The sequence below is a fragment of the Anabrus simplex genome, chromosome 1 (genome assembly GCF_040414725.1).
Source record: "Anabrus simplex isolate iqAnaSimp1 chromosome 1, ASM4041472v1, whole genome shotgun sequence".
Taxonomy (NCBI): domain Eukaryota; kingdom Metazoa; phylum Arthropoda; class Insecta; order Orthoptera; family Tettigoniidae; genus Anabrus; species Anabrus simplex.
Window position 1 is genome coordinate 394629867 of NC_090265.1, and position 72089 is coordinate 394701955.

The window sequence follows — 72089 nt, forward strand, 5'->3', positions numbered from 1 at the left end:
GATAAGATAAGCCCCGGAGAAACACGTATATGTGATAATGAAATATGTAATTAATGTAGTCAGGTAAACCTTATGTGTGATATGCGGCGATATGATTTTCATGGGTAAGGGCGTATACGCAATCGTGTCTTATACAGTACCTCAGAACCATGATGGCTATAAAATAATAGTGTTCGCTTCATGAGAAATGCTATCTACGTGTGTATATAATTGTGTGTTTGTTTATGCAGTAATATAACAGATACCAGCAGGTATCTATCATAGGTGAAGGGGTAAACCTTTCTTTAGTGTGAAGTGTACAAATCATAAGTGCATTTTAACAAGATGATTTGGGGTTTGCCAAATGATAGTCAGAGATAAACGAACTGACGTGGACATGAAGGCATTCTTCATATAATTGATTTCTTATATGTGAAAATATGGCATTTTCTCGTGTAATTTGATTTCTTGTGACTCTATCAGTTTCATTAAATTTAATGTTTTAGAATGGGGACAAACACTTTTCTCATTCCAGTACTATAGTATATTCCTCTCATGTTATAAAACACACTACTTTCAATATATTTAGATTAAGTGCCCACTATATATCGAACAGTCCACTGACCTGTATGCTCTTGAGCTTAGCCGTTGTGTCAGTGAAACTAGAGAGGATGGGACTTCAATCCCCAATATTGATTTCCGAAGCTCCTTATACAGCAGATTTCCATTCAAATATTTGTGAAACTAAGTTGTTTAAATAATGCCCTGCTGAGCCGGGACAGGTGCACTTCATTGCCGAAGAACTGAGAAAGAAGGGATTCAATGTACATGAGGAGGTACATGGACTGGCCATAAACTGTAATTTCCAGAAAATTGACATCTTAGCGTTTAAAGACAACAGTTCTCAAGGATTCATCTTAGATCCAACTGTCATGTTCAAGCACCGTAGTGGTCAGCCAGAGGAGGTTAATCTAGAAAAGATTAAAAAATACAAACCCACTATCCCGTACTACAAATCTAAATACCACCTTCAGGAAATTGGAATAATAGGGATAATGGTCGGTGCTCACGGTACCATACCTCATCAGTTTGTCGCAACAAATTGTCTCCACTTTTACATCCTGGGGCATACGAAATTCCCTGTACTTGCAGCAAGGTATACATTGGCCAAACATGCCGGTCCATTGGTACCCGTATCAGGGGACACGAACGTAATATTCGACTCAACCAGCCAGACAAATCCGCAGTAGCTGAGCACGCTCTATCGTCGGGTCATGATGTCATGTTCCAAGATGCTCAAGCTCCTACCCACACTAGACACTACAGGTCCAGGATTATACGGGTAGCTGTGGAGATACTTAGAAATCTTAACAATTTCAACAGAGACACTGGCTATCAATTAAGTAATACCTAGTTGCCAGCCATTAAGGATTTACGTAGGTAGTTCCCTTCCCTGTCCCTTCACTACTGTTATTTCAGTTTGGTGTTTTCCAAATTTGTACGTTCCTCATTGCCAGATGTTTCATTGCGGGCTTTTTTCAATGTCATATGTTGCATACACCTGTTATGTTATGTGACCCTCTTAGACTGATTCTGACGGTTTCGCTTTGAACACCACTGCTGTACCGCGCCCGGGGAGCCATCTGGTAACGAATGTACGTACAATTTCCATTTCTATTATAATGTCTAAATTCAAAGCTCATAGTCGTGGACAGTCGAGATTTTCCTCTGATGACACAGAGAAAAATTCTCTGTGAAACGTAAAGAATTTCACCTTATATTCTTGACATGGCATAAGCCCAAAAGCATATATCATATCTAAATACCTACATTGTTCCCCAGGAGGTACTATCACCCCAACAACACAATAATTAAAACTTAAGAGGACATTTCCTCTTGGTAAAACTTACAACTTGACTTTTCATCCCATTTACACTCATACCATTGTCTGCTGTCCATCTCACTACAATGTTTAAGTCCCTCTGCAGTCTTTCACAATCCTGCAACTCATTTACTACTCTATACTGTATAACATCATCCGCAAAGATCCTTACCTCTGATTCTGTAAACTAGCCAGCCCATTAAATACTCATTAAACAACCCCTAAATAATTTCCAAAACAATTCAATAATAATAATAATAATAATAATAATAATAATAATAATAATAATAATAATAATAATAATAATAATAAAGCTACAAGTACACATTAACGTGGCCGTTGGCCTTATCGGAGCATGATGTAACAGAATGTTAATGGAAAACTAGCCAACTGGCCTCATGCCAACAAACTCACATTGTGAACACTCTGCTCGATTAGTGGAGGACGGAGGCAATGCTGGAGCACTACATTAAGATAAGTTCTAACTTTCAAGTATTAAAGAGTATTAACAGAATTTAAACTTAAATGGTGTTACATTTCCCCAATAATTATACATATAATGTATATATGTTACAGAAGTGATTTGATAAAATCTGATGATGTTTTATCAAGAATGAAACATATTATTCAAGTTTCCTTTTTGTTACGTATAAACTGTCATTGAATGTTTTCTTTTTCCAGGTGTTTTCTACAAAAAATAAATTATTTTACCATAATTTAGATTTGACAGACTGACAAGCCTAACAGTTATAAATTAGTATTAAAAGGCATACATATAAAGCACCTGAGACAGAGAAATATAATTTTAATCATACATACAATTTACATTTGAGAACAGTTAAACATAAAATTTATACGAGGGTTGGGGCAAAAGTCATGGCAACTAATTTTTTTCTTGAAGATACCAGTCCGGTTGGAAAATCTGACATATACAGAAGAAAGGACAAGGTGTTAGCTACATGTGTGGACAATGAATAGCACTGAAATATCATAACACACTAATTTATTACAGTAGTATACAGGGCAATATGGCCATACCGGTGCAAAAGAATGACAACACAGTACACATAAAGTTGACATGGCAAACCTGCGCCTAAAGACCCTCAAAGTAGTCCCCTGCTACTGACACCACACACTGCCAACGATGTGGGAGGCGCTGAATAACATCTGGCTCAGCATTTGCCGCACCATGTGTGAATCGGGTCGCTGTTGGCGCACAGCATTAGCAATGTCCTCTCATGTTGCAAACCACCTACCACCTAGTGGTTCCTTAATCTTTCGAATGAGATCAAAGTCACAGGGTGAAATGTCGGGAGAGTACGGTGGGTGCTCCAATTCTTCCCATCCCCAACGTCGTAGTAGCTGTCCTACACACTCTGCTTTATGTAGTTTTGCATTGCCGTGCAGGATTATTGCACTGTCCACAAGATCTGGACGTTTCTCCAGAACACCACGTTGTACTTGCTGCACCAGGAAGTCCCTGTAGTACTGTGCGGTCACTGTTCTGCCATGTGGAACAAAGTGAAAAACAATGACACCGCTGACGTCATACGCGACGATCACCATCACTGGGGAAGGATTCTGACAGACCTTCTGCCTCCTTGGTGAGCCAGCATGTCGCCACTCTGCGGACTGACGTTTCAGTTCTGGTTCGTATGCTCTGGCCCAAAAATTCATCGATGGCGATTATTCGTGTCAAGAATTGATCGCCGTCCTGTTGCCAGCATGCAAGGTGGTCGGAGCATATTGCACAGCACACCCACCTTTGAACTTCCGTCAGTGCATGCAGTACTCACCATGATGCGATTTTGCGCAGTTGCAGATCATTACGCAATATCCTGTGGACGGTGCGTTTCTCGATGCCACTTGTCCTCTCTAAGTCCAGTAGCGTCCATCATCTGTCTTCATACAGGAGTTGCTCGATGCCGGCACGTGCCACGTCGGTCTGCACACTGACAGGTGGTCCCGAACGTTGCTCGTCACTGGTTGACACATGTCCTTGCTGAAACTTTTCTACCCACCGTGCTATTGTACGCTATGGTAGGGCATTACTCCCAAGGGCTTCCACTAATTCACTGTGACATTCCATCGCATTTCTTCCTTGGAGAACGGCTATTTTGATGTAAGCGCGCTGCTCAACATGGGTTACTTCCATCTCACACGACACTCACCAACTGACTGATTTCACAGCCCTCGCTGAGCTACTACCAGCTATTACAGAGCCATCTCTTGTTCTGAATACACACTATGCCTGCAGAACTTTCATACGACACATATACGTTTGTGATCTGTTCACATATCTACACGAAAAAAAAATAGTTGCCATGACTTTTGCCCCAATCCTCGTATTTATAACGTAGATCACAGATTTCACATCATTTTGGTATTATTTGAAAATGAGTACACTTCACTTCAAGAAACTTTGCATTTTTCCTGGATAGGAAGAGTTCTGATAGCTTTCAAGAAAGCTTTTTGTAACCCGATTCCCCACAAGGCTGAACACTCCACAAGTTTTGCAGCATTTAAATTTTTCTTGAGCATTTTACCTTCTCTGTAAGAAACACACTTCAAATCTTCATCACGCAGATCGATTTTTGTTGCTGAAAGAGAAACACAAAGTTTAGAACAGCAAGTAATTGGACAAAGTACAAGACTAAATGGAAAATAGGTGATCGATCAATCAATCAATCAATCAATCAATCAATCAATCAATCAATCAATCAATCAATCAATCAATCAATCAATCAATCAATGATCTGCATTTAGGGCTGTCACCCAGGTGTCAGATTCCCTATCAATCGTTTACCTAGCGTTTTCTTAAATATTTTTCAAAGAACTTGGAAATTTATTGAACATTTCCCTTGATAATTTATTCCAATCCCTTACTCCTCATCCTATACATGAATATTTGCCCCAATCTGTCCTCTTGAATTCCAACTTGATCTTCATATTATGATCTTTCCTACTTTCAAAATCTCCACTCAAGCTTATTCTACTTATGTCATTCCATGCAACTCTCCACTGACAGCTCAAAACATACCACATAATCAAGCATCTTGTTTCCTTACTCCCAAGTCTTCCCAAACCAAAGAATGCACATTTTTGTAACACTACTCCTTTGTCGGAAATCACCCGGAACAAATCATGCTGCTTTCCTCCTGATGATGGTCCCATACACTGAAGCCATACTCTAACTCAGGTCTTACCAGAGACTTATACGCCCTCTCTTTTACATCCATATTACAACCCGTAAATACTCTCGTAACCTTTCTTAAAAATCTTGTTTATTTGATTACCCCAATGAAGATGATTCCTTATACCTTACACCTAAGCACTTACAGTGTTCCCTATGACATAATTAAAGCTGAGGTCCGACTCGTTGGCTGAATGATCAGCGTACTGGCCTTTGGTTCAGAGGGTCCCGGGTTCAATTCCCGGCCATGTCGGGGATTTTAACCTTCATTGATTAATTGCAACGGCCTGGGGGCTGGGTGTTTGTGATGTCCCCAACATCCCTGCAACTCAGACACCACACATAACACTATCCTCCACCACAATGACACGCAGTTATGGCAGATGCCGCCTAGCCTCATCGGAGGGTCTGCCTTACAAGGGCTGCAGTCGGCTTAATAGCCAAACAAAATTTTAAAAAAAATTACAACAGAGGACTTTTCCTCCTGGTAAAACTTACAATTTACCGAGCTCGATAGCTGCAGTCGCTTAAGTGCGGCCAGTATCCAGTATTCGGGAGATAGTAGGTTCGAACCCCACTGTCGGCAGCCCTGAAAATGGTTTTCCGTGGTTTCCCATTTTCACACCAGGCAAATGCTGGGGCTGTACCTTAATTAAGGCCACGGCCGCTTCCTTCCCACTCCTAGCCCTTTCCTGTCCCATCGTCGCCGTAAGACCTATCTGTGTCGGTGCGACGTAAAACATCTAGCAAAAAAACTTACAATTTAACTTTTCATCCCATTTACATTCATACCATTGTCTGCTGTCCATCTCAAAACATTGTTTAAGTCTCCCTGCAGTCGCTCACAATCCTGCAACTCATTTATTACTCTATACAGTATAACATCATCTGTAAGTAGCCTTATCTGTGATTCAAAAATCTTGTAGCATGAATGAATTTAAGGAAACTAGTTTGGTTACTGATAACAATTACTGTGTATACAGTGCCATAAAGAGTTTATTTCATTTTTGCTAGTCTAATAACCTGGAACTTGAAAATAGGTGCAATGAGTTTGGTATGCAAATTAGCCTTTCTAAGATTAAACTGATGTCAGTAGGTAAGAAATCCAAGAGAAATGAATGTCACATTGGGGATACAAAGCTGGAACAGGTAGATAATTTTAAGTGTTTAGGATGTGTGTTCTCCCAGGATGGTAGTATAGTAAGTGAGATTGAAATGATGTGTAGAAAAGTTTTTTTTTTTTTTTTTTGCTAGTTGTTTTACGTCGCACCAACACAGATAGGTCTTACGGCGACGATGGGACAGGAAAGGGCTAGGAGTGGGAAGGAAGCGGCCATGGCCTTAATTAAGGTACAGCCCCAGCTATTGCCTGGTGTGGAAATGGGAAACCACGGAAAACCATTTTCAGGGCTGCCGACAGTGAGGTTCGAACCTACTATCTCCCGAATACTGGATACTGGCCGCACTTAAGCGACTGCAGCTATCGAGCTCGGTTGTAGAAAAGCTAATGCAGTGACCTCGCAGTTATGATCAACAGTACCGGGCGAGTTGGTCGTGCGGTTAGGAGCGCGTGGCTGTGAGCTCGCATCCGGGAGATAGTGGGCTCAAACCCCACTGTTAACAGCCCTGAAGATGGTTTTCTGTGGTTTCCCATTTTCACACCAGGCAAATGCTGGGGCTGTAACTTAATTAAGGCCACGGCCACTTCCTTCCAATTCCTAGCCCTTTCCTGTCCCATCGTCACCGTAAGACCTATCTGTGTCGGTGCGACGTAAAACAACTAGCAAAAAAAAAAAAAAAGCTTTTCTACACATCATTTCAATCTCACTTACTATACTACCATCCTGGGAGAAGCTCTATGAAGCTCTCTACAAATAAACCAGCTTTCGTGGCAGGATCATGTGAGATGAATGGAGGAGGAAGATAGGTTACCTATGAGAATAATGGACTCCGTTATGGAGGGTAAGAGGAGTAGAGAGACACCACGACCATGATGGTTAGACTCTGTTTCCAAAGATTTAAACAGAGATATAGAACTAAACGAGGCCACAGAACTAGTTAAAAATAGAAGATTGTGGCGGAGATCAGTAAATTCACAAGGCTTGCAGACTGAACGCTGAAAGCGTAACAGTCTATAATGAAGATGTATGTATGTATGTATGTATGTATGTATGTATTGGTTTAACGTCACACTAACACATCAAACATTTTTGGCAAGGCAAAGATGGGAAAGTTTTAACTCCTGTTCTATTGTTTCAGTTAATCTGTTATAATTAGGATACGCCTATGTGCAGTTGAGAATTGTAGTGTTTATTAGATAGTGTATTGCCTGCTATATTCGTGTGTTATCCTTGTGCCAGTAACCCTTTTCATATTTCAACATTTAAGTAATGGCACTTTCATTTCTATTAGAGCATAGTTGGGTAAAATAATAATAATAATAATAATAATAATAATAATAATAATAATAATAATAATAATAATAATAATAATAATAATAATAATAATAATAATAATAATAATAATAATAAATGTCTATACATTTAGTTTTGTTGTGTAATCCTTGAGTAGTTCTTGAGAGTTTCAAATTTTGATTGCAATTTTCATTTCCGTTTGCGCGTAGCAATAACATATTGTAATTAGGATTACTCTGAACGCAGTTTAAAAATCGTTGTAGTGTAGTCATTTTAGTAGAAATTAGTGTGCTTATTTTATTATTGAAAAATACTTCTGTAGTAGAAGAAATATCTCTCTAGAAGCTTAGCTCTGACAAATTCTATTGTTATAATTAGGATAGCCTTATCTGCAGCTTAGAATTGTGTAATTCTTGTGTATTCTTTTCGATATTCAGTAATTAACGACAGTTTTCATTCCATTAGGGTGTTGTATGATAAAAGTATAATAATATAATACGACTAAGTAGTATTGTAGTACAGTTAGTATATTAATACTGTATATCTTACTGTCATGTTATCTTTGTGTAGTATATTAAACAATATTTCTTTCCTTTGATTTGTTTTGCATAGGATAAGTTTTTATTTTTGCTTTTTTCAATAATCTGTAAAGAAGAATAAATAATGTCTAAGGAACACAGGTGCAGGAACTGTAGATATGGCCGGGCATTAAGGAGTATGAGGGAGGAGTTGGAGAGTTTGACAGAGATAATTAGGTATCTCTCGGAGGACAAGAAGGAAGGTAGGCTTCCCTCAAACGATGTTCGGGATATGGTAGATGTACAAGAGGGATGGGAAGGAAGGGGGGGGGGTGTGTGTAGAAAACAGGTGGTACAATGTTTTAAGGGGAAGGAAATTGCAGGGCTAAGGGCTCTCTTCAAGAGCAGAATTCAGGACAGGTGTCTGTGAGAAATCGGTATGAGTCACTGCGGGTAGAATAACAGAGGGAAGATGAGGAACAGAGAACTGTTGCTGAGGAGTGCTAAATTTCTTCTGAAGCCAAACTGATCTTTTTCCAACTTGGATTCAAATTGTCTTTCTATTCTTCTGTAAAGAATACATGTTATAATATGCAAGCATAAGAAAATAAACTAAACAGTATCTTCTTGTTCTAGAACCTTATCTACTTCTTTTCCTTGATACAACTGTTGAATATGTTCCTGCCACCTTGCTGCCTTGTTTTCTTTCCCTAGAAGTGGTTTTCCATGTCTACTTCATTCCAATCAGGTCTAACATCTCCCAAGTTATCCACTGATTCTTACTTGATCTTACCTCTCTTCCTAACTTTTCTTCAGCAGCCCTACTGATCTCATTCTGCAGAACTGCCCACCCTTTATCTATTGTGGTTCCTTCAGCCTTTTCATTTAATCCTTGTGCAACAATAATAATTAATGTTATTGTTTTTACATCCCACTAACTACTTTTACAGGTAAACCTATCCACACGAGGCTGACATATTTGAGAACCTTCAAATACCACCGGACTGACCCAGGATTGAACCTGCCATGTTGGGGTCAGAAGGCCAGTGCCTCAACCGTCTAAGCCACTCAGTCTGGACTTGTGCAACATGTTCCTTGAAAAAATTCCTCACACTCCTTTCTTTCAACTTATCTAGATACTATCTTCTTGTATTCTTTCCTTTTTTCAATTTCTTCAACTTCAGATGACATTTCATGACCACTACTTTGTGATCAGAGTTTGTGTCTGCTCCTGGGAACGTCTTGCAATCCAACACCTGGTTTCTGAATCTCTGCCTAATCATAATGAAGTCTATTATTTGATACCTTCCTGTGTCTCCAGGTTTTGTCCACGTGTACAGCCATCATTCCTGGTGTTTGAACCAAGTATTAGCAAGGACTAAATTATAATCAGTGCAGAATTCAACCAGCCAACTTCCTTTTTCATTCTTTCGTCCCAGTCCAAATTCTCCTACATCATTACCTTCTCTTCCTTGGCTTATTACTGCATTCCACTGTCCCATCACAAATAGATTCTCATCTCCTTTTACATATTGTATTAAATCATCTATCCCTTCATATATTCTTTCAATTTCTTCCTCATCTGCTTAACAAGTAGGCATATAGACCTGCACTACTGTAGCGGGCATTGATTTGGTGTCTGTCTTGACAACAATAATTCGTTCGTTTATACTGGTCATAACAGCTTACCTGCTGCCCTATTTTCTCATTCATTATTAAACCAATTCCAACATTTCCTAAGTTTGATTTTGTGTTGATAATTTTGTAGTTGCCTTACCAAAAATCCTGCTCTTCCTGCCAAGGTACAGTACTTCACTTATACCAACTAAATCTGACTTTAGGCTATCAACTTCCATCTTCAGATTCTCTATCTAACCTACCACTATTCAAATTCCTAAAATTCCATGCTCCAACTTGCAGAGTGTCTGTATCCATCTTCTTGATGATTGCCCCCTCCTGTGTAGTCCCTACCCAAAGATCCGAATGTGGGACTATTTTACCACCGGAATATTTTACCCAGGAGGAAGGGATCATCATTACATTATTCATTCATACATAGAGCGAGCTGCATATCTTCAATAGTTAGTTAGTTAGGGCTGTAGTTTCCCATTGCTTTCAGCCATGTAATAGTATCAACAACAACAGCACAGCACGACAATCCCAGAGTTCAGTTAGCAGGGGGCCACGGATAAAACAGTCATGACTTCCACATTCTTTGAAGAATTTCTTATGCTCACTGTCAGAAGCAGACCTTCATATGCTCTGGTGAAAAACAATGTAAATTGGCAAAAAGGTCAGCTTCGTTTAGTCTTGTAAAATATAAGTGGCTTTAATCCAGTTATCATATTCATTATTTATTTATTTATTTATTTATTTATTTATTTATTTTAATACAATGAGTCACAAAAACCTATGTTCATTAACAGCTAAGCCATGTTAAATATTATTACAAAGCCATATCAGTCAATCATCCAGACTGCTGCCCTTGCAACTACGGTTCGGCTATCTGCTTCATTTGGGATGTACAAGCCTTTCCACCACGGCAAGGTCACATGGTTCACAAGGGAGGTTTCTCTCCTTATCCATTTTGAATCATTTCTATTTTGGTTGGATCCTTTTATGGTCTTAATGAGGTAACTAGGGTATTTTGATGAAGCAGAGGTAGTATGTCCAACTCATAATCCCAAGTTTGGGGCTTCGATCATGGTTGAGGTTAGAGTGATTTCACTCCATGTTAAAACTATTGATACTGAGCTCGATAGCTGCAGTCGCTTAAGCGCGGCCAGTATCCAGTATTCGGGAGATAGTAGGTTCGAACCCCACTGTCGGCAGCCCTGAAGATGGTTTTCCGTGGTTTCCCATTTTCACACCAGGCAAATGCTGGGGCTGTACCTTAAGGCCACGGCCGCTTCCTTCCCACTCCTAGCCCTTTCCTGTTCCATCGTCGCCATATGACCTATCTGTGTCGGTGCGACGTAAAGCAGCTAGCAAAAAAAAAAAAAAAAAAAAAAAAAACTATTGATGTGTTAAAGACCTTTGGCGGTGCACTCTGCATCCACCATACAAAATAAATTCATCTTGGGTGTCATCCAATAAGGTTCCACTTTACGGCTAGATAGCAATAGAAACACTGAAATAGGTACACGCACAACCTAAATGGCACTACACCATTCATCAGAATTAAGAAGATATTTTTAAAGTCACAGCCAATGTTTGCACAGATGATTTAATAACATTTCTGTTACAGTTTGGTTTATACCAATCCCATTTAACATCTACAGTATGTCTTCTATATTCTAGACTCTGTAAATTTCTTGACATTTTTTATGCAAGTTTCTCCAGAACTCTTTTCATTGTTCACCCAAAAAAGAAGTTGAAAAAAGTTAACAAGATTTCCACTTCTAGTCCTAAGGTTCACTAATCCTACATCCAAAATGAGTGCCTGGTTAATTTCTGGGGGCAAAGGCAGTCAGGCACAGAGCTAACTATTCTATCCCATTTAGTGCTGAGGTTATGGACAGTGGAAGCCGTCATGCTATGTCACTATAGGTCTTTCCTGCTCTGACGGTGGGCGGCCTACATGCTGTCAGGGGAAGTGGGGTGTGGGCAGGATGTCACTGCCCAATCAGACAAAACATCACCTAATGGTGGCGCTGAGAACTACTCAGTCGGGGAGTTTGCCGCGCTCACTTCTCTCTACAAACTGCTGTGTTGCTGAGTAGTCTTACAGTGCGCATGTGGGTATTACAAAGAGCTAGTTTGACGAGTTTGTTTTAGGATTACTCTTGTTTTATGAGTAATTTTTGCCGCGTCCTTTACAACATTCTTTGATTAGCGTGTTCGTGGCATGTGATGTGATGTTAGTTTGTTTCTATTCTGTTGTTTCTATCTGTGTTGCTCTATGTTGTTGTTGTATGTAATAACTGCACCATATATCTTACAATGGTGAAGAGGAAGGAAATAAGGAGCCAGGGTAGAAAAATGATCAGCGATGTTCATGAATATTTTCAAAAGGAAGCAGAAAATAATGGCCCTTTAGTAAGTGTATATAAAGTGCAGCAGAGAATGTCAGAAGCTTGTCAAGTTAATACGCGAACCATTCAGTGTATAGTAAAGGAAGGTAAAGACAGTACCCAGTCATCTGGTTCCATCTCCTTTCAGTCACCACTCAAACAAATCGAAAGGAACTGTATAACAAAGGCAATTGATGGATTCCATAAAGATGTAATTAGAAGAACTCTCCTCAGTTATTACGTAAAGGGTGAATACCCGACACCGAACAAATTACAAGGTGATTTAGAACGATATATAAAATTTAAATGGGGAGTTACTTCATTGTGGAGGATACTGAAGTCTATGGGGTTCAAGTAAAAAAAAAGAAGCAATTCGTATCATACTACATCGAAGATATAATAAAATAAAAATAAAAAAAATAAAATAATAAAACTCATGCACAGGCCATACTCGAGCTATAACATATGAAGCTCTGTATTTCATAGCTATGTGGATTTCAACACAACTTTAACACGCGCAGGCACTCCTGGCAATGTTGTAGTAATGGCCTCTGTCTCCTTCCCTTAACGGCCTCTCGCGTCGTGCTGGATTGGTCGACCCCATGCTCCCCGCTTCCCCTGACAGCATGTAGGCTGCCCACCATCAGAGCAGAAAAGACCTTTAGCAAAGCACCTATTTCCATTGTTTACTTCCTGGTAAATTTTATGTTTGTTTGACTAAGTATTAATTAGAAATATAGCAGTATCTAAAAAGACTGAAATACCTATAAAAATCACTGGGACCATAGGACAAGACTTGCGCACTTCTGGAAACCAATATGAAGCAGCATTTGTAAAAGACTCTCTCCTGTTTACAGCATAACAGATGAAAATACAATCTGCCTGAAAAGAAATTACATTCAACATAAAATTACTTTCGACCTATCCTAAAAATTATTACTTTAATCAAATATGCGACACTCAGCGAGATATTGAGGGACAGCTATTAGAGCTCTCTCTAGCGGATTGACCTGAGAGCTACTGATTCTGTCATAAGAGCACATGTAGTTGTGTGTGAAGTTCTTGGTGTTATTTATGCGTTTTCAGTGAGTTGACATAATTAAATAGTAGCGTGTGTCATTCCTTGATATCTCCTCTCAACATGAGGGGAAAGGTATGTGCTGTGTTTGGCTGTAGTAACTATGAAGTAGAGAAGAATGCGCAGTCTTTCTTCCGTTTCCCTCGTGACAAGAAAATGTAAGTAATATTGTGTTTGCATATATATTCTTCCAGTGACAAAGAGATTTTTATAGTACTTCAAAATCTTCTTACCTGCTCGACCCATATTTTAACTGGCTTAAAATATAATACACATGAGTAGCCTAGTTACAAACATGGCCAACTCCATTTTTTTAAAAATCGGGGTTATTGCCGAGTCATACAGTAAAGAATATGGGGAATCTCATTACGAGATTAGTTAGTATCAAAATCGGCCATAACAGTGTTAATTTAGCATTATAAAATCAACCTAAGTTACATAAACGTCCAACTCCTTAAGGCATTGGTAACAAAATCGACCAATTCCACGTCGACCAATCATAAGTTTCAATTTAATCACGTGACTGGCACAGATGTTTGTGGGAACTGGAAGTAAACAGTGGTTGTTGATATTGTGTGATATGAACGATTGCTGTACTATAAATTTTTAGGTGTTTTTAATAGTTTTATTGTACCGTAAAAGGAATTAGGTAATTATACATCAAAAGGCTACTTTGTGATATGGAGAAAAATATCACTGGCCATTCTTACATGCCGAGCGATAGAGTTTTTGGAACAATTGTAAGAGATTTAAAGAAAGTGGGTACAATTGTTCAACTAGAAGACTACCACGATGTTTTTAGGAAACATGGAATGGTAAAGCTCCTGAAAATCCACTGGAATAATCTTGATTGGAAAGCTGAAGCTAAAATGTGTGTGAAAGATTCTGGAGCACTTCACTTTAAAATTTCACAAATTAAAAGACTTGTGCTTACAAGGAAGTCAAACTCGATTACTGTTAGTGGGGAACTCAACAATAATTTTGAGACTGCGCAGTCTTTGTCAGTTACGAAAAAAGATAAATGGTAAAGGTAAAAGGTAAACGACCGAAAGATATAAATCCTACAGAACTAGTTCCTGGCATCAGAGTAAAGCCATTGAAGATACAAGATGTGAGAAATTTGCTTCAGAAACATTATGGAGAGGAGTGGAACAAACATGAGCATACTCTGAGGCAGTCTGAATCGTTGTAAAAGCCAGTCATGCTTGGAATGGTGGAAGGTACTCGAAGACGAGGGCGGCCGGCATTGAGATGGATAGATATTACTAAACTTACAATGGTTTCAAAAGATTATTGACGAAAATGACACCAAGCCAGAGGTACCTGCAGAGGCTGATTGTTGTGAATGACTCATTCAGAATACTGAGGGTGATTTTGAAGTTGTTGAAGTGATTGTGCAGTTTCAAACAGCTGAAAACTATCATAAAATGTATGAAAGATCAACTTTCTTATATTTGTCTCATTTATAAAATAATCGCATTTTCTTCATTAAAATTGACAATTTTACATATTACATGTTTGTTGAATGCATCTGTCATAAATTTTAGAATTACTGACCATTTTACTATGTTAAATCAGTGCATTAGGCGTGGAGTTCAGTTACAAAGGTGGCCAGCTCCATTGTTTACTTACAAACTTGGCCAACTCCATATTTCAACAGTGATTTTCTACTTAACTATGGAATATCGTATAAAAATATTTATGTAAATATGTTTCTGATATTGCTGAGAATCTGCATTCAAAAAATTAACTCAAAAGGTAAGTAGGAAATGTATTAAACAGTTTTTTGCCTCTCCTGAAAAATTTTAAGAAATGGAGGTGACCATGTAACTGGACTACTCACATATTTTATTGTATAGTGCAGCAGTTAACCTTCAATACTGATGTATTGTTGTAGGTGTGATCTGTGGGCTTGATTTAATTCAGGAAAATACATATGCATATGAGTGTGGCTGGTTGTGTTCCAAGTTACCCCATTTGGAATGCCATAATGCGTTGTCAAGCACTGAAGAAAATATGGGTGATTTAAGAAATGTATATATTTTGTTGAAACAATATGATGATGCAAATATGCTTTACCCTAACGTAATGGCATTATGGAAAATTGTCCAGCTCTTAAATGTAAATTCATTGAATCATGTGTGTAAGGAATGTGCCAATATTTTTGTTGACAAGTGTTTTAATATGATACAATGCTTTTAAATGATAAAAAAGAAAAATCTAGCCGTGAACGCTCAGGCAGGAATTCTAAAGCTAAAAAAGTAATGCATAAATGAAAGATCAAGCCCTTTCACAGCAGTCCATTTCACATCTTATTATATGTCTAATTTCAGTCTTTAAATAATAACCTGTTAAATAATTCTTCATTCATTTATCCAGAATTGCTTTAGCAACTTTGAAGTTAATATCTTAGTAACACTTTCTTTCTAGACGTAATTTATTTATCCATTTCCATATATACATTTCCATTGATATTTGAATTTAGCGCGAATTTTCAGGTCAAACCACTAGGAGCGCCACTCGAGACTTGTCTCTCATTTTAACAAGGCTAAATCCGAAAGTGGCGCGTATTGTCTCCACTGTATTTGCTTTTAATTTCATGCATTCCATGAAATAAATTAATATAATTCATACAAAATATTGTCACAATGGTAAATGGAGAATAATGAATAGAAAATCATAATTTAGTGTTGGGCTGGGGAACAAGTAATATGCACCTTAAATTTAAAAACTTCATATGAGGGTAAGAAAATTACATTTGTGCCGGTTGGGTTATGAGAAAAATACGTCAAATTAAATATTATTAACATATACAGGGTGGCGAATGAATAGTTGACACATTTAATTTTAGAATAACAACTTTATTTTTCACAGAACACTAACAAAATTTTAGACACAGGTAGCTTGGACTCTGGAAATACATTTCACTATATCACATGTTCAGTGTGGCCTCCACTGTGGCGGACAACCTCATCGAGACGAGTATGCATGTTTCTAATAATGTAGACTTTGAGGGATGTTCCACCATTCAACACATTACAACAATTTATTCAATTATACGAAGACCGGTTTCGACTCCATGGAGTCATCATCAGTTCTTGGTGAAAATTAAATTAAGGGGAAAGTGATAACAATCATCATAATGAAAATTCCATGCACCTATAGGTGGTTGCTTGGAAATACATCATTGAGTTGATAGATAATACCTAGAAATGTAACATACACTTGGCAAGGAGAACTTGGAGCTTAGAAAGTTCCCAGTTCTGGCTCTAACAGTCTTGTGTTCATAGAACACGGAACACTGGAATTACATGTACTGGATTGAAAATATATACAAAACACAATAAGGACACTTATAATGGTGTGGAAAACTTGGCTCTCTAAGAGCATTCTTGGATTTGACAGTCCTGTTTCTGCCTGAAAAAAACTGGATGAAATACACACAATGAAGCAAAATGTATAAAGACATAGATCTAGTCTAAACTGTCGCGCGTTCATGTACACGGAACACTGGGAACACTTGTATTGTTTGATAACACACTCGTTCAAATGAAAACACTTATAACCATATGAAATTTGGCATTGCACACACGTTTATGGGTTTAAAGCTTTGAAATTGCCAGTATAACATAGAATCATGTATTTACCTGAGATTATTTGAAGGTTCTTACTTAGCTGGTCCTTCCTTATTTTTAAGAGAAACTATCCTGATATTTGAATATTGACAATCATAATATAAATATGTGTACACATTTTCTCTTTATGACTATTGTACTATTATTTTTCCCTATCCACAGCCTTGCTTCTTGGGCCCCTCTTGTTTCCCTGTGCATATCCTTCATGTACTCTGCTGTCACTGATTTTTGAGATATTATAATATTTTTTTTTAAGATACTGAGTTACAATATCATCCTGCTTCAATATATTAATGCTATGTTGGTTATGTGTTCGTCTGTTTCTTACATACGATACTAGTCTGGTATGGCATCATGGGATGATATTATTCCCAATGTATATGTATACACAGCATAGTGTGATAACTGAGTTCCTGTATAGCACACACTGAGTGATAGTGAAGTACCATCATTAACTGGTCTACTGCATCCAAATCTGTTTCCATTAGATCCAAATCTGGAGTCTTGCTTCAAGGAACTCCTTGCAAGAAGACTGCTGTGTCAAAGGCCTCGATTTACCTAAACTGTCAGCGATATAGACGAGCAGTCTCAAGTTGATTTTCACCTTACAATCACACAATACAGTGTACAACTCCTCATAATACACAGAAGCTCATATTAAGGTTCGCCTCAACAGTTCCTTAACAGTCCTGACCAACCTCTCCCACCAGGCTGCTGTAGGAGGAATGAATTTCCAAGTAATCCTTTGTACAGACGAGTAAGATATTATTTCATCCCAGTCCAACGTCCTCAAGACATTATTGAGTCCTAAAAAGGTGGTTCCATTGTATGAGTACAGACACTCTCCCTCACCTGATAATGAACCTGCTTAATGCTAGAATTAATACATCTGTCATTAACAATTGCACAAGTTCCAAATCTATCGCTCTGTACACCGCACATGTAAACAATACGACCCAAGCCTTTTCTCCAGACTTAAGGTACACTGGTCCAGCATCATCATACTACTACTCCTACTACATCAATTACACAAATTGGCCACTTCTCTGGTTCTTTTCTGAGCCACTGCGGGCCTTGCCACCACCTGCAATGGAGGATCTGTTACTGTTGCTAGTAGATGATGCCAATCATCAGTATTGCTATTCTGGCGTATTTCCAGGCAACGGTTTGCCACAAATGTGCTCCAGTTGTCTGTTTGCTTTATTCATATCAATGCCACTGATGAATCACTCTAAAAATATTTCACAAGTCTGCAACCCCAAAACTCCCTTCACCTGGACAGAAATTTTGGTGGCAAAAACTTCCACCAACAACTCCAAGCAAGGAATCGTCATTTGATGTGTTACGGTATTCTTACCTTAGCCTGTACTAATTGGACCAGTATCTTCGCTCCTTTCTTCACCCATAAGAATACACAAGCTGCACATGCCAGTTATCTCACATCTTCCATATTCCAGTTGCCTGGGAACACAACATTTGGCTGACCATTGAATCTGATCTAATAAAGCTCTGAATTTACTTGCAATGCAATTTAGAAGTTCTTCAAACCATCCAATTTTTTATTTCCTTGTTTCCTGCAGCATTCACTTTAGAAATAAGGTAACTGGGCACATAAATCTAAATGGATCAAAAATCCTCTGAGCTACAGACAACAGATTTCTCTTGGTAAATGGACAAATTGCCATCTTTATAGTTTTGACTTCACATAAAAGCTCATCCATGGTGACATCCCATAAAAGTCCTAAGACCAAAACGACCCTGTCTTTGCCTTTGTAGTTGTGACTACTGATCCATTCATGAAGTTCAAGTTGCACTCAAGACATCCATGCTATAGCTTCCTTCACAAATTTCGGAAATTCTTCCTCAATGTCCACACTAGCAACACAACTGTCCATGTAAAATGAGTTTGCCACAACTTCAGCAGTACCTCTTATCTCCTCTGGTGCAACTCTTAAATGATGTGCCATCGTAGCCCCTAGTAACAACGGGTTAGATGAGACTCCAAGTATCATATCACCCTGTAGTGTCTGAAAGTTACCAGCTCCTTTTTGTGATAGTTCTTCCACCAAAGGAATTTCATATAGTCTCTATCACCCTGAGCAAACTTGATTTGTAGGAACACCTTTTTGATGCCAGCTATCACCCCAATTGCATGTTACGTGTACTGCATCAAGAGCTTGGGTATCAGCTCAACAAAATTAGGTCCTATTTCTAAACAGCTGTTGAGAGAGTTACTTCTCTTATCCTGGGCTGGGGCATCAAATACGGGCCTAATCTTTGTGGTCACGCTAGACTACTTTATCACTGGCTGGTGAGGGAGGTAGTGGCCGTCACACCTGTTGGCGGAAGGTATAATTTCTAGTAAACTGCCTCGAAGCCATTCTCAAAAGACTTTGTCATATTTGTACAACTTGCCAATGGTTTTCAGTTTTTTCTGACAGTCGGAAGTCTTTTCTCAGCTAAATCGTAGTTGTTGCCTAGTTGTGCTTCCAAGTCTTCTTAGGCTTTAACATCTGCAGGGTCACTTGACTTCCATATGCCACAGACCAGCAATATCAACCCTTGTTACAATTGTTGATATACCTACCCTGCTCCATGACTGTCCAACCCAGTGTAATACTGTTGATTGTCAATTATTTCAATTTTAATTGTAAGTAGGGGTACAGTTGAATTTTTCATGTAAACTTTTAAGGGTTACCTCACAAATACCATGCAACAGGTTATCTGTTTCTAATGCAACAAACAAGTTATGATTCAATGTCTCTTCCCCAATCTTTTTTTCAGCCCTACTTTGCAAACGCTGTCCTTGGTGATGTATGACCTTTCAGAAAACCTAGATCTAGTAACACTCTTGCCAACTTTGTAATCTTGCCTGCTACTATTTTCACTACCAAAGTTTGCAAGAGGGTCTGACCCCTTTGACGGGACAATAGGTTCTCTGTTTTACCTGGCTCATTTCCTTTTCCAAGTGGGCTTTTCTTGTTGGCACACCAGATTGGACGGCACCTGTCAAACCTCTGCACATGAGGGTGTGATGTCCCTTTCGACAAATTAAAGACTTGATCACAGCTTTGCATTTCTTGGTTGCATGACCTACTTTAAGACAATGGAAACATGCAGCTTTTTTCTTCGAAACTTGATAATTCTGCTCTGTAGTAAAATCCCTGGCTTTCAAACAATCTTGAGAAACATGGGTCCTTTCGTCACACCACATACATGCCCTTGCACTCCTTTTGCCTGAAAAAAAAAAAAATGGTTGCTGCTGTGGCCAGTTTCTCTTTGTTAACAGGAAATGGCCCACCATAACCACCTAGAAAACTAGTATGTGCAAGAAGGAGACATTTTTGCTTTCAACTTCTTGTCTCATAAAACAATAAAAATGTTTCTAGATAATTTGACTGCTTATCTTGTTAACATGTTTGTGACGTATGATACAATTCCCATGCTTTCATAATGTCATCTGGGAGTCGTGATTCAACAAAGGGGTAGAGCATTGCAGCATACGTTTTACTAGTAATTCCCAAAGATTCTAGTGCCCTTAGCTGTGTCTCCAGTTTATCAAAAAGATAAAGCAGACTATCATCATTGGCCATACTAGTCTTTTGAAGTATCAATTACAATAGTTCAAGAACATAAATCTCAATCAAGACTTCGTCCCTTGCAAATCTTGATTTTAATTGTTCTACAGTATTTTGATAATATTTTGCCTATGGTGGAAAACTTTCCACCAATTCTCTGGCTGATGATACAGGTATTTTAGCCTGACAGAGATACTGGCAGTTACCCTCTTCGTCTATCTCAACATTCCCCTGTAACTTTCTAAATTGTTCCCAGAAAGCAATGCAGTTATGTATGTCTCCACCAAAACATTTGAGTTGTAGTTCAGGTGATATTAAATTACTTTTGAGCCGTGACTGATTAAAGTCGCCACTGATAACACCATAAGCCCTACCATTAATCAATGTATCATTCTGTATCCAGATTTGGGATTAAGCATTGTTTTTTACAGTCACTGTCAGACAATGTTCACATATAAAAGTAATCATCCTAAGTAAGAAAACTGGTTGTACAATTTAGGAATGTGATAGTCAAGAGGCCGGCCTCGTTGGTGTATGGGTAGCGTGCCTGCCTCTTACCCGGAGGCCCCAGGTTCGTTTCCTGGTCAGGTCAGGGATTTTTACCTGGACCTGAGGGCTGGTTCGAGGTCCACTCAGCCTACGTGATTAGAATTGAGGAGCTATCTGATGGTGAGATAGCGACCCCGGTCTCGAAAGCCAAGAATAATGGCCGAGAGGATTCGTCGTGCTGACCATATGACATCTCGCAATCTGCAGGCCTTCGGGCTGATCAGCGGTCACTTGGTAGGCCAAGGCCCTTCAAGGGCTGTAGTGCCATGGGGTTGGTTGATTGGTTGATAGTCACGAGACATTTTCACTGGTTTCTCATCAAGATGGCTACAGTTTCAATCTGGCCAATGCATGCGAGATTTTTGAAAATATAAGTTGCGTCCTGTGCTTTGTATTCCATGCAAAATTGGAGGTCCATTGACTATGATCACAATATCAACAGTCAGATAAAATTAAAACCTTGATTTTAAACTGTATAGGATCTCACAATAGTAGCTATTTTGAATCAACTGAATAAATTAAAGAACTGTAAACATTCAATCAAAGTTAATACTTGCTAAGTCAACATATACACAATGAAATCGTTAACTAAACATCAATTTGGTGGAGGGATGACCAAAACAAATTCTAATTCTATTACTAAAATTATGGAAAAATGTAACGGCATATTTCTTTTATGTATCTGCTTCAACCTTTCTCTTATAGGTCTCTGCTTTCCAACTAAATACATTTTCAGAACATATTTACCTGAGAATGGTTGCAAAGCTTCAGTTTTTTACAAACTATATAGCATATCTCAAATACAAAGCTGTTTCTGATGCTGTTGTATTTATGATGTAAAAATATTTCAGCCTGGCCCAAGTAATAATCAAACCAGTGAAATTTTCAGGAGAGCTGCTCGGTTGGACAATTGTCAGTAGCCTCTCGAGACAAAAACACTTCTCATCTGACAAAGACTATACTTATATATTCTGCTTTAATTTATCCACTACCAATGTTCTTATAAATATTTACTCACTCCATCATACAGCACCGATCTCAGTCTCTCGTAGTCAGCACCACTAACTGTATCCCATATTGTCATGTGGTAGTCTTGTCCATCAACAGTTATGTTTTCAAAATACCTCTCCATGCTGAAAAATCAGTATGTTAGAAGTTATGAAGTTGAATATCAATTCCACAAAATCATGCTGCAAATCTCATGCAAACATACAGGACTACTTATACTGTCTTGCAAAAACATGCAACAGTAAAGAAGTTATGTTATTGGTTTTATGCACAACTACCGACTTTTATGGTTTCCAGAGGTGCCAAAATTTTGTCTTCCAGGAGTTATTTTCTGTGCTAGTAAATCTACTGACATAAGGTTGACATATTTGAACACCTTTAAATACCACTGAACTGACACGAGATCAAAACCACTAACTTGAGTTCAGAAGATGATCACTGGACTGTCTGAGCTGATCAGTCTAGTGTAACAGTAAAGGAAAACACTAACTAGCTAGCATCTTTGAAATTAGAGGTGAGAAAGATAGTGAAGTGTGGCTTATAACCATCATTTTTAAAAAAAATGCAGTACACACTAACTCTGCCATGGACAGTCCCAAGCCCAGTTGAGAAAGGAGGAGGAACTCTGCTCGAATTCTGATGGGACCTCAAATGAAGAACCACCATCCGTCTCGGGGAGTAGCGATAAACATCAAACCATGAGATAAGCAGAAGGTGGATATGCATTTTTTGAGTTAGCGGCCCTTCCACTGAACTATGTGAACTGTGGGCCAATAACTCACATCAACCAATATTACTGAAACTGCAACAAAGAAAAGAAGCTGGCCTGATTAAAAAAACAAACAAAAAAAACCCACTATTTTTAGCATGAACATAAGAACCCTGGAGCAACAGAAAGATTGAAGCAGGCCTGTTCAGAGATGATCAACTACAGTCTCAAAATCTTAGAATTGAGCAAGGTCCATTGTAAAGATTTTGGAGAGCATCGAACACCAGAGAGACAAAAGACATTTTCACTGGTTTCTTGCCAAGATGGCCACAGTTTCAATCCGGTTAATCAATGCATGTGAGATTTTTGAAAAGATAAGTTATGTCCTGTGCTTTGTATTCCATGTAAAATTCGAGGTCCTCTGTCTGACTATGATTACAATATCAACAATAACATCAATATCTTTATTCAGGGAATGAAGAGGGAATAGATCAGGGGTGAAAATAAGTGGACACCCACATGCCCCAGTCTCTCAATTATTTAAATTATTTAGATGGGCTCCTACAATTCCAATAACATGGATGATGGAATTTAAAAGAAAATCACCAACAAATTTACTTTCTACAATGAATGTTTTGTACTTGTAAAATTTTGCAATATTTTGTAGCGTTTATTAGTTATAATTCTACAAGTTATACCTGAACTGCCTGATACACATATGCGACTAGATGCATTACACATCAGTTTCCCTGTCAGGAATCTTGGTTCACCAGTGAGTGCATACTGGAGCAAACTAGCAGGCGACATTGCATCGTTTGTGTACAGTTGTCTGTTCTCTCTCATTTAAGAGTTTTGTTTGAGAAATGATGTATAATGAGTTCAATAACCAGTGGTACATCACATCAAAGAAATATTTTGTCCTTCTTTGAGAAAAGATGAAAGATTTATAATGAAACTGAAGGCACCGACTGTAATAATGAATTAAATGTAAATAGGCCATGTAATCTTTCTTGCATTAGTATTTCTAATAAGTCGAGTACATAAATCATCAATGAACAGATGGAATGTATACAGGCGATTCCAATCAGAAGTACTCCACCAGTAATGCAGGTATGTCTAACATAGGATGATAGAAATTTTAGGCCCACACAGATGCAAGAATTCTTATCATTGGAATGTAAATCTTTACTCAGTACAGTAACTTATTCACGTCTCCCACATAACGCTTGGGTGAAGTAGTTTAGGCAGTGGTGGGTTTGGTCATTGCAAATTTGAGGGCTTGTATGTAGTTGTCATTGTTTATCTACAGATTTCAAGTGGTATGTTCCGAGCTGTCAGCGGAGAGATGGCGTGGAGTGACATTAGTAGACGAATAGGTTTGAATGGCGTTTATAAAAGTAGGAAAGATCACGATATGAAGATAAAGTTGGAATTCAAGAGGACAAACTGGGGCAAATATTCATTTATAGGAAGGGGAGTTAGGGATTGGAATAACTTACCAAGGGAGATGTTCAATAAATTTCCAATTTCTTTGAAATCATTTAGGAAAAGGCTAGGAAAGCAACAGATAGGGAATATGCCACCTGGGCGACTGCCCTAAATGCAGATCAGTATTGATTGATTGATCAATAATTAATTATTTCTACTCTGTTGTCTTTCTTACTAACAAACAGTCTGTAGTTTAAGTGACTGTTGATCTTGTGATCATTGCCAGAGGACCTTCAGTTTTACATGGAATCTGAAGCACAGGGACATGAATTTTCATTTACAAATCCTGCAAGTACTGGCTAGGTTTCAAACCATAGCTGCCTTCATGAGAAGCCAGAGGCACTCAATTACTTTATTACATGCAAGCAGTGAAACACCGCTATTATTGTGGGTTTCTTCTGGATCATGTGTTTCTTGTGGAGCAATGATGTTGATACCACTGCCTTTGGATAGTCTACTTAAATTTTCAACCTTGTCTCATGATATACCTGCGATGTTAAGTTGCAAATGTGAATATTGGTTCCTAATTAGTCTCTGGCAGGAGCCATTAAATTTGGTCAGGTATAGGCCCTAGTTATGGATCAGAATGACTGAGACAGAACTGACATTTAATTCAGCTGCTATTTGTATAGACTTTCTGCTGGTTATCATAAAAAGCCCACTGTCTAGCAAGCATCATTGTGGAGGTTGTCCATACGTCCTTTCCTGAAGAATACATTAACTCTTTAAGGACTACAACCTATCCAGGGAACTAGGTACTTTAACTTTCTTCAGCTTACCCCACTTATTTATGAGGTCACTGGAGCCACCCAGGCTCATTTTGATTTTGGCTGTGGGTTTAAGACCAGATGCCCTTCCTGACACCATGTGATTCTTAAGATAAAAATCTTGACCCTCAATCAACCGGGACTTGAACCTCAGCCTTCCGTGTGGGAAGCCACCAGCTAACCCACTGTGCTAATCATGCCCCCCTACCCCGGGAACAAAATTCAGTAAAGTATCTTTTGCCATTTAGATTAGGGCAGAAATAGACTACACTTGCCATTAAAATGTTCATAAGTACCCACACTTCCCAAGAAAAGCTTAGACGATATACCAGGTGAATCAGGTGCGCTTACCAATAATTTGATCTGCAGTCCAACAAATCTGTGTGATCGTCGTGAGGTTGATATTTCTCTGCTGGAATTCTGTATGGTACTGATGCACTGTAAACACACCCTGTAAACTGTTCTGAACACTAATTGTGTTCCCACTATGTGACTATAAGCCATTCAGAAAATATGACATCCTTTCAGTAATTTATTGTATGTCAGTCTATCATGTAACCATGTTAAGATGTGGTGCCAAGGACTGGGTATAGCAAAATATGAAATTACCAGTAATGCTTAAAACTATGATACAGTGATGTAGAGAACTGGAGGAGTAATGTACTCTGAGGCATTCTTAATACAAGTCTCATTCACAGCTGTGGGATAGTGGATGTGGTCAAATACCAGCCTACTGGTTAATGGAATGCAGTATTGATTAATCTTATTTCATGCAAAAATGTTTACACCAATATTAAGCTTTAATGCAATGTGCCACATGCAAGCAGTGAAACACTGGTATTATGGTTGCACACACTGCACTGCTATACAGTTAGAATACAGATCAGTAGTGATTGATTGACTCAGGGTTGCAAGCTATATCCTTCCCAAATTTTGGCTCATTCACTCCAGTAGTTTTGGAGCCTATCCAGAACAAACGCACACATCTCTTTTTTATTAACAGTATAGATTAACAACATCAGCAGTAAGATTATAAACCTCCAGGAATGGAATGCAAGGACAGTTTTGGATAATATGCTCACTGGTCTGTTTATGTAAGCTTTGGGAAAGCATTCTTTCTGATTATATTAGACATTTTTGCGAAATTAATAACCGGTTTGACAGAAGGCAGTTTGGGTTTAAGAAAGGTTATTCCACTGAAGCTCAGCTTGTAGGATTTCAGCAAGGTATAGCAGATATCCTGGATTCAGGAGGCCAAATGGACTGTATTGCGATTGACATATCTAAGGCATTTGATAGGGTAGATCACGGAAGACTACTGGCAAAAATGAGAGCAATTGGACTAGAAAAAAGAGTGACTGAATGGGTGGCTATATTTCTAGAAAATAGAACTCAGAGAATTAGAGTAGGCGAAGCTTTATCTGACCCTGTAATAATTAAGAGGGGAATTCCTCAAGGCAGTATTATTGGACCTTTATGTTTTCTTATATATATCAATGATATGTGTAAAGAAGTGGAATCAGAGATAAGGCTGTTTGCAGATGATGTTATTCTGTACAGAGTAATAAATAAGTTACAAGAGTGTGAGCGGCTGCAGGGTGACCTCGATAGTGTTGTGAGATGGACGGTGAGCAATGGTATGATAAAAAGTAAACTCGTGTCCTCATCCTGAGGATGTGCAGCTCTTTTCAGGCACACCCCCATTGGAGGTGAGCTGCACGTACCATTTCAACCACATACCAGCCCTCCTGCCAGTTTTTAAATTCCTGGCAGTACCGGGAATCGAACCCGGGCCCCCGAGGACGGCAGCTAATAACACTAACCGTTACGCTACGGAGGCGGACAATGGTATGATGATAAACGGGGTTAAAAGTCAGGTTGTGAGTTTCACAAATAGGAAAAGTCTTCTCAGTTTTAATTACTGTGTTGATGAGGTGAAAGTTCCTTTTGGGGATCATTGTAAGTACCTAGGTGTTAATATAAGAAAAGACCTTCATTGGGGTAATCACATAAATATGATTGTTAATAAAGGGTACAGATCTCTGCACATGGTTATGAGGGTATTTAGGGGTTGTAGTAAGGATGTAAAGGAGAGGGCATATAAGTCTCTGGTAAGACCCCAACTAGAGTATGGTTCCAGTGTATGGGACCCTCACCAGGATTACTTGATTCAAGAACTGGAAAAAATCCAAAGAAAAGCAGCTCGATTTGTTCTGGATGATTTCCGACAAAAGAGTAGCATTAGAAAAATGTTGCAAAGTTTGGGCTGGGAAGATTTGGGAGAAAAGAGACGAGCTGCTCGATTAAATGGTATGTTCCGAGCTGTCAGAGGAGGGATGGCGTGGGAGGACATCAGTAGACGAATAAGTTTGAGTGGTGTCTTTAAAAGTAGGAAAGATCACAATATGAATATAAAGTTGGAATTCAAGAGGAAAAATTGGGGCAAATATTCGTTTATAGGAAGGGGAGTTAGGGATTGGAATAACTTAGCAAGGGAAATGTTCAATAATTTTCCAATTTCTTTGCGATCATTTAAGAAAAGGCTAGGAAAACAACAGGTAGGGAATCTGCCACCTGGGTGATTGCCCTAAATGCAGATCAGTAGTGATTGATTGATTGGTTGGTTGAAGTTGCTTCAGTCATTTGCCATGTTTCCCATGGATGATTATGTTGACATATTCCTTATCTACATAGAAACAAGAGAGAATTTGTTGCAGGCACTACGTCTGTATCAGGAAAGATATCTGGATGTGCGACTTCCAACTGCAAAGACTTTCCACAGTGCTGAAAGACTTTTATGAACAGGGTGAAATGGGCACTTATAATTACTCTTAAAACAACAAACTACTGTGAAAATTATTATTATTATTATTATTATTATTATTATTATTATTATTATTATTATTATTATTATTATTATTATTATTATTATTATTATTATTATTATTATTATATTTAAAGATAGCGACTTCCCAACATATTTACACCTAGCTGAATTTATCAGTCCCATCTGTAATGTGGATTATTTACATAAAACAAGGTTAACTAGTCGGGCATCATTGTAACAAAGTTACAGAATAAATGTAGCACAAAACACACATCTACAGGGGTGGATCATAGTGATGATACCTAGACTGCTTGATCATACCTGTGTACCTGCTGAAATACAAATATTATAGGAAATCATAATAAATAATATCTATTATGGCAAATCAACACAATATTAACATACCGAGCTTCTCCACAATCACATATTTACTTTATAATACAAAGTTTGCAGGTGGTTGTTCCAACGATCTTCAAATAAAATATGTGAAGTGGAATGCTGAAAACCTGTCACCATCGCCATAACTCTCTTCTCTGGAATACTGATTTATTATGCAGGCATAACTTTACAATTACACTGTTTACTGATGGCTTCTCTGAATAATACAAAATTATGCTGACTTCTTGTCACACGTGTTGACTGCCTTCCACATAACTAGCATTACGTCCATAGAAGATATTCACTTTGACATCACAAAACAGAAGAAAGTTACATTGCTGGAGCATGACATGAACTTTTCCAAACAACATATAGCGTCAACGAATGCAAAAGTATGAAAATAGTACAACATGAGAAGGAATATCAGAGTAACACAATCAGAATATACGCGAGTCAGATTATGCCAGAATTCAAGAACTGCATATCCGTGTTTACAAAATTCCAAGTGTCTCCTCAGGAGCTTTCTCTCTCTCTTATATATATATGCCACAGGTCCACACCACATGGCCTTTACAAAAGTCACTGCAATAACTACTCTGTGTTGACAGACCACTGAGCATCACCTATCCTATGGTACATAATAGGAAGATTTGAAAAATCCTTACTACCTCTTGGTTGATATAAAATTGAAAACGAATAACACTACGTCTCCATAATATATTGATTATATATAGTTTCTACAAGTAATATTTTCAGTCACATAGTGACCTTGAACAGGATTACACACTGGGATTTCAGAAATCTACAGTACATATATTCCTAATGGACAAAGTTGTTTATGCTGATCTTAACCAGATTGCACAAGTCTCACTAGCCTAACAATTAATTTACATAGAAGAATATAACAGAAAACCTAAAATTAATGAATATAATACCTACATAGAATACAATTGTTGTCTAATTTATAAATGTTACCAGGCATAGATCCTAATAAATGCTGATTTACATCTGAATAAATCTTATGGCAATTATAAATGCTAATTTTTATGCGTGGGGATCAGTTTCTGTACCGTTTACAATGGCTACTTCAGACAACAGCACCTGTTCGATAGAAGACCGTAATGTCTGGTAAGAATAAGGAAACTATTCTGGCCACAGCTCACAATAACACACACATGAGTACATGGGCAAATGAACAAGGAACAAGGTAAAATATTCAATATATATTCCCCATGAACTTGGTTGTTCGCCACATCAACAAAACTATTTCCTTTTATTATAAGCTATAAATTTCATTTCTGTTCCATATTGAAGTGCAATTATAAGAATAAATTGACCTTTTCAATACAATATATCAAGTAAATGATGTCAAATAAATCTTGGAACTACTTTCAGACCCTTAGTGGCTATATTCAGCCAAATAAAAATTAAACAAATCATGTGATAACTAAAACATATGTAAACGAGACAATGTTGTAGGAATAATTATAACATACATACATACATACATACATACATACATACATTATCGTTATAGACCGTTATGCCTTTCAGCGTTCAGTCTGCAAGCCTCTGAGAATTTACTGAACGTTGCCAAAATCCTCGATTTGCAACTAGTGCTGTGGCTTCATTTAGTGTTATACCCCTCTTATCTTTAAATCCTTAGAAACCGAGTCTAAACCATCGTCGTCTTGGTCTCCCTCTACTTCTCTTACCCTCCATTCGCCTCACATGACCCTACCACCGAAGCTGGTTTATGCGTAACGCTTCATCCATCGAGTTCATTCCTAAATGAGCCTTTATCTCCTCATTCCGAGTAACCTCTTGCCGTTGTTCCCACCTGTTTGTACCAGCAATCATTCTTGCTACTTTCATGTCTGTTACTTCTAACTTATGAATAAGATATCCTGAGTCTACCCAGCTTTCACTCCCGTAAAGCAAAGTTGGTCTGAAAACAGACCGATGTAAAGATAGTTTCGTCTGGGAGCTGACTTCCTTCTTACAGAATACTGCTGATCGCAACTGCGAGCTCACTGCATTAGCTTTATTACACCTTGATTCAATCTCACTTACTATATTACCATCCTGGGAGAACACACAGCCTAAACACTTGAAATTATCGACCTGTTCTAGCTTTGTATCACCAATCTGACATTCAATTCTGTTGAATTTCTTACCTACTGACATCAATTTAGTCTTCAAAAGGCTAATTTTCATACCTTACTCACTGCACCTATTTTCAAGTTCCAAGATATTAGACTGCAGGCTTTCGGCACAATCTTCCATTAAGACCAAGTCGTCAGCATAGGCCAGACTGCTTAGGGATACTTTGCCTGGTATACTAATCAATGAGATACCTCAATAGTTGTTGCAACTCTTCCTGTTCCCTTGCTTATAGATAGGTGCAATTACTGCTTTTGTCCAATCTGAAGGTACCTTACCAACACTCCACGCTAATTTTACTATTCTATGAAGCCATTTCATCCCTGCCTTCCCACTATACTTCACCATTTCAGGTCTAATTTCATCTATTCCTGCTGCCTTATGACAATGGAGTTTATTTACCATCCTTTCCACTTCCTCAAGCATAATTTCATCAACATCATTTTCCTCCTCCCCATGAGCTTGGCTGTTTGCAACACCACCAGGATGATTTCCTTTTACATTGCGAAGATGTTCAAAATATTCCCTCCACTTCTCCAGTGATTCCCTGGGATTTATTATGAGTTCACCTGAATTACTCAAAATACTGTTCATTTCCTTTTTCCCTCCCTTCCTAAGATTCTTTATTGCTTGTTGTTTAAAGGGGCCTAACATCGAGGTCATCGGCCCAGATTCTTTATTACTGTCCAGAAAGGTTTCCCTGATGCTTGACCTAGCCTTTCCAGGTTATTATCAAAATCTTCCCATGACTTCTTTTTGGATTCAACAACTATTTGTTTTGCTCTGTTTCTTTCATCTATGTACAAATCCCTGTCTGCCTCGAATCTTGTTTGGAGCCATTTCTGATAAGCCTTTTTTTACGTTTACAGGCTGCTCTCACTTCATCATTCCACCAAGATGTTCGCCTTTTCCCATCTTTACACACAGTTGTCCCTAGGCATTTCCTTGCTGTTTCTACTACAGCATCACTGTATGCCACCCATTCACTTTCTATATCCTGAACCTGCTTACTGTCTACTGTTCAAAACTTCTCACTAATCATATCCATGTACTTCTGTCTAATTTCCTCATCCTGGAGATTTTCTACCCTTATTCGTTTGCAGACAGATTTCACTTTCTCTACCATAGGCTTAGAGATACTTAGTTCACTACAGATCAGATAGTGGTCTGTATCATCAAAAAACCCCCGGAAAACTCGTACATTCCTAACAGATTTCCTGAATTCAAAGCCTGTTAAGATATAGTCTATTATGGATCTGGTACCCCTAGCCTCCCATGTGTAGCGGTGAATAGCCTTATGCTTGAAGAATGTATTCGTAACAGTTAAACCCATACTAGCACAGAAGTCCAGCAAACGCTTCCAATTCCCATTAGCTTCCATATCTTCCCCACATTTACCAATCACCCTTTCGTATCCTTCAGTTCTATTTCCAACTCTCGCATTGAAATCGCCCATTAGCACTATTCTATCCTTGCTGTTGACCCTGACCACGATGTCACTCAATGCTTCATAAAACTTGTCAACTTCATCCTCATCTGCACCCTCACATGGTGAATACACGGACACAATTCTTGTCCTGATTCCTCCAACTGACAAATCTACCTACATCATTCGCTCATTTACATGCCTAACACAAACTATGTTGCCTGCAATGGTATTCCTGATAAAGAGCCCTACCCCAGACTCTGCCCTTCCCGTTCTAACACCTGTCAAGTACACTTTATAATCTCCTCTCTCTTCCTCGTTATCTCCCCTTACCCAAATATCACTTACTCCTAGCACATCCAGATGCATCCTCTTTGCTGACTCACCCAGTTCTACTTTCTTTCTTCCATAAGCCCCATTAATATTGATAGCTCCCCATCGAATTCCATTTCGTTCACTAAGTTGTTTCCAAGGAGTCCCTCGCCTGTCAAATGGGAGTGGGACTCCATTACTCCCATAGGTCCGAGGCTTGCTTAAAATGTTCTGAGCTCGGTAAATTCATGAAGCACGATGCTACCCTACTTGCACATAGTCTAAGTGAGGATCTCTCCTCTAACGGGTTATGGACCACCGGTGAATTTTATAGTCCTAGCCGCCTGAGCACAAGGAGGGCCATGACTCAGAATATGTCTGAGATGCCCACTCCCATTCCATAGCAACTGGTTTCCCGACTCTCAGGACCACTTACTAGGCCACTCAGCCGTTGCCCATGGTTCACGAACTTAGGATGTGACTACAGTAACCCAAAAACATGAACCATGAATAATTGTAATATTAAAATATATACAATAACAAAAATTAAGGTAATGATCTTCTTGTCACAATATGCTGCCTTTAAGCAAATACAGTAGAGACAATACGCGATACTCAGCAAGATATCGATGGACAACTATTAGAACTCTCTCTAGCAGATTGACCCGAGAACTACTGATTCTGTCATAAGAGCACATGTAGTTGTGTGTGAAGTTTTTGGTGTTATTTATGCGTTTTCAGTGAGTTGACATAATTAAATAGTAGCATGTGTTATTCCTTGATATCTTCTCTCAACATGAGGGGAAAGGTATGTGCTGCGTTTGGCTGCAGTAACTATGAAGTAAAGAAGAATGCGCAGCCTTTCTTCCGTTTCCCTCATGACAAGAAAATGTAAGTAATTTTGTGTTTGCATATATATTCTTCCAGTGACAAAGAAATTTTTATAGTACTTCATAATCTTCTTACCTGCTCGACCCATATTTTAACTGGCTTAAAATATAATACACATATTTTATTGTATAGTGCAGCAGTTAACCTTCAATACCGATGTATTGTTGTAGGTGTGATCTGTGGGTTTGATTTAATTCAGGAAAATATATGCATATGAGTGTGGCCGGTTGTGTTCCAAGTTACCCCATTTGGAATGCCATAATGCGTTGTCAAGCACTGAAGAAAATATGACTGATTTAAGAAATGTACATATTTTGTTGAAACAATATGATGATGCAAATATGCTTTACCCGTATGTAATGGCATTATGGCAAGTATTGCTTATAGGGAAAGTTTGAATGTTTTTGAGGCTAAATTTATAGATTTTCTTTCTGTTAGTAGTTAAAAAGAAATTTGTCCAGCTCTTAAATGTAAATTCATTGAACCATGTGTGTAAGGAATGTGCCAATATTTTTGTTTACAAGTGTTTTAATATGATGATACAATGCTTTTAAATGAGGAAAAAGAAAAATCTAGCCATGAACGTTCAGGCAGGAATTCTAAAGCTAAAAAAAGTAATGCATAAATGAAAGATCAAGCCCTTTCACAGCAGTCCATTTCACATCTTGATTATATGTCTAATTTCAGTCTTTAAATAATAACCTGTTAATTAATTCTTCATTCATTTATCCAGAATTGCTTTAGCAACTTTGAAGTTAATATCTTAATAACATTTTCTTTCTAAACGTAATTTATTTGTCCATTTCCGTATATACATTTCCATTGATATTTGAATTTAGCGCGAATTTTTAGGTCAAGCCACTAGGAGCGCCACTTGCAACTTGTCTCCCATTTTAACAATGCTAAATCCGGAAGTGACATGTATTGTCTCTACTGTATTTGCTTCAAGTTGACTTAGGACCTCAGGCAAAGAAGTAAATCTTTAATGTAGATGTAGAACAAGCACTTTTTTTTAAAGAATTCTTTTTTTATCTTAGGCATAATTACTAATAGGAATTAAAAGGTCAAATAAAATGCTATATTTCTCTGAAATTTAATTTAGATTAAAGTTAGGATTGCCGGGCCGAGTGGCTCAGACGGTTGAGGCGCTGGCCTTCTGACCCCAACTTGGCAGGTTCGAGCCTGGCTCAGTCCGGTGGTATTTGAAGGTGCTCAAATACGTCAGCCTCGTGTCGGTACATTTACTGGCACATGAAAGAACTCCTGCGGGACAAAATTCCGGCACCTCGGCGTCTCCGAAAAACATAAAAGAGTAGTTAGTGGGACGTAAAGCAAATAACATTATTATTATTATAAAAAAGTTAGGATTGAAAAACTGTTCCGGATGGATAAAACAATTTTCCATAATATTGAGCAGGGGGGCCTTTTTGTATAACTTTGAGAATTTTCATGTCCTGGTTGAAATTAGTGAACTTATAGTTAGTATAACCCATGTGCTGTCCCATGGCCAAAAATCTGCTATATTTCAGGGCATTAACATGCTCTAAGTATCTTGTATGGAAGCTCCTACCTCTTTTACACACATAAGATGCGTTACAATTATTAAAATTGAGTCTATAAACGCCTGCTTTGGTGAACTTATTGCTATGATTAATAGAATTGGTATTGTGTAAAATATCTGTGTTTCTGTTACAATTTTGAAGGCCATTTTGACGTCATGCTTTTTAAATATGTTTGTGATTTGGTAGACTTGTTTATTATTAAACGTAAAAGTAGATAAAAAAGTGTTATGAGTTTTTTCTTTTGTTAAGGTGGTTGAAGGTTGATGTTTATTAATGATTTTCTCTATAAAGGAGCTGTTGTAGCCATTAAATTTAGCTACACTGCGAATGGTGTTTAATTCGTTTTTAAGTTCTTTTTTAGACAGTGGGATGCTAAAAGCATGGTGTACCATACTATGGTATGCTATACATTTATGGGCATGTGGGTGTATGGAATCTTGATGGATTGTGTTAGCGGTTTGCATTGGTTTTCTAAAAATCTTATAGCTCAATGAACCATGTTGTCTGATGATCGTTAGATCTAAATAATTTAGTTTTCGTTTTCTGATTCTAGTGTAAACTTGATATGTGGGTGAATGTGATTAAGATTGGATAGAGTGGTGATGGCATCAGTTACACTTTCGTTCATGATCACAAGAGTGTCATCCACATATCTTGTCCAAAAAATAAATTTACTAAAGATGTTCCAGATAGATTTTAGCCAGAATGCCTGATGTCGGTGATCCCATAGCTAACCCATTTTGCTAATAAATGGTATTGCCAAATGTGAAATAATTGTTATTCAAAACCATTTTTAGAATAGAGATGAAATCTTGAATTTCTAGTGGGCTCAAACCACTGTGTTTATTCAAATTGTTATGAGTAATGGGACAATTTTTTAAAATGGGGATGCTTGCGTACATGTTAACAATATCGAAGGAATGGAGAGAATAGTTGGGTTGAATAGTAACATGATTTAGTTTTTCAACCAATTCTTTAGTGTTCTTAATGGAATTCCCAGATTTAAAAAATGGTAATTTCTTTTGAGGAAATGTTGGATGAACTGTGAAATTTTATATAAAGGACTGGGTCTGTAATTATAGATGGGTCAGATTGGAACATCAGTTTTATGTATTTTGGGAAGTACTTTGGCAGTTGGCAGGCCTGGATTCATATGATTTAATTTCTTTCTTTCTTTCTTTCGTTCTTTCTTTCTTTCTTATAATAGACATGAGGGATTTTTTAGTGTTTGTTTAAACTGATGCTGAATTTTTAGTGTAGGGTCTCTTTTGATTATAGAAAATGAGCTGTCTATGAAGAATTGCTTAGTTTTTTTTACGTAATCTGACTTGTTCATAATAACAGTAGAGCTGCCTTTATCGGCTTTTGTTAGTGGTGTTGGTGGTGGTTATTGTTGAAGATGAAGTACAACTTGGTAACCATCCTCTATATAACACTAGTCAGAGGAGTTGGAAGGAGTCCAACACTTCGAAAAATAAAGGTATCAGCCAAAGAAAGACAAGGGCAACGAAGGGCGTGAAAATGAAAGACTCCTTAGCCCTCGGAAACCTAATAGCGTCGGAGACGGAAAAGAACAAGACCAAGAGAGGTCGGATAGGATCGATGAAATTGAGGAGCCTGGCACAAGTAAGTGGAAGCAATGCTAGGACTCAGCTAAGGCCACTGTGGTCGCCAACCTACGCTCCAAAGTTCAGAGCCCCTGGGGCCCCTTTTAGTCGCATCTTAGGCAGGCAGGAGATACCGTGGGTGTTATTCTACCACCCCCACCCACAGGGGGTCGGTTTTTGTTATGATAAGATCATTGTCAGTGATTTTCTTCTTAAAATCTAATATTTGTTTTTGTGTTGGGAGTTTAGTTTGGCATATATTAGTACTATTGGAATTGATTATTGGGATGGAAGGGTTTCTCTTAGATTTAGAGTTGAAGATGATATTCAGTTTCTTTTTAGCTTCAAATCTCATTTCTTCTTGTTTATCTACTGGCATTTTACTAATGGTTAACTCAGCTTCCACGGTAGTGGTGATGACGTCATTGAGAAGGTTGGGGGAGGACCAGTTGTGTTTCGGACCCTTGCTCAATATGGATGTCTCAATATCATTTAATGTCATTTTAGAGAGATTAATAACAGGGGAGTGAAAGTGAGCAAGTCTGTCAGAGGGAGTATGTGTTCTTTTGGCTGAAATGGTAGTGAATTTAGAGTCTTTTAAGAATTTTAACTTATTCTCTAGAATCTGAAGTTTTTCTGATAACGTGGATTGTAGTCTATAATCGACATAAAATTGGAAATTATTCCAATGAGCATAAGAAAGAAGGTTAGTTATCTCGAGATGAGTCTCATATAATCTGTTAATAAGAAAATATTTCTTCTTATATAACAATCTAATTTCATCTTGTAACCAGATTTTATTAGTTCTGGTTTGAGTTTTTTTTTTTTTTTTTTTGCTAGGGGCTTTACGTCGCACCGACACAGATAGGTCTTATGGCGACGATGGGATAGGAAAGGCCTAGGAGTTGGAAGGAAGCGGCCGTGGCCTTAATTAAGGTACAGCCCCAGCATTTGCCTGGTGTGAAAATGGGAAACCACGGAAAACCATTTTCAGGGCTGCCGATAGTGGGATTCGAACCTACTATCTCCCGGATGCAAGCTCACAGCCGCGCGCCTCTACGCGCACGGCCAACTCGCCCGGTCTGGTTTGAGTTTTCATAGTTTGAAAAGAGGATCTGTGTTTCTTAGTATTCACTTTGAGAAATTTAGGTGTCAAATCATAGGTTACACATTGTTTCAGGAAATCAATATCTTTGCTTAATTTCGCTATTTTAAATTTTAAGCCTAAAAATAAAAAGGCTTTCTTCTTTGCCTGGTTGGCAGCATAATTGTAAGCTATAAATTTAATTTTTGTTCTGTATTGGAGTGCAATTATAAGAATAAACTGACCTTTTCAATACAATATATCAAGTAAATGATGTTACATAAGTCTTGGGACTAGTTTCAGATGCTTAGTGGCCATATTCAGCCAAATAAAAATTAAAGAAGTCATGTGATAACTAAAACATATGTAAACCAGACAAAGACAATGTTGTAGTAATAATTATAACATTAAAATATATCATCATCATCAGTCGTTATGCTCATTACTGAGCGTCGTGGCCTCATAACTCTATCATTTCCGTGTTGCAACCTTGACGAGATCATCCTGAGTGGTTTTCACATTTCTTTAATATGATCTGAAGTGGTAGACCAGTGATCTTCTTCGCCTGATCTATCCATCTACTTGCTGTACTTCCTCGTGGTCTACTGCCTTCGATTTTGCCTTGCAAAATGACCTTTTCCAAGTTCTCTCCGCCTCGTCTTAAAATGTGACCAAGGAACTGGAAGTAATAATAACTCACACGGGAAGATAGGTGTTTCTTGATGCAGAGTTCGTCCAGAATGGAAACGTTTGTTCTTCTTTCTGTCTAGGGTACACGTAGCATTAGTAATTATGTGTAGTGGAATTCACATAATTACTACACTTCAAACATTAAATAACATTGATCCTTACATTAAGTTCACATTGATCCTTACATTAAGTTCACTTTGGAGTCAGAAATAGATCAAAAAAATCAATTTTTTGGATCTCACCATTACTAGACAACAGGAATACTTAACCTACAAGATATATAGAAAATCCACCCCAATCGGCCGTCACAATCCGACAAGATTCATTTCATCCCTTCCCCCACAAAAAAGCAACTTATAAACAGTCTCATACATAGAGCATTTAACGTACCCATGAACAAAAAAGATCTTCACACGGAACTGAATACTATCCGTCACATTGCTAGATTCAATGGCTACAATAATCAGTTCATAGAAAATATCATTAGTAAACACAAATTCCGACCTAAGACCACACTTAAAAAAACCATCTAAACACGACTCTATCTCCACTTTTACCTATGTCAATGGAATTCACATAATTACTAATGTTTTAAAGAAAAAAGGCATGAAAATAGCCTTCAAAACCAGCAACAACAATATGCAAATATTACATAACACTTCACATATTAATAAAATAAACAGATACTCAAAATCAGGGGTCTACAGAATCAGATGTAGCACATGTTCAAATATTTCTTACATAGGGCAGACCGGTAGGAGTTTCAATATCAGATACTCTGAGCATTTTAACGCAGCTAAATACAACAAATTTTCAGCCATCGGCCAACATATGGTTGATTATAACCATAGTTTCACGAACATTGAAACAGACATGGACATACTCGAAATAGTTAAAAAGGGACCTCTACTCAACATAATTGAGAGCTTTTACATACAGTCTTAACGAAATTACCGAGAAACCCAACATTTTATTCGATCTTTTCATTTCCTATTATAGGAAAAACAAATCAACTGTTAATAAACCTTTATTTAAATCAATTAAGGGCCCCCTTCCATCTCAAATTCCATTAACTTCCCTCTCTCCTAATCCGTCCTGAACCATTTCCCCTTCCCTCCCTCCCTGTCTCCTTCCACACTTACGTAATCCTTCCCCTCCGCATCCCTTCTCCTCTCCTGCTGATCTACGCTGCGTAACGCTCACTCTGTCTGTTGCACTCCTTCCAACAGCTCGTTCCAAACAAGCGCAAGGTGAGTACTCGTCTCACTCACACACACACACACACACACACACACACACGCACACCCCCCCCCCCCCTCAGTACTTTCTCTATCAGATTTTTTGAGTTAATTCTAATTTTGTTCTTCAGGTTCATTTGGTTCCGACTGAATTGAGACTTCCTTTAAACACAGCATTTGCTTAAGCTACATAGAACAAGTCCAGTTTTCTCAATTTGTCAAGTCTATATTGGTCATATTGGACAATTCCCTCTGCGCCATCGTGGAACTTGTCCCCAGAACTTTCCAGAAAACTAAGACTTCACTTGAATTTAAATGTGCAACACGAGTCCAACCGTCAACCTAGACTTTGGCATCAAGAAATTTTAAACGACATCACAATTATTTTATTCATTTGTTAATTTTAACACATTCTGTCATATTTATTGTAACTTATGTATAAGGTTTTTACTTGTATGTCATTCCACTACCATCTATCCTCTTGTTCAGCCATTTTAATTTAGTTTATGTCTTTTACTTGCAATTTCGGCTAGGCTGATGATGGTCCGAAAAATGGACCGAAACTAGTACCTGACACTATCATATTGTAATGTTTTGTTAAGTGTTGAATGATTTTAAGTATTGAGAAGGTGGAGCAATAAATCTTGTATTCATTTTAAGTTTAGCATTCTCCGCCAACACCACATCTCAAAGGCACCAATGCGCTTTTTGTCTTTAGCATTCACGGTCCAGGTCTCACACAGCTGTACAAAAAGATGGAGAACACTAGTGATTCTACCAAGCCATCTTCGTGGCTTTTGATATTGCCCAGTTCTGCCAGATCTTAGTAAGTTTAACCATTGCAGCATGACCTAAGACAATATGTCTCTTTACCTCTTTATCACAGCTCCCCGTGTCATTGATGACTGACCCCAAGTATACAAATTCCTTAATTATATCCAGGTCCCTTAGGCATCCCGTAAGTTGCATTTGACTTTGCCTATCAACTACCATTAGTTTAGTCTTTTTGATGTTTATCTCTAGACCATACTGAAGACTAGTGTTCTTCACACTTGTAAGCAGGTCATAAAGTTCCTCTTCACTACCAGCAATGCGGGAAGTGTCATCTGCAAAGAGCAGGTAATTAATTTTTCTGCTACCAATCGAGATTCCACCATTCCAGCCATTGAGATCTCTTTCGATGACACACTGTGCATACATATAACAAAAAAAATTAAGGCGATAATCTTCTTGTCAAAATATGCTATCTTTAAGTTGACTTAGGACCACAGGCAAAGAAATAAATCTCTAATGTCAGATGTAGAACACGCACTTCTTTTATTAAAGAATTCTTTTTATCTGAGGCATGATTATTACAGATAGGAATTAAAAGGTCAAATAACATGTTTGATTTCTCTGAAATTTCATTTAGATTAGTTAGGACTGAAAAACTGCTCCAGATGGGTAAAACAATTTTCCATAAAGCAAGCCTCGGACCTATAGGAGTAACGGAGTCCCACTCCCATTTGACAGGCGAGGGACTCCTTGGAAACTACTTGGCGATGGGAAGCTATCAATATTAATGGGGTTTATGGAAGAAAGTAGAACTGGGTGAGTCAGCAAAGAGGATGCATCTGGATGTGCTAGGAGTAAGTGATATTCGGGTAAGGGGAGATAACGAGGAAGAGATAGGAGATTATAAAGTGTACATGACAGGTGTTAGAAAGGGAAGGGCAGAGTCTGGGGTAGGGCTCTTTATCAGGAATACCATTGCACACAACATAGTTTCTGTTAAGCACGTAAATGAGCGAATGATGTGGGTAGATTTGTCAGTTGGAGGAATCAGGACTAGAATTGTCACCGTGTATTCACCATGTGAGGGTGCAGATGAGGATGAAGTTAACAAGTTTTATGAAGCATTGAGTGACATCGTGGTTAGGGTCAACAGCAAGGATAGAATAGTCCTAATGGGCGATTTTAATGCGAGAGTTGGGAATAGAACTGAAGGATACGAAAGGGTGATTGGTAAATGTGGGGAAGATATGGAAGAGCTAATGAGAATGGGAAGCGTTTGCTGGACTTCTGTGCTAGTATGGGTTTAGCAGTTACGAATACATTCTTCAAGCATAAGGCTATTCACTGCTACACATGGGAGGCTAGGGGTACCAGATCCATAATAGACTATGTCTTAACCGACTTCGAATTCAGGAAATCTGTTAGGAATATACGAGTGTTCCGGGGATTTTCTTGATGATACAGACCACTATCTGATCTGTAGTGAACTAAGTATGTCTAGGCCTAGGGTAGAGAAAGTGAAATCTGTCTGCAAATGAATAAGGGTAGAAAATCTCCAGGACGAGGAAATTAGAAAAGAAGTACATGGATATGATTAGTGAGAAGTTTCGAACAGTAGACAGTAAGCAGATTCAGGATATAGAAAGTGAATGCATGGCATACAGGGATGCTGTAGTAGAAACAGCAAGGGAATGCCTAGGAACAACTGTATGTAAAGATGGGAAAAGGCGAACATCTTGGTGGAATGATGAAGTGAGAGCAGCTTGTAAAAGTAAAAAGAAGGCTTATCAGAAATAGCTCCAAACAAGGGCCGAGGCAGACAGGGATTTGTACGTAGATGAAAGAAACAGAGCGAAACAAATAGTTGTTGAATTCAAAAAGAAGTCGTGGGAAGATTTTGGTAATAACCTGGAAAGGCTAGGTCAAGCAGCAGGGAAACCTTTCTGGACTGTAATAAAGAATATTAGGAAGGGAGGGAAAAAGGAAATGAACAGTGTTTTGAGTAATTCAGGTGAACTCATAATAGATCCCAGGGAATCACTGGAGAGGTGGAGGGAATATTTTGAACATCTTCTCAATGTAAATGGAAATAATCCCAGTGGTGTTGCGAACAGCCAAGCTCATGGGGAGGAGGAAAATGATGGTGAAATTACGCTTGAGGAAGTGGAAAGGACGGTAAATAAACTCCATTGTCATAAAGCAGCAGGAATAGATGAAATTAGACCTGAAATGGTGAAGTATAGTGGGAAGGCAGGGATGAAATGGCTTCAGAGAGTAGTAAGATTAGCATGGAGTGTTGGTAAGGTACCTTCAGATTGGACAAAAGCAGTAATTGCACCTATCTATAAGCAAGGGAACAGGAAGGATTGCAACAACTATTGAGGTATCTCATTGATTAGTATACCAGGCAAAGTATTCACGGGCATCTTGGAAGGTAGGGTGCAAGCAGTCGTTGAGAGGAAGTTGGCTGAAAACCAGTGTGGTTTCAGACCACAGAGAGGCTGTCAAGATCAGATTTTCAGTATGCGCCAGGTAACTGAAAAATGCTATGAGAGAAATAGGCAGTTGTTTTTATGTTTCGTAGATCTAGGGAAAGCATATGACAGGGTACCGAGGGAAAAGATGTTCGCTATGTTGGGAGACTATGGTATTAAAGGTAGATTATTAAAATCAAAGGCATTTATGTTGAGAATTGGGCTTCAGTAAGAATTGATGGTAGAAAGAGTTCTTGGTTCAGGGTACTTACAAGGGTTAGACAAGGCTGTAATCTTTCACCTTTGCTGTTCGTAGTTTCCATGGATCATCTGCTGAAAGGTATAAAATGGCAGGGAGGGATTCAGTTAGGCAGATATGTAGTAAGCAGTCTGGCCTATGCTGACGACTTGGTCTTAATGGCAGATTGTGCCAAAAGTCCGCAGTCTAATATCTTGGAACTTGAAAATAGGTGTAATGAGTATGGTATGAAAATTAGCCTCTCGAAGACTAAATTGATGCCAGTAGGTAAGAAATTCAACACAACTGAATGTCAGATTGGTGATACAAAGCTAGAACAGGTCGATAATTTCAAGTATTTAGGTTGTGTGTTCTCCCAGGATGGTAATATAGTAAGTGAGATTGAATCAAGGTGTCATAAAGCTAATGCTGTGAGATCGCAGTTGCGATCAACAGTATTCTGCAAGAAGGAAGTCAGCTCCCAGACGAAACTATCTTTACATCGGTCTGTTTTCAGACCAACTTTGCTTTACGGGAGTGAAAGCTGGGTGGACTCAGGATATCTTATTCATCAGTTAGAAGTAACAGACATGAAGGTAGCAAGAATGATTGCTGGTACAAACAGGTGGGAACAATGGCAGGAGGGTACGCGGAATGAGGAGATAAAGGCTAATTTGGGAATGAACTTGATGGATGAAGAGGTACGCATAAACCAGCTTTGGTGGTGGGGTCATATGATGCGAATGGAGGAGGACAGGTTACCTAGGAGAATAATGGACTCTGTTATGGAGGGTAAGAGAAGTAGAGGTAGACCAAGACGACGATGGTTACACTCAGTTTCTAACAATTTAAAGATAAGAGGTATAGAAGTAAATGAGGCCACAACACTAGTTGCAAATTGAGGATTGAGGCGATGTTTAGTAAATTCACAGAGACTTGCAGACTGAACGCTGAAAGGCATAACAGTCTATAATGATAATGTATGTATGTATGTATGTATGTATGTATGTATGTATGTATGTATGTATGTATGTATGTTGAGCAGGGAGCCTTTTAGTATAACTTTAGAATTTTCATGTCTTGGTTGATATTAGTGAACTTATGGTTATCACCCATGTGCTGTCCCATGGCCAAAAATCTGTTATATTTCAGGGCGTTAACATGCTGTAAGTATCTTGTATGGAAGCTCGTACCTGTTTTACACACATAAGATGTGTTACAATTATTACAACAGAGTCTATAAACACCTGATTTGGTGAACGTATTGCCATAATTAATAGAATTGGTATTGTATAAAATATCTGTGTTTTTGTTACAAGTTTTGAAGGGTATTTTGATGTCATGCTTTTTAAATATGTTTGTGATTTGGTAGACTTGTTTATTATTAAACGTAAAAGTAGATAAAAAAATTGTTATGAGTTTTTTCCTTGTTAAGGTGGTTGAAGGTTGATGTTTATGTTTATTAATGATTTTCTCTATAAAGGAGCTGTTGTAGCCATTAAATTTAGCTATACTGCGAGTGGTGTTCAATTCGTTTTTTAGTTCTTATTTTTGACAGTGAGATGCTAAAAGCTTAGTGTACCATACTATAGTATGCTGCACATTTAAGGGCATGTGGATGTATGGAATCTTGATGGATTGTGTTAGCAGTTTGTGCTGGTTTTCTAAAAATCTTTTAACTCAATGAACCAGGTTGTCTGATGATTGTTAGATCGAAATAATTTAGTTTTTTAAAATCATTTTTTGATTCTATTGTAAACTTAATATGTGGGCCAATGTGATTAAGATTGGATAGAGTGGTGTTGGTGTCAGTTGCACTTTCGTTCATGATCACAAGAGTGTCGTCCACATATCTCGTCCAAAAAATAATGTTACTAAAGATGTTATTATTAATTTTTGTGTGTTCAAATGATCCAGATAGATTTCAGCCAGGATGCCTGATAAATGGTAATGTCAAATGTGAAATAATTGTTATTCAAAACCATTTTAAGAATAGAGATTACCTTCTCATATCCTTCAGATCTATTTCCAACTCTCACACTGAAATTGCTCATTAGCACTACCCTATCCTTGTTGTTGATCCTGACTTGATGTTGATCAGTGCTTCATAAAACTTGTCAACTTCCTCTCATCTGCACCCTCACATGGTAAACAGACTGAGACAATTCTCATCCTAATTCCTTCAACGCCCAAATCTACCCACATCTTCTACTCACTTATGTGCATAACCGAAACTATATTGTGTGCAATAGTATTCCTAATGAACAATCCTGCCCCACACTCTGCTCATTCCTTTCTGTAACACCTGTTAAAAAACACTTTATAGTCTATCTCTTCCTCGTTATCTACCCTTACCCAAATATCAGTAACTCCTAACACATCATTCAGCTGCAACCTCTTTGCTGATTCAGCTAGTTCTTCTTCCTTTCTTTCATAAGACCCATTAATACTGAGAGCTACCCGTCTTATTCCATTTTGTTTGCCACGTTTTTTCCAAAGAGTCCCTCGCCTGTCAGATGGAAGTGGGATTCTGTTAGGCCCACAGGTCCGAAGCTTGCTTAATGCGTTCTAAGCGTGCTCGATAAACATTCTGTGAAGGGGGATGCTACCCTACTCATACATAGTCCCAGTGAGAATCTCTCCTCTAACAGGATAGGGACCACTCATGGATTGTATAGACCTAACTGCCTGAGCGCATGGAGGGCCATGACTTGGAATATGTCAGAGATTCTCACTCCTATTCCATAGCAGCTGGCATCTCGACTCTCAGGACCATTTACTAGGCCACTCAGCCATTGCCCATGGTTCAGGAACTAGGATATGCCTAGAGTAAACCACACCACAAACCACTTTTACTTTTAATTGTTACTTTTCACAAAATGTAATTCTTTACTCATAGGAAATAAAATTGTAATTGTTACATTCTAGTAATAGATATACATCTCATGGAGAGTTTGGCACATTTGGAGCCCTATCACTTACAAGGCATCACACCAAAGGTATAAAGACAAGGATGCTATGCGCACTCTTTCATTTACTCATAGCTTGTTGGGGTTACTGTAGTCCATTTTGGTTGGAAGCGACCTGCGCGAGAAATGGTTGCGCATGCAGTGGTGGGAGCTATCGTCTCCCCACTCCTGCAGCAAGTCCAGTCGCCAGACTAGCGCTGAAGTGAAAACGTCTCTTAAGCGGTGCATGTTACACGCAGGCTAAGTTGAAATTACTGAAGTGACGAGCATGGCTTCTAAGTCCTCTTCTAAATCTGGGAGACCACTGCGAGGTCAGGCACGTGAAATTGTTTATAAAGTGAGTGAACATATGAAAGTTATGAAGCGAGAACACGACTTGAAATTGAATGTTGTGCAGACAGTTTCAGAAGTGACAGGAGTGGGTGAAGAGGGAAGGGAGAGGGAGTGTCGAGTCAGGCTAAGGGCGAGCTTAAGTTTAGCACTCCGACAGGAAAACAAGGTGAAAGAAAGAAGAGAGTTCCAGTTGATGATTTCGTAAAAGCAGCTACTAGGAGAAAGATTCATGAATTTTATGCTGTGAGAAAACAAGTGCCCACTTTAAAAAACTTTTCTGAAGCTTTCTGATACTTATATACAGTACATGAAATAGTGCAGTGCAGGTGCTCACATCTGCATAAAATAATGCGTGACTTGGGATTTCGTTGGAGGAAATGCCAATCAAAGAGTAAGATTTTAGTTGAGTAACCAGAAATTGTGGAATGGCGAGCGAAGTACCTGCGACAGTAACGGATTTTTCGAAATGAAGGCAGAAATATTATATTTATAGACGAAACCTATCTTCATGCTTCGCATGTTGTTTCTCGGTGCTGGCAAGGATCTGAAGAACTGGAGGTACTTTGTTCCATAGGAAATGGTAACAAATTAATTATAGTGCACAGTGGAGAAGAGAATGGTTTTGTTCCCAATGTCCTTTTAATTTACAAGTCTCACTTAAAGACTGGGGACTATCATGACGACATGAATTATAATAATATGAATTATATAATAATAAATTGCTCCAAATTTAACCCCACGGAGCGTAGTAATAATGGACAAAGCAGCCTATCATTGTGTTCAGGAAGACAGAAAGCCTAATTCTACCTATCTGAAGAAGGATGTACAGGAATGGCTGCAGAAGAAAGGAACTGAGTTCAATCCAGGTATGACAAAGGCTGAATTGTTGGGACTCATGAGAAGAGCTAGCGTGGAGAAGGTATACAAAATAGATAATGTTTTGAAAAGCTATGGACATGAAGTTCTCCATCTTCCTCCACATCATCCAGATCTCAATCCCATTGAGTTGGTTTGGGCAGACATCAAATGAGAGGTACGTAATAAGAATATATTTCAACTAATAGTAATAATGCATCATTCACTTTCAAGCTTAGAAAAGCATGCCATAGCATCTCTAATGCCTCCAGTGTTCATAAATGAGACGCTCCTATTCCCAATATAAATAAAAGTGATTATTATGTACGAAAAATGTTGCTCTGTCTTATAGATCGCTCGTGACTTGACAGCAGACACACTCAACATAAAGAAAGCTCTTTGCCAGATATTGTTTGCACAATATTCACAAAACAAATGGATTAAATGTTGCAACCACGTAAAAGGCATTGAGCAGGTATACTGGGAGCATGACCACATCATGGATGAGGAATTAAAAGTAGACCAGTTCATCATCAACCTCGGTGAATGTTCAGATGACACTGATTCAGACGAAAGTGAAGATTGTTCTGAATAATTTGTAAGTAAGATCCCTGAACTCTGAATATTAAACAAACAAACAAACAAACTTGATCATAGAACACGTAAGCAATCAGATAATATATTTACTTTGATTTTATGTGACAGATTTGTATTGTCTATTGTTCCAGAGCATTTTGTTGCTGTTTCCTTTGTTGTTGTTGTTGTTGTAAGAAACCTGTCTCTCAATCATAACAATAGCAGGTTATTCAAGAGTATTATGTATTATTATATTTCTTCTGGTGGACAAGAAAGGTAGACATTGCTAATGTTGTTATTATGCAAGTAGCTGAAGTTTTTCTACTAAGGCTTTTTTTCTGCATTTTCCTCACAAATTTGCATTAATTAATCTCTTTTATACATATTTCACTGAAAATCAGCTGAAGTACTGTAGATTATATCTTTGGGCTGTCAGTGGAAACAACTTAATTTCGTTAGGCGATTGATGAGATGATAGCATGTACCGATACGCCTTTCCTGGACATACAGTACAGTTTCAAGCTTCCTTTAATAGCAGTATTACCAGTTGCAAGCTGCTTCTTCTACTAAATGGTTCAAACCTTTCATTTTTATATAACTGGTGACATATTTGTAACAATGTGTAATAATAAATGGCACAAGAATAAATTTGACATATTTGACATTGTATCGAAAGCATCATCCAATATGAATTCTTTTAGATATTACCCTCCGATTTCTTGATGTCACCAACATTTACTATGGAATATACAAAGTATTTCTGTGCTCAAAGGCCTGTGTAGTTATTTGACAAGGTTTAACGCACACAATCAAAATGTAAGACTCAATTTGTAAAATGTACAGTTTTACTTTATTTTCACTAGTTTATCGTATTAAGTAATTCTTACACATTAGAGTTAGTGTAGTGTATGTACACTGATGTGCCACTGCATTATGACCATCCCAACCCGAGAACATTTTGCGCCTGGAGCAGGGCGAGTAACACATGACAAGCTTTCCACACTACTTCAATCAGCTCCCTGGGCTGCGTCCGCTGCCTGAACTCGACCGTTTCAGCTGGAGGAACGGATCAAGTTCTTCCCCCACTACCAGCGCGAACACTCCCATAGTTCCTCGCACTCGAGGCCAGGCCACACTTCCGGTCGACCAAAAAGACGCTTACTATGAAGATGGACTATGGCTGAGATTTAGGTAATCATGTACTATGATCTTGTGAGTTTGGACATGGCCAATAACAGAACCACCGGGCGAGTTGGCCGTGCGCGTAGAGGCGCGCGGCTGTGAGCTTGCATCCGGGAGATAGTAGGTTCGAATCCCACTATCGGCAGCCCTGAAAATGGTTTTCCGTGGTTTCCCATTTTCACACCAGGCAAATGCTGGGGCTGTACCTTAATTAAGGCCACGGCCGCTTCCTTCCAACTCCTAGGCCTTTCCTATCCCATCGTCGCCATAAGACCTATCTGTGTCGGTGCGACGTAAAGCCCCTAGCAAAAAAAAAACAAAAAAACAACAGAACCAGAATAAACGTATGACAGCAAAGGAGTTAAGAAATTTCCATTCTCCTATTTGAATAAACATTCTGCATTAGTTGGTCCTCAAAATAATGAGAACATGAGTGTGAAATGAAAACTGCTTGTGAGTTATCATTTTGAAAGTTGCATGACTGCTTAGTCTAACGTAGTGATGATAGCCACTTAATATCTCTAAGCTAACAAATACAAAATGAAATATCTTTTTCCATTCAAATTTTTACCCCATACGAAAAAAATTGAGTGATTTCCTCAAGAGTGGCGTTCTGTGAAGGAATTGCAATTTAACTGATTACTTGGAGAAAATATAAGCCTGACTGGTGGCCATGATCATTAAGACATGAAGTCTATATGGTCTGACACCGTGGTTAGCCGGTTCGAGTCTTGTTGTTCGAAAAACAAATATTCACCATCAGAATGTTGGCCGGCAAGGTAGGAGAGTTAGTGTTATAAAATTTCTAATCACTAGATTGCGTGCCAAAAGCTTGGATTCAATTCCAAACCTCTCTGCAGAGCTCATATGGAGTGAAGACATATGATGCTGTTGATGGTGATTCATCCATCGGATGGAGATGTAAAGCTTTGAGTAGACCCCTTGGTACTATTAGACAGGAGCAGGCTATGTGCAGGCACCGGATTTCACCCTCTCCTTTCCTACGGTCATTCATTTCATCTCATTAACTCCTTTGATGAGGTTGTCGTCAGGAAGGGCATCTGGTCATAAAAACTCAATACGAAGATTCATCTCACTTCATACCTGGTCCTGTAGAGAAACGGGACAAGGTTGAACGTACATACACACTCGTTGACAATGTAATTTATAACTGTAATTGAGTAAAATATTTTATTTCTTACTGGGATGAATTTGACTTCTTTCCACACTCAAAAGTGTTTGTAAAATGACAATTTATACTTCGGTAGATAGTTTCCATACACTTTTATTTAAAACACATCTCTAATTTTTTTGCTAGGGGCTTTACGTCGCACCGACACAGATAGGTCTTATGGCGACGATGGGATAGGAAAGGCTTAGGAGTTGGAAGGAAGCTGCCGTGGCCTTAATTAAGGTACAGCCCCAGCATTTGCTTGGTGTGAAAATGGGAAACCACGGAAAACCATTTTCAGGGCTGCCGATAGTGGGATTCAAACCTACTATCTCCCGGATGCAAACATCTCTAATTGGTTGAACTCCAGTTTGTTTACCGACAGCTTCATAGGCTGGTTCAAATTTCCACTCAAGGAGAATTAATTCTCTGAACTTCTGTCCATGTTTATCATTTGTCGCACCATATTTAGCATACTGTTGTAATGATTGACCATGCATGATTCTGGGTGGCAATGTGTCACAATTATTTGTACTAAATATTTAATTTAAAATGAGTATGAAATAAGATATTTTATGCAACAGCCACTAGAATGATAAGTTTACTTTACTTGTTCTGAAAATTCCACCACCGCCTGCAGCTTGGGCATAAACATCTCATTCATAAGGTACAATATAGCTTTCTGTGGCTGTTGCGTAAAGAAATGTTTCAGGTACTGTAACTGCAATTCAGCACAATTAATTTTATTTTGTACTTTTCCCCATTACTGATTACCCATTCTGACTAACCATCATGCTAACAACCAGCAAATTTGCTAACAGAATGCTCCTACAGCCAACATGCTCTCAAGCAGAACACCTGCAAGAATAACCAGCGCCGGGCTGAGTGGCTCAGACGGTTGATGCGCTGCCTTCTGACCCCAACTTGGCAGGTTTGACCCTGGCTCAGTCCGGTGGTATTTGAAGGTGCTCAGATACGTCAGCCTCGATTTACTCGCACGTACAAGAACCACTGCGGGACTAAATTCCGGCACCTCGGCGTCTCCGAAAACCGTAAAAATAGTTACTGGGACGTAAAGCCAATAGCATTATTATTATTATTATTATTATTATTATTATTATTGGAATAACTAGCCTTGAGAGACTAAAACTGGTTTCAGTAAAAAAAAAGCCAATTGTTGACAGAGTCGCGAGTAAATTCAGATATTAAAGAGTCCTTTTTTTCCAATGTCGTGAATAAAGATAGTCAGCTTTGAGACCCACAACCCAAAATTACATTGAAAAGAGGCTACAAATAATGTTTAAGTGCTCTGCTCAAAACAGGAAACTTGCCCATGTAATATACCTCAAGGAGTTTTGAAGGAAAATATAAACAAAGGAAATTACTTACACAGTGATCTCATAATGTTTTGGCATTTGCCTAGTTAGGTAGCTTTCAATCAGACATGTTTTCCCAACGAAACTATCACCAACAACCACAATTTTGTAACTCTGAGGTCCTTTCCGAAGCAAAGTGTTATTCATAATGAATTCCTGGATTAAGGAAAAGAAAGACAAATTAAATGTACAGCGACTAAGATACAATTTTTGTAAATAAAGGTTTCAGTCATTACTTTGACGAATATTTATAGATACCGATGCAAACTTAAATTTATCGTTCGTATCAAAAGTTGAAATGTAGCCTATTACATTCCATATCAAAGCCATATGCACAGGCCTGCTCCAAATCTGACAGGTGTCAAAACGAAACTACCTACCTAAAATATGATTTTATGATTCGTAACTGTCTGAATAGGTAAATGGAAGATACAAATACAGCTTCCATTCGGAGCCTCGTTGAAATAAATTAAAACAGTTCTCTCATTTACTGACAAAATCAGTCCTGTTCATACATACTACTTTGATGCCTTGATGTAATTCCTCATTTCGACGGAAACTCTGAACGCACATGGCGGAAACGCGTTGTCATATGCTCATCCTTAAACCCAAGCCATAATACCTCGGATATTATTCCTCGATTAGCATTTTTCATTAAATTATTTATTAAATTATTTTACGACAGGCCTAAGGATTTCGGGTAGTATGTTTAAAAATATTATTGCATGCATTGACATGTTGCGTACAAAAAAAAAAAAAAAAAAAAAAAAGTCCTTGCAACAGGGAGTAAAATTACTTCCTGCCTTGTATTCACAACATAACCTAAAAATAGGAGGACGAATTCGGCAATCATTTAGCCAGAAACCGATGTTCACCACCAGCTGGAAGAGACCAGATCTCCGCCTTTAACATACCACTAAAATACCAGGCGGTTTTTAGTGAAAATACATGTGTTTTAAAATTTGCTCACTTTTATCGGTGTGAGGCAAACACCGGCATAGAATAAACAACTGATTCAGAGTGGTATGAAGAATTTAAAATGTTTCTTTTTCTTCTACTTGTTTTGTTTGTTGGACCAATGGTTGGACCATCCTCTTTGGGTTGGACCTAGTTTTCGCCCTCCGTCCAGCCTAGGTCCAGCTACTAGTCTTTAGCATAGGAGATATTGTACGAAGTAGGAAAAAAAAAAAAAAATTGACAGAGATCTGGAAGTTTGGGTGATTATAAATGTTTTATTGTTGATATTATAGATATCGATAATGTGCGTTTTCAGGAAAAGGAAAACATCTTCGCACTTCCGGTCCCAATGTTTACTTTGAAAAAAATCATTTACAATACAACAGAATATATGGTAATGATATAGAATTTTCTTCTGAATATAATTCTATAAAATAATTATTTTCAAAGAGAAAAATAAAAATGCAAACATACCATATGTCACTAATAAAAATATAATTTTTCTCACCGATAAAATTCCCGCACATGTATCAATGCATGGCAAATACTGACAAATTTTTTTTCTACATGTGGATTACATAGAATAAAAAATATTCTGAGTTATTAAAAGTATAAATGAAATGAATGAAAATCCATAGCCTGTTTCCAGTCATTTGACCGGGTCAGGAATGGAATGAATGAAGCCACCATCTAGCGGCGAGGATAGGAGATGTGCCGGGTGCCGAGGCCTGGGGCAATGATAAATGACTAACAGATGAAATGAAATGTTAATGGAGAGTGTCACTGGAATGAAAGCCGACAGGGAAAACCAGAGCACCCAGAGAAAAACCTGTCCCGCCTCCGCTTTGTCCAGCACAAATCTCACATGGAGTGACAGGGATTTGAACCACGGTATCCAGCGATGAGAGGCCAGCGCGCTGCCACCTGAGCCACGGAGGCTCTAAAAATACAAATAAATACCAGTACCATAATAGTTGATATCCTATTATAGTTTTTATTTTTATGGAAGAACGTTTTCTCATTTTTGGTTCCAGTATTTATTTGAAAAAAATATTTGCAGTACAACAGAATGTACCTAATTATAAACCTATGGTGCTATAGCCCTCAAGGGCCTTGGCCTACCAAGCGACAGCTGCTTTGCTGCAGCAACTTTTAAGACTGGCTGTCAACCTGGATCTAGCAGACACTTGTTTTCTTTCATTAATGACGGCATTTGCATTCACTGTTAGGAACTCAAACAGTGAAATAATTTCACATGCAAATCTGCTGGTATCTATGAAACGCACAAGCAAATACTGTAAAAATCAGGGACACATTGAACCTCAGACACCTCCTATTGCATAATGACCTGGCACTTTTTCTATGTCAGTTGAAAACTTGTCTTCCAAAGATTTAAAATCTTCAAACTGTTTTTCAGATTCACTCTTCAACACAGAATTTTTTGGCATAATTTTTTTTTTTACAGCAAACCAGTACATTTGTACTGGTTTTCTACACCTCATCATCATCATCATTTCCCAACTCCAGTTTCCCGGGTGTGGTGTACAAGTGCTCGCCATCTCCTTCTGTCTTCATACATCCTCTGATCCAGTACATCGTCCCATTTGTATCCTCTCTCCTCCACATCTGATCTTACAGTCTTTATCCAACGTTTTCTTGGTCTTCCCTGTGGTCTTCTTCCTACGAGATTAAGGTCGAAATATTTACTGGCAGGTCTTTCCCTGTTCATTCTCATTATGTGCCCATACCACTGAAGTCTGCATTTCTTTATGCCACTGATAATAGGAACCTCAATACCAGCCACCCTCCTATTCACTTCATTTCTGATCTTGTCCTTTCTGGTTGTTTGGTTCATGGTTCTAATGAATCTCATTTCAGTTGCTTGGATTCTACTGAAGTCTTTGTTTAGTAAGGTACATGTCTCTAAACCGTACGTGAGGATTGGTACGAAGTAAGTGTGGTACACGATTGTTTTAGCTTTCTGTGGTATTTTGCAGTCCCAGAGGAGATTCCTGACTTGACTGTAGAAGTTCAATGCTTTCTGTGTCCTGCTGAGTATTTCTTGCCTAACAGTGTTCTTAAAAATTAAATAAGTGGAAAGGAGGTTCAACCTATTCAATACTCAAAAGAAAGAAACGTAGCAATCACATTTCTATTTAAATGGGACCGGTTTCGACCTTAGTCTAGGTCATCATCAGCCATAAAAAACATGTAAAATGTTTATGAATGTTGGAGGTCAGTTTCACACTCTGTTAGGCACAAAGACACGACACCACATTCTGTCGTGCACAAAGTCACAACACTAACAATCAACATGCGAAGATCAAAAAGGCTTGAATTCGCAGACGAACAGATCTGTAGTAGAAAGCCGCCAGCTCCCGGTGACCAGCGCGGCACACTCAAGGTCACGCGCTGCGGCCAAACACCAAAGTAAAGTGGAGAATGTTTCGAAGGTCCAGAACCTGTCACGGCTGCGGGAAGCCAAGTATGTATATAAAAATATACGACGCCAATTAGTACAACCGAATGGGCACCCGTACTCCAGTTAAGTGTTCTTTCGATATTGTGCTTCCGAGGTACTTGAAGTGGGAAGCTGATTCGATTTTTGCTCCTTCCAGAAATATATTTGAGCTTGTTCCTTCCCTGTTGATGGTCATTTCCACTCTCTTTGTTTTGCTCATCTTCAGTCCAAAATTTTTGAAAGTTAAAAAGCTTATTATATTGTGATTTTTTCCTTGAAGTCTCCAATTTAAAGCTGACAAGTAATTTGTTACATGAATGATCAAGTTGAAACATTCAAATGCAAATTATTTCCTTGAAAAAAAACCATAAAGTAGAAAAATGAAGACTTAACATACCCATGTCTTTTTAATGTCTAAAAATAGCCTTATTTCATCTTTCACTTTAGAGAATCCTTCAAAAACCTTGGAGCAGAATAACTAGCACACTTCTCTACACTGCGTAAAACTAGGATATTTGCTTTCTTCTTCTTCCTGATACCGTATATTTCTACTTATGCAGGTCGTATTTGTTTTCTAAATCAGTTAAAACAACAAAAAATTGGGATCTTAAAAGTTAACCATTTGTTTTATAGTTTTCAATATGTTTGCCATGTTCAAATCTTCTGAACATAACACCTCATGATGTATTACACAGTGCACTTGATGGAAATTTTTGGTAGATCTGTCACGAATTTCATTTACTCTTCTTTACAATCTTGCCACAAAACCACTGTTCCGACCTGTCAGAGATGGGGCTACTGCTGCTACAGAGGACAAGTTTTGCAACAGTCAACCAATGGAATTATGTCCTCTCCAGTTGTAATGTCATGAAATTGCACCAATTCTAATAACTCCTTGAAAATATTGAATTCATCGCAAACATGAATAAATACATCTAAATGAGCTATGCCACTAATGTCCATATTTTTGTGACAAATGATGGAAAAGGTGTCAAAATCAGATACTTTTCTTTTGATCTGACCACTCTTGATCAATTACTCTTTTAGCAACTGTATTTCATGACAGTGAATGTCGTGAAAAGACTTCCGCCCCAGGACAAATGATTTCAGCAGCTTTATCAGGTACGTTTGTATAAAATCACGTTGCATGAAAGCTTTTGAGTGTTTGGCTATGAACACTGATAATAAATAGCTTGCATGTTCTGCAGCTTCGCTTTCTTGTGCTACTTTAGTAAACATTGTCTGTTGCCATTTTAATCCTGTCTTTAACTCTTTAAACTTACCTTGTCTCATTAATGCATCATACAGGTTGCATTTTGATTTATGGAACTCATAGTGACATTTGATATTTTATAACTTGAGGGCACTATTGCACATTAAGCAAACTCTTTTCTCTTCACAGGAATATTAATTAATTTCCAATGCCTTGAAAAAATGTGATGCATATACGTGTTTCTTTATTCTTTTTAGTACCACTTGGTTTTCAGAAAATATAATTGCATACATAGAGTCTTACCTTCAGCATGGGCAAAAGCCAACTGATTGTGAACTTCCGTCACTCCACGTACCTGACATAATTGATGATTCAAGCATCAACAACATTTACTGGGCTGTGTTCAGAAATTTGTAAGGTTCCAGGAATAGTGTGAAATGTTATGTAAAGGATGCTAGATTCATCATTGTGACATGTGTGTCAACAAGCTATTGAAAATTTCAGTGATTGGAACATTTTCTTTATTGAAAAAGTGAATCCTGTTAGTTGCAATTTGCTAGGCACTTTTCACATGAGGCTAGAATAATTTGACTGCTTTTCATAGGCTATTGTGCCAGTAAGTTAGACAGTAAAATTATTGAAGGAATGAGTTATTAAAATCATAATTAAACTTTTCATGTTCCATGAAATCAGAAATTCCACTTAAACTACTTCATGTATGAACACTCTGAACACAGGTCACATTTCCTCATAACAAGCTGGGGTTGCACAGATAAGAGTCATGGACCACATTTGGCTTATGGACTGTGAGTTTGAGATGCCTGATATAAAGGAAGGCGAGGAAGTATCAAGGTAACTTTCAATCACTTATTAATCTGAAGAGGAACATATCTAGACTAATATCCAATATACCCATGGGATGTTTCATACAGCAGAGCACTGAAGAAAACTTACAGCACCATTTGTAATCTGTAGGATTATGAATGAACAATTTTTTTCTACATGTTTAATGTTGCACTAACACATCAAAGGTTTTTTGGTGACAGAGGGATGGGAAAAGGCTTTGAATCAGGAAGGTAATGGCCGTGGCCTTAATTAAGGTACAACCCCAGCATTTCCCTGGAATAAATATGGGAAACCATGGCAAAATATCTTCAGGGCTGCCACTATCATCCGAATGCCAGATCACAGATGTGTGGCCCTAACCACATGGCCAACTTGCATGAATGAACAATAAATTAAATCAAGCACAAGTGGGTAACTGTAGGATATATCCATTGTGAAAAATGTTAGATTGGCATTTACATGAAAAATTAAGTTTCCAGAAGGAAACCATAATTTAATTTCATCATTTGCAAATGTTAAAAATATTCACATTGCAGTTATGTACAGTTCTTCCATGATGAATAAAATACTTAGTGTGATCACTCCGCTCTCTCAGCATATACGTTAGTGGCCCCGCCAGAGTGTGGCGCCGCAGTCATGAGGAACCAGCTGCAACAGCACGCGCGCCATGTTGTCAACGAAAGTAATGAGCATGCATGCGTGAAGTCATGGTGATGATTTTAACACCTATGGAGGGAATTTGTTTGTTTTAATATTTTCTGAAAGTCTGTGTTAGTATCTGTGCAGTGCTTTATGTGTGCAGTCATCTAGTTTTCTATTATTTCAAGAAAATGTCATACTGTTCGTTCCTGATTGTCAATCGGTTTACAGAAGGAAGCATAATGACTGACGAACATTTATACACTGCCAAAAGAAAATGACTTGTTTGCAAAGTGGGTGAGAGTTATTCAATGGAAAGATAAGCAATTGTCAGCCAAAAGCAGAATATGTGACCTACAATTTTCAGCAGATTTAATTATAAAGGCAGACTGATTCATATTGAATGGTGAAAATGTGGAACTTCCTCGTATGAGTGGTACCTCATATAAGAGGCACCCAGTAAGAAAAGGAATGAAGACGGTATGAACAGGACAAGAAACAAGAATCATGATGTGAGTAAAGCAGTGATAGCAACAGTAAGTGATGAAGTTCATGTAACAGCCTAGTAGTACTGGTGGTGACATTCAGGGCCATTCTAGTTCTCTTACCGATTACAAGTAAATGAAAATCATTGCAAATCCATATTGAAATAAACAAATCAAAGTATGCAACCTTTACCTATACCAATCCGATCATACATCAGATTGGCAACCCTTTAAAGAAACATGAAATTAAAATAGCCTTCAAGACCCAAAACTCAAATCAAAAGTTGTTTTTCAACCATAACATGATAAATTTTGACAACAATAAATATTCAGGTTCCAGCATTGCGCCAAGTGCAATAGTTCATATATCGGTCAAACCGGAAGAAGTTTTACAACCAGATATGCCAAACATTTCAATGCTCAGAAGCATAACAAACACTCAGCAATGAGTAATCACATGAAGGATACAGGACATAGTTTCATTACAATTGAACAAGATCTTCAAATTTTAAAAAGAATTGAAAAAGGCAGACTCATGACCGAGTTCGAGAATTTGTACATTTTCTTGGACCAAAAATACAGCATAAATAAAAGCCTAAATGATCTAATAGACAACAAAAACCCTCTATATGATCAAATAATAATTTTGCTTAATAATTTAAATCTTCAAGACAAAAAATTCTTCGAAGTTTTTAATATCAGTAAGCACCCCCACTAAGCTGATAAACACATCGCCCCTCGTCCTCTCCCAATGCACACAACTCCCTCCCATGCGCCAGCCACAAGTCAGGTTCACTCCCCTCCACCAAGACATCACACGTACAGTACAAGGAGCAGAATGTTAGTGACTGCCAGTATTCCAAAAACCACTTAAGCAACAAGATAACAGCCCAACAACACTAAAGGTAAGTGTTAACACCACAGACTCAAAAATTTAAGCATAAATCTCCTCTCTTTTCCTTCATTCTTTCAACTCAATTAATTATGGATTTCTCCTTCCTTTCAGAGCTTATATCATACCACAGTTGGACAGCCCGTTTCAACTAATGAACCAACATCCGAATACTCCAACAACAGAAGCCCACTATCAACATTAAAATATTAGTCAACAGAAGAAGATATTAATGACACTTCAGCAGTCCTCATCACGTTATTAACTTAATTGTTCAACATAAGTTCGATTTGAATTATAACATGAAACCATCATCTTTCTGAGCTAGGCACATCATTAATACAGAGAGTGCTCAAGGAGGTGGATAGTCTAATGACATTTCGGCAAACTCTTTTGGTTGGTCTACAATATTTTGCTCAACATAAGTGCTCAGGTAGAACTGCAACGTGAAAGTAATGTCCTTCTGGGCTAGTCACAAACTAAAAAAAAAAAATGTATAACTTGTTCGCTATTTTTGAATGGACTACATCAAGTACGAAATGCCAAGGTCAAACATTATGGAAATCGGCACAGTATTGGAATGCTTTTCCTCATCATCTCGTACATACATATTTGCATTGTTCTCTACTCATTTTCACTATTTTGTAATAATATTTTTTAAACTTTCATTAATATTTAGCATCGACCATGGCTCCAGGCCAACAATATTGTTAATTTTACTTATATAACGGCTTTTTTAAAGTGATGTTCGTTCAATGTATTATTAGTGTAGTAGATCTTTGATCAATTTTATACATAGTTAATGATAGGGTTTGTAAGTTTTTTAATGTATTCAATTTCGCTGCAGATTTTAGAACAATTTTCAAGCAGGTACCTGGTAGGATTTGAGGTATTGATATGGCTGATGATGCCCCATAGGAAAGGGCGAAACATATCCCAACTCTCATTTTAATAATGTTTTAACTAAAATGTCAACATTTTGAATTGTATTGAATAGGTGGAAGTAAAATAAATTTCTTATATTTATTATCTCTTACCGATGTCGAAAAGACAATATTGTCTCTCAAAAGGCGACTAAAGAACGCAACTTGTAATTTAACGTGAGCTAAATGAGGTCTTTCCTCAGCCTAAGCTAGGATTAATTTCCTACAGGGCAGATTAAGAACATGGAATTTCAATTTAAAGATTGTAAATTTCTTAGTAAAATGCAGAAAATTATTAAATACATTATGTTAAAGAAATGCAAAGTAAAATCTCCCAGTGGTGTGAGGTACAGTAGTGACTTTCATTTAAGAGTTTATTGCTTAGAGTACATCATCATCATAGGCATTTATTCGTCCTCAAATATATAGTAAATAAATACAATGTCATTTGGATGTATTAATTGTGTTGTCTCAGATGGCTGAACAGTCTGATTCTGGATGTACAGATTTTACTGCAGTAACAGCACACACTAGTTGTTGCAGCAGATGGTTGTGCAAGAACACCATCCCTCGCATTCGCTCATTCTTTCCTGCGCTTCCTCCTCTCAGCTTCTAATCTTCTCCTATCTTGTTCTAGATGTTCAACTCCATTGTATACAATTCTACACCATTTGGGCCTATCCTCGGCCACAGTTTCCCAGTTGACAGTATCAATTTGACACCTTTTGAGATTACACTTTAGAGCATTCTTATATCGTTTAAGCTGCCCTCCATGGTTACGCAGGCCATTCTTTAGTTGGGAGTACCTGATTTTCTTTGAGAGACGTATATCTGGCATGGGGATGATATGGCCAACCCAGAGTAGCTGATGCCTGACTATCTTTGCCTCCATGCTTGTAGTGTTGGCTTCCTCGAGGATACTAATGTTTGTTCGATGATCTTGCGTTTAACTTTCAGTATTCTCCACAAGCATTGTTGATGGTATTTTTCCAGGCATTTTAGGTTTCTCCTGTAAGTTGTCGAGGTCTCACAACCATATATAAGAGTAGGGATTACAACAGCATTGTAAATGTAGAGTTTGGTTCTCACACTGATATCATGATTGTCAAACACTCTTTTTAGGAGACGACCAAAAGCCGCACTAGCACATCTGAAATTATATTGGATTTCTGCAGCAATGTTTGCACATGTTGAGAGGTGCTTCCAAGGTAAGGAAAATTATTTATGTTCTGCAGAGATTGGCCATTGATTGTAATAGCCAGAGTTCTCTTATTGGAATTTGTTGCCGGCTGGTAAAGGATCTTTGTCTTATTAATATTAATTTCCAGTCCGATACTTTCATATGCTTGATTTAGGATTGATTGCAGATCTTCCTCTGTGTTGGCTAAAACAACATTGTCATCTCCATACTGAAGCTCTATAACTGACAATGAGAACACCTTGGTTTTAGCTCACAGTTCTATACACAAGTTCTACACCAGATGTTAGTTTATCATCCACAAATACTGGGAACAATGTTGGAACAATTACACAACCTTGCTTGACTCCCCTAGAAATATGGAAAGGGTCTCGTGGTCTTGTATAGGAATAAATAGTAGCAGTAATCTAAATATCTGTACATATTTGTTTGGACATCCAATCAGAGCTAAAATTCTCCATAGAGCTTCTCGATTAACAGAATCAAACGGTTTGACAAGATTAAAAGCCATATACAAGGGTTGGTTTTGCTCTCTAGACTTTTCCTGCCTTTGTCGTGCACTGAAAATCATATCAGTTGTACTTCTGTTTGGCCTGAAACAACACTGTGTTTCTGGTAGACACATTTCGGTCAATGGCAGTAGACGATTGGACAATACTCTAGCAAGGATTTTTCCTGCAACAGAGAGCAATGATATTCTTCAATAGTTGTTACACAGAGTCTTGTCCCCTTTCTTGAATATAGTGATGATGAAAGCATCTCGTAGATCAGCAGGGATTGTTCCCTTGTTCCATATTTTCAGAATCAGCATATGTGTATGCTGAATTAGCAAAGGACCACCCTCCTTGAAGAGCTCGACTGGAATTCCATCTTGTCTGGGTGCCTTTTTATTCTTCAGATGTTGAATGGCCTTCTTTATTTCTGGAAGAGAAGGGACTTCACCCAAGTGATCTTGAATAGGCTGTTGTGGAATATTAGCAAACACATCTTCCTCAACATGTGAGTTTCTGTTCTGGATGTCTTGAAAATGTTCTTTCCAATGGGAAACTATCAAGTCAGGGTCTTTAAGAACTTCAGTACCACCTTTGGATTTTAGACAATTAAGACCTTTGGTGGAGGGACCATAAATAGCTTTGGTAGCACTGAAGAAGGCACTAGTGTTGTTGGAGGCAAGTAAATTCTCCATGTCCATTGATTTGTCTATCCACCTTCTTGATCATCCTGCATCTTTTCTGGACTTCTGTTTTTATTTGTTGATATCTCTGTTTCTTGGGAAGTGAATTTGGGTCATTTTGCCAAGCGTTGTAGGCTTTCTGCTTTTCATCAATTAGGTCACATATTTCTTTGTCTTTCTCGTCAAACCAGTCCTGATGTTTCCTCTTATTAAAACCAACTGCTTCTTTCCCAGCTGCCATAATAGCTGATTTTAATAACAACCAGTGCTGCTCAATATCTTCTGGGTATTCATTTGGAAGTTTATCAGCCACTAGTACCTGATAGGCAGATTTGGTACTGTTGTTCCTAAGTTGTTCAGTATTTAGTTTGTTTTTTATTGCCTTCCCCTGAATCCGTCATTTTGGAGGAACCTGTATAGCCATCACAGATCGAACTAAGAGGTGGTCAGTCCAGCAATCATCAGCACCGGTCATAACTTTGGTTATATGAACATCGCGCTGATCTCTGGCGCGGACAATAATGTAGTCGATTAAGTGCCAGTGCTTTGATCTGGGATGTTGTCATGTTGTTTAGAATATATCCTGGTGAAATAGTGTATTTGTAATGACAATATCATATTCAGAATACTTTGTGAGGAGGAGGGTTCCATTGTTGTTGACTTTGCCTACACCCTCTTTACCAATAGTTTCAGGCCACAGTGAAGATTCTCTGCCAACCCGAGCATTAAAGTCTCCTAGGAGAATAAGTTTATCTGATTTGGGTGCATTCGACAGGAGTTCATCAAGTTGGTTATAAAATGCTTCCTTTTGATGATTTCTGACTTCAACGTTGGGGCATATGCTCTGATTACCGTAGCTCTTTGGTTGTTCTCGAGATTCAGATGGAGTGTCATGAGTCTTTCATTAATTCCAGATGGGAACTCATCAAGATTGTGAATAAGTTCATTCTTTATTGCAAAACCTACTCCATGAATTCTTAGTTCGCCTTCACCTTTTCCTTTCCAAAAAAATGTATAGCCACTGCCATGCTCCTCGACTTGACCTTCTCCAGTACGCCTAGTTTCACTAAGAGCAGTGATATCTATGTTATATTTCTTCAATTCACAACTTATTATTGCTGTATGTTGCTCTGGTCGGTTATCTACATCAGTGTCCACCAGAGTACGAATATTCCAGGTAGCTATATTCATGTTGCAAATCTTTCTTTTGTTTCTAGCGCAAATTGATGTACCAATGAATGCAGTAATCCAGTCAGGTGAGAAGTTAGACTGTCTATGTTTAGGGCACCTTTTATAGTCCCCTCCCAATTCAGGGTGAGCAGAGGGGATCCTAAATAAGACTACTCAGTCACGGGTGTAGCACACGAGTTGCTGTACAGTCTGTCCTCGAGTAAAACGGTGATCACACACTCGCTGCCTACGCGCCGACTCATCATTAGGAGCTCCCAGATTACGCTATCCTGCCCCCGTCACACTTGCCGATCGCCGCAGGACTGTGATATTGAGCAGATGGTATTGCTTTCCAAATGACGCCTGTGCGTGAAATCTTTTTATGTGGGAATGCTGGTACACATCAACAGTCAAACGGTTCTTGACAGTTTCAGGATGCTGATCCAGTGGCATAGAGTCTACAGCGAGTGGAGATCCCAAAACTGCTGAGGTTGTTAGACCTCATGGACATAATCTGTGTAGTTGGAGTTGTACCTTATCCAACATTTGGAAATTAAGATGGTATCCACCAGAAGTGTCTTTCTAGTTGTCGACTACCTCCGATTGTGCTCCTATGGCTACAAGCAGTACAGCATAATGAAATGCCATGTGGCCTCTGTCAAGGCCTGGTGCAGATCTTTCGATATGACACCCATAGGCGACCTGCGCGTCGTGACGAGGATGAAATAATGATGAAGACGGCACATACACCCAGTCCCCGTGCCAGGGGAATTAACCAATTATGGTTAAAATTCCTGACTCTGCCAGGAATCAAACCCAGGACCACTGTGACCAAAGGCCAGCACGCTAACCATTTAGCCATGGAGCCGGACAACTTAAAATAAAATCACTTAAAGGTTATAGGCACTGTCTGCAGGATAATCTGTTAATCCTTCCCTCACAAATCCATTTGAGGAAACTCTGCAAAGGACTTAAATGTCCTTATGGTGTAAATCCTCATTGTACAAGTGCTATATCAGATAATTCTTAGGATGAAATGGACGTGAACAAAAGGTATGGGGTAGTTACATTCAATGAGGTTAAACTAAGAGAAGACATTCAGTTTAATGGTTCTGTGCTGAAAGTAGATGGTTCGGTTGATTTAGGTGAAAGAAATCAGATGTCAAATCATGCATTAGTTTTTAAGTTTGTACCTCTGTCGCAGAACTTGGCGCAACCTATGGCCATTTATGCAAGCAGAAATGCTACTCCAGGAGATATCCTTGCTAAAATTCTAATTTAGATTATACTGCAGTTAGAGAAGGCTGGGGCGAGAGTGGTAGGTTTCATGTGTGATGGTAGTCAGTCAAATAAGAAAGCCTAGAAATCTTTAGGAATTATTGGGAAGAAAAATCAAGCACAGTGTTTTGTTTTGAATCCGGCAGATGTAAAAGGGAAAATCTGTTTTTTCAGATTTTTTTTGGCATACGTTAAAATGTATAAGAGGCTTTTTCCGTGATTAAGTAGGACTATCTTACAATAGCAAAAATATCAATTGTGACTTTTACAAGGAAATGTTTAAGGAAGATCTCTCTGTGCATGCAGGACTTACGGCTTGCCCCAAGCTGACAATAGCTCATTTAGGTCTTTCCTCCTTTCAGAGAATGAATGCCAGGCTAGCATTCAAACTATTCAGCGATAGTGTCACCAAAGGGCTAAAATTTTACTGAGAAGTAGGACTGACAGGGTTTTTAGGCAGTGAGGACGCTGAGGTATTTACAAGTGACTTGAACAATGTTTCTGATGCACTCAGTACATTCACACCTTCCAAGGTTCTCTATAAAACTCATCATCCCACAGAACTGTATTCACTTTCCTTCAAACCCTAAAAATTGCAGACAACATGTTTGCCTCCTTCAGGACCATGGAATCCTTGATGGTAACACTTCAAAGTTCATTAGAGATGAGCAAGTGGCTCTGGGAAAGAGGTTATGCATATGTACTAACAGGAAAACTCACTTTGGATCCCTTGGAGCAGCACTTTGGAATCATGCATTCACTCAGATTCAGATGACCATCCATCCACGATAGACTTTCTTCATTTGTATTTACTACAATGTATCTATGTTGCTGTAACGCAGGCACTATCACCTGAAGGAAACTGTGAGCTGAAAAGAGCTGACGTCCTTTGTAAACTAGATGTGAATGTTGGCCTGGAATGTGTGCAAAGAGACTAATAATGTCAGTGAAACTTTTAAAAAAAAAAAAAAAAGACGCTATTCAAGACTGTTTAAATATTGAAGATTGGGACATTGCTGTGCTGGAACTGAGCCCCATTCCTGATTCTTCGATCGAAAAATGTTTATCATGTGGCTGGGTATGTTGTTAGGTAATCCTCAAAATTGATCGAGTGTATATCCTGTGTCCGTTCTCTCCGTCACGAAATGAAAGTCATTTTTCAGTTCTTACGGAAATTAAAGATTACCGATCTGGCAGTGGCACAAGGTTTCTAACAAGTCCCTCTAAAAGTGTGTGTGACATTCTTTTCCTGACTGAAAGGAAAAATTGATGAAATACTGAGCTCGTCTAGGTTGATCAGGGCGGGGTGATATATTTTTTTACGAGTGTCTTGACTCGATTGAGGCGATTTCAGTTGTGCCGTCTGGAGCTAGCTGTTGTATTGAACACACTTTGGACAGTATTCCCAAACTGGTCTGCCAATATTTAAAGTGCTGATTCTTCATCATAGTGAGAGAAATCCGTAGAGATCTTCAAGCTCAACAATCTGCTAAGTCTATTTGTAAACTATGAAAAGTAGCCTTAAACTAATTTTGGTGAGAACTTTACTTCATTTACTTTATTTGAGAAAAGTGTCAGAGTTATTTGCAATCTGGTGTGTGTATAATGTTTTATATGCTCTGTTTAAAAAGTATTTTTTTTAAAATTATTTAAAGCACAACATTCTTTTGGAAATGTTACATTTTATCTTGTATGTTCTCTTATGAAAATGAAAGTCCACAACCTGTTTCCAGTCATTTGACCGGGTCAGAAATTAAATGAATGAAACCCCCATCTAGCAGTGAGGATAGGAATTGTGCCGGCTGCCGAAGCCTGTCCCACTCACCTGGGGCAATGGTTAATGACTGACAGATGAAATGAAATTGGTGTGTTGCTGGAATGAAAGTTGACAGGGAAAACTGGAGTACCCGAAAAAGCTGTCCCACCTCTGCTTTGTCCAGCACAAATCTCACATGGAGTGACTGGGATTTGAACCACGGAACCCAGCAGTGAGAGACTGGCGTGCTGCCGCCTGAGCCACGGAGGCTGGCTATGTTCTCTTATTAAAGCCCAAAAATATATCTAGCCTACATGGGGACTGAGAAAATTTGTTAAAATTCTCTGACAAAAGTCTAAACAATTGGATGTTGTATTTGGGTATTTGCATATCATTGTAACCTCCAGTAAAGCAGCTGACCATGTAGCGTTGGTGCTAGCTCCACTAGCACTGCTCTGCAGGAACATGCTTGAACTCTGTGAATGATCTCACTAGGTATTCTATTCGTCATGGTTCTTCTGCAACTTTGTGCAGTCTTATGTAGGCCTAACCTGTTCATTTTAATATCAGTTCTTCAGGTACTCTTTGTCCTTGGGCAACCTGCAGCTGTTGCAAAAAGATTTTACAATAAAATAACAATAATAATTTACTTAACTTTAATCCAGACAAGTGCTAAATTAGGGATGTGTTATTCAATTGTATGTTTCATCTCGAGCAGGTGGTACTGATAACTTTTGTCCAAGAGATGCTTTATTCCTTCCTTTTTTGTGTCCCAATATTTTAGTTCCAAATGTCTGTATGTCCCAAGCAGAATATGTATAAGCTTTATTTCAAGTAACTAACTACATATATCAGAATAAATGTCCTGAAACAGCTTGTCCCAGAGTGCATAGGTACTGCACAAGTTCCCCATTATCCTTACACTTATAATTTGGAACATTGGTGGTCACGACTATCAGAAAAATTTAAACCTATTGGGAATATCTTGTAAATATGTAGTGTCTTTGGGTTGAGAGTAGGGTTGCCATAAGGTTCAGGATGAAATTCAGGACACCAACATCAATAAGTTCCAACCATAGGCGCCGATTCCACAGGAGAACTTGCCCCCATACGTATAGTGGAACGGGGATGCAATCGTGTGTTTGCACCCCGTAAGAATATGCCTATTTGATATTTTGATTTTCATCCTTGTCCCTTGCTCAAGACCAGGGGTATGAGTGTATTTAAGTAATTCCATATGAACTGTCCCATCCGTTACCAAAAGACACACCTGTTATATGATGTTAATGTTAAAAATCAAATAGAGGAATAATAAGAAATCATACTTTATGTAATATATCTACTTTACAGACCACCCCAAAATTATATAATATTTAATGTTATTTGCATAGATTTTTAAGCAACAGATGGGACAGCTCACATGGAATTACTCATTTCTTAATAACACGAGTAAATGAAAACTAAAAACAGCACTTATTTAACTTTGCTTAAAGAGATGTATGGCACAGAAGTGCCCTTGCTGATACCAATCATACTTTTCTGAACTTGACACACTTTTTAGCAACTCATCATTTTTTAAAATGTAATCCTGAAATTCCTGCCAAGATATTTCTTTAAAATGTTATTGCCACAATAATATTGTTTTAACAGATTCTACTTTCAGTCTGTTTCTGTCATCTGTCCATTGTGAATTCATTAAAGAAAAAATTCTTTCTACACATGCATTATGGCCGGGTGAACAGAAATAGAACTGAGCCAATTTAAGCAATTCAGAATATTGCTTACTGGATTTACATTGCTTTAAAAACTGAACCCATTTATTATTAGCTAACATGGATACAGGCCCCAAGGGGTCTGAACTTTGGAGCGTGGGTTTGCAACAACAGGGCCCTTAGCTGAGTCGTGGCATTGCTTCCATTTACCTGTGCCAGGCTCCTCACTTTCATCTAACCTATCCAACCTCCCTTGGTCAACTCTTGTTCTTTTACGACCCCGATGCTATTAGGTTTCCACGGGCTAGGGAGTCATTCATTTTCACGCTCTTCGTGGCCCTTGGCTTTCTTTGGCCGATACCTTCATTTTTCGAAGTGTCAGATCCCTTCCATTTTTTTCTCTCTGATTAGTGTTATATAGAGGATGGTTGTCTAGTTGTTCTTCCTCTTAAAACAATAATCACCACCACCACCTAACAAGGATACAAAATAATTTTCATCATTATTCAACACGCTGCTTCCGGGCGGAAGTAGATAGTGTTAGCGTAGGCCAAGCCTGTTACCATGACAATGTCAGGTAATGATGTCAGACTCTGCTTCAGGATGACCAACCAAAAGAAAACTACATTCCCTTTCAAAAACATTTGAGTAAAATTTTAAATAATTTTAAATAATTTAAATAATTCAGGACATTTAGGGATTTTTATCAACAATCATTTTTTTTTTCGCTCCAGCTCGAAAGTCTAAGGTGTAAGATAAAAGACTTCGTCCAGTGGAGTATTATCTGGAAAATTTAGTCAGTACGTCAGGACACATGCTCAAATTCAGAACAATCCCACTTTTTCAGGACGTATGGCAACCCTAGTTGAGAGGTAAATGTGCTTGCTGTATTCTTTGTGCAATGTGACACATGGTTTTTACCTTGGGAAGCTTCAAGTACAATTCACATGATGTGGAAGATACCTGTCGATTTAATAGTGATGTACTTTCACTTGATGCTTTAAATGACTTCTGTGGCCTTGCATTTACCCCAGTCTGGAGCATATGTTTTTTCTTTTTCATACAGTACCTCTAAAGTACCTAAGGCCAAGTGTAATCAACCTAATCTCTCTTCTCGCATCTCCATTCGGTTTTAACATCTCTCTCCCTGTTTGGTGTATAAGAATCCTACGTAAACGAGTTTGGATTTTGCCCTTTTGGCTGAGTAACTTTTACACTTTGAATTTAGAACCCTATTGATTTGTAAAGTATATATCTACCTTAAAAGACAGTGCATGTTAAATGGGGGGCACTTATGCCAGATCTACTGCACATACAGGCACATCATGTGATAAAACTCTTATACAGGCATGTTTTAAGTGAAAAACCTTGAAAATTCAGATATTTTTTTGTTGCATAAAAATGTACTTCATGCCCTACAGATCAAACGACAGTACAATTATTTAGGTATATGGCGAAGTACAGAGTGTAATTTAAATGCACACACTATCTATATATTAATTTTTTTTAATGAAAACTAAAGTCAGTCAGTCCGGCCATTCTATCTGGCCGATTTCCTTCATTCTTTTCTTAACTAAAGTAAACTCGTGTCCTCATCCTGAGGTGGTGCAGCTCTTTTCAGGCACACCCCCATTGGAGGTGAGCTGCATGTGCCATTTCAACCACATACCAGCCCCCCCGCCATTCTTAAATTTCTGGCAGTACCAGGAATCGAACCCGGGCCCCCGAGGACGGCAGCTAATAACACTAACCGTTACGCTACGGAGGCGGACTTTTCTTAACTGAAAGGTATTCATGCACAGATTTGTCATCAAGTACTATAAATCACTTAACTTCCACCTTCCTCAAATTATTTGATTTTTTTTCAATTTTCTGTCTCTTTGAAGCAATCATATCTTTGGTTCTAATTGAGGTACGGAGTTCGTTTTGGCCTAAGAACACTCAGTGTATCAAGTTCTTTCATTTCAGGTCTTAACTATTCAAGTTTATTGATTCTGAGGAAAGTTATGAGTGCACATTCAATTTGACGTCTCATTTCTTCAACATTTTTTGTCATTGAAGCAATCATATCTTTCATTCTAATTGAGGTACGCAGTTTGTTTTGATCTAAAAACACTCAGTGGGTCAAGCGCTTTCCTTTGAGGTAATAACTACTTAAATTGGTAGATTCTGAGACAAGTTATGAGTACATTTGTCTCCATGACGAAGATTTTTGAAGGACTTTTTTACAGTTCGGCGCATAGTGTTGTTCCGAGGAACGTTTAATTCAATTTCTTTGCGTGATGTATTTTCAAGTGTTTTGTTGACATAATATTACATTCTATTACCACAGCAGATCATATGCTTTATTTAATTAACTCGAAACTTTGCAAATACATCTGTGAGGATAGCAACGAACAACACCATACTTTGTACATTGCGGGCGAAGCCAGCGGGAAACTGCTAGTAATAAATTATAATTATTCAATTTAAATGTAATCTTAATAATTACATTGTTGACTTTATGTCCAACTAACTACTTTTATGGTTTTCGGAGATGCTGAGGTGCTGGAATGTTGTCCCACAGGTGTTCTTTAACATGCCAGTAAATCTACCAAACACTATGCTGATGTACTTGAGCACCTTCAAATACCATCGGACTGAGCCAGGATCGAACCTGCCAATTTGGGTTATCCTCAGATAGTGATGCTATTCCTTACATAAATTTCTCCATGGCGCTGGATGATTTAGGTTCAGCTGAATTGGAACCAGTTGGCAAAACATCAAAAGAAGAATGTATAAAAAATGTCCCTCGTCATTTTGAATCTCGTCTGCTTTCCAGAGATCTCTTTAGATTTTCTTTGTGTGGTCTAAGTATTTGACCAATTTTGTATTGTCATGTGTTGGTATGCAGCCAAAATTAAATTTCTAATTTTTCTTTTATAAATCATACATTGTTCACTTTTATATAATTTTTCACTTGTGCCCATACCATTTTGATAAGATTAAGTTTACAGTGCTATGGTGGCAAGCGAAGATGTTTTCCTGTTTTTAACCATCTCATCAATGATGTATTTATCATATATGTCTTTGTTTTGAGTCGCAATAAAAAGAAGTTCCCGTTTTAGCATCTTTTGAGTGAGCCAGTCTATAATCCATTTTTTCTCCAAGAAGTTGTAGGTAAAAGTTTGCTTTTCTGATTGTGATAGCTTGCATTGTCTGTTACTTGGACAGACACTTAAGTTGTGTGGGAATTTGTATATGATGATGATGATGATGGATTTAGAATTTTAAACTTAAACTAATAGTATTTCTTGAAATATTTTCTTTCCAGTGATTTGCTTCTTGTAGTCTTGTTATTGTTGTTCTTATTCTTGTTGGGTAATTATGATTTTAACTTTACTTTATTATCATTGTAATGTTAAGCTAGTAGTAAGCTCAACCTATAGTATTGTAAGCCGTACTGTTAAACACTGGAAATACCTAAGTTGTGTATGGTATGAAATTTTATACAATGATGCTGGATTTAGAATGTTAAAACTAGTAGTATTTCTTGTAATTTTTTCCCCCGTGGAATTGCTTGTTGTACTCCAGTTGTTGCTTTTGGGTAGATAAGTTTTAAGTTTACTTTATTATCACTTGTAGTGTTAAGCTAGTAGTAAGCTCAACCTATAGTATTGTAAGCCGTAGTGTTAAGCACTGGAAATACTTAAGTTGTGTGTGAATTTGTAAATGATGATGTGAATTTAGAAAGTTAAACTAGTAATATTTCTTGTAATATTTTCTTTCCATGGAATTGCTTGTTGTACTCTTGTTGGGTAATTATATTTTAACCTTACTTTATTATAACCTGTAATGTTAAGCTAGTAGTATGCTCAGCCTACAGTATTGTAAGCCGTGGTGTTAAGCACTGGAAATACTTAAGTTGTGTGTGAATTTTTATATGATGATGCTGGATTTGTAACATTAAACTACTAATATTTCTTGTAGTATTTTCTTTCCATGGGATTGCTTGTTGTACTCTTGTTGTTTGTTATTGTTGGGTAATTATATTAACTTTACTTTATTATTACACTACTGTAAGTGACCACTGCCACCAGGATATTTCCCAATTGTGATGTATTTGTTAATAATAATAATAATAATAATAATAATAATAATAATAATAATAATAATAATAATAATAATAATTCTATTACAGCGGAACTTTTGAAGTGGTCCTTGCCAAATATAGCAAATGAGCTACAATTACTCTTTGAAGAAATCTGGAAAAGTGAAAAAATTCCTGAGGAATGGAAAGCAGCTTTGATACATCCACTCCACAAAAAAGGTAATAAACAGGACGTTAATAACTACAGAGGAATATATTAGCAGTGGCATATAAAATATTTTCCATGATTTTATTAAACAGAGTAAAAACAACACTAGACAATCATTTAGGTGAATATCAAGGTGGTTTCAGGAAAGGA

At 38.1% G+C, this 72089-nt stretch overlaps 1 protein-coding gene across 1 annotated transcript; it reads right to left on the reverse strand.

Annotated features, from left to right (window-relative positions):
- Window positions 1–2649: 2649 nt before the first annotated feature.
- Window positions 2650–51502, reverse strand: LOC136866543 (ras-like GTP-binding protein RhoL). The gene is made up of 5 exons (XM_067143612.2): window positions 51457–51502; window positions 50951–51093; window positions 21858–21972; window positions 12764–12881; window positions 2650–4461 (listed from the first exon to the last, which is right to left on the reverse strand). The coding sequence occupies exons 2-5, from the start codon at window positions 51082–51084 to the stop codon at window positions 4274–4276; spliced, it is 555 nt and encodes a 184-aa protein (XP_066999713.2). The 5' UTR covers window positions 51085–51093; window positions 51457–51502; the 3' UTR covers window positions 2650–4273.
- Between the last annotated feature and the right edge of the window lie 20587 nt (window positions 51503–72089).

Coding starts and splice junctions, on each gene's coding strand:
- LOC136866543 (XM_067143612.2), bottom strand. CDS start 51,084: ATGAATAACACTTTGCTTCGGAAAGGACCTCAGAGTTACAAAATTGTG. Junction 21,973..50,950: donor AAACATTATGAGATCACTGT/GTAAGTAATTTC, acceptor CTGATTTTTCAG/CATGGAGAGGTATTTTGAAA. Junction 4,462..12,763: donor GGTCCCAGTGATTTTTATAG/GTATTTCAGTCT, acceptor TTTCTCTTTCAG/CAACAAAAATCGATCTGCGT.